Below are 69,848 nucleotides of genomic sequence, written 5' to 3' on the forward strand. Positions count from 1 at the left end.
GAACTAAAGAGCCTCTTGATGAAAGTGAAAGAGGAGAGTGAAAAGTTGGCTTAAAACTCAACATTCAGAAAACTAAGATCATGGCATCTGGTCCCATCACTTCATGGCAAACAGATGGGGAAACAGTGGAAACAATGTCAGACTTTACTTTTTTGGGCTCCAAAATCACTGCAGATGGTGACTGCAGCCATGAAATTAAAAGACAATTGCTCCTTGGAATGGAGAAGGCAACGGCACCCCACTCCAGTACTCTTGCCTGGAAAATCCCAAGGACGGAGGAGCCTGGTAGGCTGTAGTTCATGGGGTCGCTAAGAGTTGGACACGACTGAGCGACTTCACTTTCACTTTTCACTTTCATGTATTGGAGAAGGAAATGGCAACCCACTCCAGTGTTCTTGCCTGGAGAATCCCAGGGACGGGGGAGCGTGGTGGGCTTCCGTCTATGGGGTCCCACAGAGTTGGACACGACTGAAGCGACTTAGCAGGGGCAGCAGCAGCTCCTTGGAAGAAAAGCTATGACCAACCTAGACAGCATATTAAAAAGCAGAGACATTACTTTGCCAACAAGGGTCTGTCTAGTTAAAGCTATGGTTTTTCCAGTAGTCATGTATAGATGTGAGAGTTGGACTATAAAGAAAGCTGATGGTGAAGAATTGATGCTTTTGAACTGTGGTGTTGGAGAAGACTATTGAGAGTCCCTTGGACAGCAAGGAGGTCCAACCAGTCTATCCTAAAGGAAATCAATCCTGAATATTCATTGGAAGGACTGATGCTGAAACTGAAACTCCAATACTTTGGCCACCTGATGTGAAGAACTGACTCATTGGAAAAGACCCTGATGCTGGGAAAGATTGAAGGCGGGAGTTGAAGGGGATGACAGAGGATGAGATGGTTGAATGGCATCACCGACTCAATGGATATCAGTTTGAGTAAACTCCGGGAGTTGGTGATGGACAGGGAGGCCTGACGTACAGCAGTCTGGGGGTTGCAAAGAGTCGGACATGACTGAGTGACTGAACTGATTGCTTTGCCAATTATCCAGCCTGTCTATTTTACACAGATGAAACCGAGATCTAGAGAGGTGAATAATTTTCCCTGAAAACAGAAAAACTGTCATGAAGCTGCAACCAATATATTTAGTCTATCCACTCTATTAGCTCTTGTCAAATTCTTCAGAGCAATTTGTGGAGATAAATATCACATGTTATGTATATAAAGAAGCTGAAATGGACCAGGAATGTATGTCCTCAGCCTTCCTTTTGTCTGGAAAAAATTTAGCCAAAGAATAAGCTAAATCACAGAAATGAGAAAATGCAGAAGCAAAGAACAATAGTCCAATAAGACTGATAAAGTTTAGTCATTAAACACAGTCAAGGACTTTTAGCTCCTTCTCAAGGGCTATAGACAATATTCTGAGCCATGTCTTGTGAGCTGTCTTTTAGAGACTGAAACTCCCACCAAGTGGAAGAAGTTAACTACACAGTGACCAGATTGTAGCCATGAAATAAGCTGCAGAAGTTATGAAAATTTGCCTCAAGGGAAAGGGAACAAACTCACCTTAGAACGGAAGATTAACTGTACTTAGAAAACAATCAAGATGATGCCATTCAGACCACCAATGACCAATTTCAAGATGACTGTCAGAGCTAACAGTGCTGTTTCTACATCTTAGCCCCCTTCCTATAAAAGGTCCTGCCCACTGATTGTCAGTGATGGGGGAGCTGGCCTTTGGAGAGATCCTCTCCTACCCCCATCCCTTGCCCCATTGCTGGCATCCAAAATAAAACAAACTTTGCTTTCCACCAACTTTGTCTCTATTGGCTTTTGAGCAGCAAGCTGGTGGACCCCACTTTCAGTTACAAAACCACAGCTGTGATGTATGTCAAATTACATAAGAAGAATCCCTAGAGATTAATACTGTTTTTGAATGTGTGTGATGACAGTAAAACCTGTAGCCGTGATTTAATGTATTGGAAATGAGCGCCCCTCAGTAATGGGTCATGGGCTTCTCTAGTGACTCAGTAAAGAATCTGTCTCCAATGCAGGAGACCCGGGTTTGATCCCTGGGTTGGGAAGATCCCCTGGAGAAGGAAATGGCAATCCACTCCAGTATTCTTGCCTGGAGAATTCCATGGGCAGGGGGACCTGGCAGGCTACAGGCCATGGGGTCGCAAAGAGTTGCATACAGCTGTGTGACTAACTTTCACTTTCAGTAATGAGTTATAAACTCAGACTACACAGATAACTTACTCCATGACCTAGATGACAACAGAGGTGTTGCAAGTGTTTTTAGAAACCTATTTCAAAACAGATATTTGAGGAAAGGGGAGGAAAGTGTCTCAAGTTCCACTTGTACAACCAGTTTCCATAGATGAAAAGAACATTACTGTTCTGCTCATATTCCAGGTCAACTTCTCTGTTTTGCATTTGCATCCCTTTCCTTATCTGGTACACATTCCGCCCCACCCGCTTCTCTTTTACGCATTCTGACATACCAGAACGAAGCAGGATGCCATCTCTGCCAGTTCTTGGGGCAATGCTCTATCTCTGTGCTGTTTCTTTCAGCGTCTTTTCCTATCTGCACTCTTTCTTCAGGGTATGTACACCTCTCCCCAGCCTAAGCTCATCAAGCTAGTGCACTTAGAGTGCTTTCTCTTCCTTGTCAGGTGTTTTCTTCAATGCCATTCTTTACCTCTGACTTTCTTTTCAGCTTTCTGAAATAAGGATGCTCTGAAATTACACCAGCAAATAATCGAGTGAACCCTCAATTTTCCCATCTATTCATCTAATAATATATTTCTTTTTTAAGCATTTTATAAATTTGTAGTAGTGCCCAAAGCACTCATGTTCAGAAAGTTTAAAGAATATCTATGTGGCAAATACTCATAACTTCAGCCAAGGTCAGAAACAACACTGCCAGCACTTCCAAAACCCCTGATCATGTGCTTTTTTTCTGACCACAGTCCTATCTTGTCCTCTAGAAGAAAGCATTGTATTTGTGTTTGAAATAGCAATTTCCTTTCTTCTTCTACTACTTTTATTTCCTATGTATGTATCTTTAAAAATACAGTTTAATTTTGCCTGTACTTGAATTTTTTTTATCTAAATAGAATCACACTGAGCATATCTTTTATAACTTAAACTAATATCAGGTTTATGAAATCCATTCATCTTGCTACAATATGCATGTTTTTCAACCTGTTTTCCCCAGTGACTACATAGGGCATAACCCCTTGGCTGGATCAGGGATAGCATGTAGCAGCAATGAAAAATTAAATTTATATTACTTAACTTTTTGAGTTGTATGTTACAACTTAGCCTATCCCAACAGATCCACAACCAGTTAGTCTCTGCTAGTTTGGAATTCATACAATGTATTTGTACTCATTGTTTACCTTAGAAGTTCCAAATTGCATGATAAACATAAAAAAGTCCAATCTTATTGAACACCTTTTATTTATCTGTTGAACATTTGACAATTTATAACACTTCCTAATTATGTTATTGATGTGTCACAAGGTTGGCATGGCCTCAGGAAAATGGTGAAGAGAAACTCCGATTTCTTAAAGAAAGAGACAGTACTGACTGCAAACTATCATTGGAATGAAATAGGGATCAGCTCACAATGAGAAGCTATGTAAGATCTGACTCAAGCAAGTTCACAGCAGCACAATCTTGGGGGAGCAGCTGCCTTTCCACTGGGACCCTCAAAGTTGGGAGTGTATCTATGAGCTTCTGAGGTCCTTCGGCAGAGGAAAGAGTGATGTAATGAGCCTCATTAATAGATAGAGAAGTTGAGTGATACTTTCCCTGGAGGACCATGCTAAACTAACATTTCTAACATCAGCAGCTGTCATTAGGAGTATTCACTGAAACACCAGCAGCAGCCACCAGACAAACTGTTAAGCAATGATGAATTCTGTTCAGATGTTAATTTCTTATAAGTAGTGAGAATAGAGGCAATTCCCTGGCAGTCTAGTGTTTAGGACTCCCGTGCTCTCACTGCAGAAGGCACAGTTTCCATCTCTGGTGAGGGAACTAAGATCTTGCAAGTTATATGGCCAAAAAGAGAGATAGAAAAATCAGAATGCAAACACAGAGATTCAGCATCATTACTATTGAGCAGCAGAGAAGGGATGTGAACTGATCTACAGGATTACTAAGGATAGATGTTGAAACTCATTTCATTAGCTTTCTATGTAGTTTTCCTTTTTGCCAAAACAGAGGAAGAGGTAGACCAATCTCTAACCAATTTTCCCATACATTAATGTCAATTAAAGATCACCGATAGAATAAAGAACTTCCATTTGATTTCCCCTTTTTCTCTCAGTGGTCTAATTTCCTCCTTTATTGGCCTCATTTATCATGGTCTAATCAACCTATTCATGCAGAGAGCAGCCAGCCCTTCTTCTCAAGGTGCATGGCCACTGGGTACAGCCTGCCCAAGTGCCTGGTGACTTGTTCTCAGGATAGGTTCATTGAATCCTACCGATCTCACAGACCTTTATATGTTCCTGATTAATATCAAGGCTTCCTTCTCATTTCTCTGCCTGGTGCAAACCCTGCACCTGCCCCTACCCCCACTGCAGCTTCTCCAGCAAAGGCTTCAGTCTTCTGAGGTCACCCACCTGCTCCTCTCTTTTGTGTACATTTCAGCTGTCTCCATGGAGCAGCCTGAGACTGGTGTCCTCATGCAAAAGTCTGGAGCCATGGACCTGCAGGCTATACAGATTCCTTCCCTGTCTCATCCACGCTGTCTTAGCTGTGTACCAGAGAGACCTGTCCACCTGTGAACACCTACACACATTCCAAGTCTCAGTTTAAGGATCAGCTACTCTGTGGTGCCTCCCTTGGAACAATTTCTTTTCCTTTTCTTATGTTCCTTGATCAATGAAAACTTTTTGTGTAGTTCTGTTCCCCCTGTAGAATTGTAAGTACTTTGAAGGCAGGACGGGGGAGCCTGGTGGGCTGCTGTCTATGGGGTCGCACAGAGTCGGACACGACTGAAGTGACTTAGCAGCAGCAGCAGCAGCACTGTGTCTCATCTCCATGTGTTAATAAGGACTAGTGTGTAGTAGATGCCTGGTAAATAATTGTCAAATAAGTTAATTATAGTGCACACCTATCATAAGGGAGGTCAATGAGGTAAAAGGAAGTACAACACTATATCCCTATGTTAGTTTGCTTCCCATTTAGTTCAAAACTAAATTTATATAAGGACACAACTGAAAATGCAAGGCCACAGAAGCATCATGTAAGCAGTGCAGAAAGAGGTTCTGAGTTCAGAGGAAGATTAGATGCCTCCTGCTGAAATAGCCAGGAGAGTCTATTGAGGGTCAGGGGGTAGTTAGTTGAAGCTTGGAGGTGAATAGGACGTGAATGGATGGGCAAGTGCACCCTTGGCAGCAGGAATGGCAAAAGATTCAAAAGGAAAATTCAGAAAACGGTAAGTAGACAGCTTTGGCTGGCACAGTAATTTAACCTTCATGCAGTACTTTTATCAAATCTGTTTTTGTATACAAATTTGTCAATTGACCCAATAATATCTTTGGCATCTTTTTCCCTCTAGCACTGGTTCCAGCCTGGTGTGAAGTGGCACATTTAGTTGTGTGTCTCTTTCACGTCAATTCAGTTCAGTCGCTCAGTTGTGCCCGACTCTTTGTGACTCCATGGACTGCCTCATGTCAGGCTTCCCTGTCCTGTCCATCACCAACTCTCAGAGCTTGCTCAGACTCATGTCCATCAAGTCAGTGATGCCATCCAACCATCTCATCCTTTGTCGTCCCCTTCTCTTCCTGCCTTCAATCTTTCCCAGATTTAAGGTCTTTTCTAATGAGTCAGTTCTTTGCATCAGGTGGTCAAAGTATTGGAGCTTTAGTTTCAGCATCAGTCCTTCTAATGAATATTCAGGACTGATTTATTTTAGGATTGACCGGTTTGATCTCCTTGTAGTCCAAGGGACTCTCAAGAATCTTCTCCAACACCACAGTGAAAAGCATCAATTCTTCGGTGCTCAGCTTTCTTTATAGTCCATCTCTCACAACCATACATGACTACTGGAAAAACTATAGCTTTGACTAGACGGACCTTTGATGGCAAAGTAATGTCTCTGTTTTTTAAAGTCTCTTTAGCCACTGTTATTTTTTTAATTAATTAATTGATTAGTTATTTTCGTCGCTCTGGTCTTTGTTGCTGTGCGCAGGCTTTATCCAGTTGCTACAAATGGGGACTACTCTTTGGGGGCCATGCTTTGTTTCGCTGCTGGGCTTCTTATCTGGGCTTCTCTTGTTGTGGAGCACAGGCTCTAGGCCCATCGGCTTCAGTAATTGCAGCATGCCAGCTAAGCTGCTCTGCCACATGTGGAATCTTCCCTGGAGCAGCAATCAAACCCACGTCCCCTGCATTGCCAGGGGAATTCTTATCCAGTGTACCACCAGAGAAGTCCAGCCACCTTTAATCTGTTACATTTCCACAGTCTTTCTCTTTTTTTTTAGGTCTTTGAAACTTTTGAAGAAATCAGCATCTCCCTTTTAAATAGACTTCATATTTTATAGCAGTTTTAGATTCACAGCAAAATTGAGCAGAAAGTACTAAGAGCAACTGTGTATCCCCACTCCCATCCCTGCCACATGCCTAGCATCCCCCACTATCAACATCCCCTACCAGAAGGGTACATTTGTTACAGCTGGTGAACCTACCTTGATACATTATAATCACTCAAAGTCATAGTTTGCAAGATGCTTCACTGCTATCTGTGTACATATGTACACAATTAAATTTGCTTTGTTTTCTTGTTAATCTATGTTTTGTTTGATTGACAGGTCCCCAGTCACTGAAACTTAATTGGTAGAGGAAAATATTTCTTTCTCTCCTGCATTACCTTGGTGCTGTCAATGCAGGGGCCCAGGTTCGATCCCTGGTCAAGAAATTGGGATCCCACAAGTTACTTAGCATAGCCAAAGAACAAAACAAAAACAAACAATCCCCACCCCCAAACCAAGGGATTGGACAGATTGACATGCACAAACAGGTAAAATGACTTCTTAGAGATTAGGATGCCTTGTAGGCTATTGAAGAAGCTTATTTGGGTTACTGAAAACTTGTTCATATTTGAACGGTGATTCTGAAATCTTCTTGTTGGACCAATGCCCTGAAATTCTTCTTGCACTGGAAAGATGCCACAAGAATGACTAGTTTTGTGTAGCCATGCCCAACACCTAGGTGGGACTCACCTGGTGAATACAAACCATCCTGGGCACCTCTAGGGCAGGTCCTGTAACTTATTTCTATATTACCACTGCTGAATAAATGACAAATTCTAAAGTGATTACTGTGGGTATCCCCTCAGATCTGCAGAGTTGATAGGAAGATTATTTTAAATAAGATATTTGTATAATATCATATAAGAAACGAATCACCAGTCCAGGTTTGATGCAGGATACAGGATGCTTGGGGCTGGTGCACTGGGATGACCCAGAGGGATGGTATGGGGAGGGAGATAGGAGGGGGCTTCAGGATGGGGAACACGTGTACACCCATGGCGGATTCATGTTGATGAATACAAAACCGATACAATATTGTAAAGTAATTAGCCTCCGATTAAAATAAATCTAAATTAAAAAAAAAAACAACAATAGGTTTCTCCTACCTACAAAATGCAAAGCAATAGCTTATTTGCCTTGATAAAGTATTTTTTTTTTTCATTTTAACTTTGGTCAAATAAATTTTTTAATGTACTTCTTCTAAAAAAATTATAAATTTTGTTATTGTTTAAAAATTATTTTAAAAAAAGATATTTGAGACTTAGCAGATGCAGAAAGAAACTTTTTTCGGGAGAATCTCTTATCTGAATAGGTAGAGTCTTCTGAGAGTAAAACTGCTGTAAATCCCCTTAGGGGAGTTTTATAGCCCAGAAGAAATCAGACCACTCATACTTGCATAGACAGACATTATCACAAATTCTTTTACATCCCATTTATTCCCCTAAAAGCTCATTTATTTCCTGTAGAGTCCCTCTCCCTCCCATTAAGTTGATGTATAAACCTTTACCCATGCTGTTTGGGGAACTAATTCTTTTGTGCTCCTCCACATGCATAGAATAAACTTTGACAATTGTTCTCTTAATCTGTCTTTGGTCAGTTAATTCAGAGGCCTCATGAACTAAATGGGTGAGAGTCACCCAGTTGTGTCCAACTCTTCACTACTGCATGGACCATGCAGTCCATGGAATTCTCCAGGCCAGAATACTGGAGTGGGAAGCCTTTCCCTTCTCCAGGAGATCTTCCAACTCAGGGATCCAACACACATCTCCAGCATTGCAGGCAGATTCTTTACCAGCTGAGCCACCAGGGAAGCCTTTCCTCTTCCATGAACTAAAGGTAGAGGAAAAGTTTTCCTTCCAACCCCTCTCAAGATGATATGAATAAGATCTTAAGACTAAGAGACAAGCAAAACCTGGGTGGTGGGTGACCTATGGAAACAGGAAACTAAAATCTCATGCCTCACCATGTCTTTCTTGGCCCCACTTCCCCTTCCAAATTTATACACATTACAAAATAATGCTGACTTTACACAATTTTTTTCAGATTTCATGTGGCAAAGCAATTTAAAATTTCCACTTAAAGAATTCTGTTATTCCAATTAGGTTTCCTCTCCTCTCTCTTCCCCCTCTTGTTCCCTCCCAAAGGCTTTGAAACTCCCTGCTATTTTCAGCTCTGGTTTTTAGCAGGAGTTACTTGACTCTATCCCCTGTAGAAAGCAATTCCAAGATTACCCAGTATTATGTAATTCATTTTTATATTATTTAATTTAATTTATTTTATTTTTGGCTGCACCAGGTCTTCATTACCCTGCATGGGCTTTCTGTAGTTTTGGCGAGCAGGGGCTATGCTTCGTTGTAGTGCATGGGCTTCTCATAGCAGTGGTTTCTCTTGTTGCAGAGCACAGGCTCTGGGCACATAGGCATCTATAGTTGTGGTCCATGGCTCAGTTGCTCCACCACATGGGGGATGTTCCCAGACCATGTTCTGTCCACTGGCAGGTGGGTTTTAACCACTAAATCACCAAGGAAGTCTAGCCAGTATCATTTAAACGGGCTTTCTGCGGGAGATCTTAACCCCACCCCATGTGAACAATCACTCACTTACTAAGTACTACCTTAAGTCCTTTGCATCTTACCCTATTTTGTCTTAATAACAAACCTAAGAGGAACATGGTATTATCATCCCCATTTTAGAGGTGAGGAAACTTGCTCAGTGCTAAAACAGAAACATGCTAAACAGAATTTGGACTGAGACCGTGTAAACCTAGAGCATGGAGAGATATTTTGATAATTCTCACTCCAGAAGAATTACAATTGTCCTCTGTTACACGTATATACATATATGGCTGAATCACTTTGCTGTACACCTGAAAATGACACAATAGTGTAACCTGCCTATACGTTAAAGGTATTATAAATTAAAATAAAATTGTGTTCCAGCAAACACAGGAATCTTTCTGAGAGGAAATTCTACTGCTAAGAAATATGAGGTTCTCTATTTCTTCTCGGAACATGAGGTCCATATTGCAAAATTCATGCTTAAGTTGAAGAAAGTAGGGAAAACTACTAGGTCATTCAGCTATGTGAAGTGAAAGTTCCTCAGTCATTTCCCACTCTTTGTGACCCCATGGACTACACAGTCCATGGAATTCTCCAGGCCAGAATACTGGAGTGGGTTGCTATTCCCTTCTCCAGAGGATCTTCCCAACCCAGGGATTGAGCCCAGGTCTCCTGTGTGTCCAGCACTGGCAGGTAGATTCTTTACCAGCTGAACCAGCAGGGAAGCCCAAGAATATGGGAATGGGTAGCCTATTCCCTTCTCCAGTGGATCTTCCCAAACCAAGAATCAAACCAGGGTCTCCTGTATTTTGGGGGATTCTTTACCAGCTGGGCTACCAGGAAATCCCTAAGTCAAATCCCTTATGATTATACAGTGAAGGTGACAGATTCAAAGGATTAGATCTAGTAGACAGAATGCCTGAAGAGCTATGGATGGAGGTTTGTAGCATTGTACAGGAGGTGGTGACCAATACCACCCCAAAGAAAAAGAAAGGCAAGAGGCAAAGTGGTTGAGCAGGCTTTGCAAATAACTGAGGAAAGAAAAAAGTGAAAGGCAAGGGAGAAAAGGAAAGATAAAACAACTGAATGCAGAGTACCAGGGAATAGCAAGGAGAGATAAAAAGGCCTTAAATGAACAGTGCAAAGAAATAGAGGAAAACAATAGAATTGGAAAGATTAGAGATCTCTTTAAGAAAACTGGAGATATCAAGGGAACATTTCATGCATGGATAGGCATGATAGGGGATAGAAACAGTAAGGATCTAACAGAAGCAGAAGAAATTAAGAGGTGGCAGGAATACACAAAAGAACAAACAAAAATGGTCTTATTGACTTGGATAGTCAGATGATGTGGTCACTCACCTAGAGTCAGACATTCTGGAGTGTGACATTAAGTGGACCTTAGGAAGCATTACAATGAACAAAGCTTGTGGAAGTGATGGAATTCCAGCTGAGCCATTTCAAATCGTAAAAGATGATACTGTTAAAGTGCTGCATTCAATATGCCAGCAAATATGGAAAAGTCGGCAGTGGGCACAGGACTGGAAAACGTCACTTTTCATTCCAATCCCAAAGAAAGGCAATGTTAAAGAATGTTCAAACTACTGTATAATTGCACTCTTTTCACATGCTAACAAGGTAATGCTCAAAATCCTTCAAGCTAACCTTCAGTGGTATGTGAACTGAGAACTTCCAGATACACTAGCTGGATTTAGAAAATGTATAGTAACCAGAGATCAGATTGCTAATATCTGTTGGATCATAGAGAAAGCAAGGGAATTCCAGAAAAAACATCTACTTCTACTTCATTGACTACCCTATAGCCCTTTACTCTGGATCACAGCAACCTGGGGAATATTGTTAAAGAGATGGGAATACCAGACCACCTTACTTGCCTCCTGAGAAACCTGTATGCAGCGCCAGCAGCAACAGTTAGAACTGGACGTGGAACAACAGACTGGTTCAAAATTGGGAAAGGAGTATGTCAAGGCCGTTTATTGTCACCTTGCTTATTTAACTTACATGCAGAGTACATCATGCAAAATGTTGGGCTGGATGAAGCTGGAATCAATATTGCTGGGAGAAATATCAACAACCTCAGATGTACAACTGATACCATTTTCATGGCAGAAAGTGAAGAGGAACTAAAGAGCCTCTTGATGCGGGTGAAAGAGGAGAGTTAAATGGTTGGCTTAAAACTCAGCATTAAAAAAGTGATAATCATGGCATCTGGTCCCATCATTTTGTGGCAAATAGATGGAGAAACAATGGAAACAGTGGCAGACTTTATTTTCTTGGGCTCCAAAATCACTACAGATAGTGACTGCAGCCATGAAATTAAGACGCTTGCTGCTTGGAAGGAAAGCTATGACAAACCTACACAGCACGTTAAAAAGCAGAGACATCACTTTGGTGGCAAAAGTGTGTGTAGTCAATGCTACAGTTTTTCCAGTAGTCATATATGAAAGTGAGAGTTGGACCATAAAGAAGGATGAGCACTGAAGAACTGATGCTTTCAAATTGTAGTGCTGGAGAAGCCTCTTGAGAGTCCCTTGGACTACAGGGAGATCAAAATAGTCAATGCTAAAAGAAATCAACTCTGAATATTCATTTGAAGGACTAATGCTCAAGCTGAAGATCCAACACTTTGGCCACCTGATGTAAAGAGCTGACCCATTGGAAAAGAGCCTGAAGCTGGGAAAGATTGAGGGCAGGATGAGAAGGCACTGCAGAGGATGAGATGGTTAGACAGCATCACTTACCCAATGGACATGGATTTTTGAGAACTCCAGGAGATAGTGAAGGACAGAGGAATCTGGTGTGCTGCAGTCCATGGGGTTGCAGAGTTGGACACAACTTAGCGACTGAACAACAACAAATTTCTTCTCTAAAGGGGATTTTGCATTTTGTCCTATCTCAAGTTCCTCTCCTCCACTCTGGCTTATGTAATGAGGGGTCACTATAGATAAGATTGGCCACATACCCTCCTTCAATAGTCCATGAGCATAGAAGTGGCCAGAACTGGGTGAGCTCACACAGAGGCTTTCTTTTTCTCTTCTGTGTTCAAGTACTCTTTTCTTATTCTCCTTATCTGTGTACCCTTCCAGCTGGGGGCCACTGGACATCTCTCCTTGCTCTCCCCGCAGAGGTACTGGTGAGAGATGTGGAATTTTGGCCAAATCAATAAGATTCGTACTGTGCAGGGCCCTGTGGGGCTGCTGGGCACAAGGCCTTTGCAACCTCCACTGCTTTGATTATAGGAAACAGCCTTCTTTCAACCTCCATGACCTTCCCTGAGTTCCAATGGGCAGATTCAAGCAGTTGTTAATTAGAGAAGGGAGGGGATGAGAGACCAGGGAGACACTAACAGTCAAGAGCAGCCTTGGGGCAAGGTTCTGTTTTCCCATCAATGGATACACACAGCAATATCTTTAAGCTATTCTCCAGATTCTGAAACCCCCTCGAGGTGAGATAAGTTAACAAATGATGGTAAATTTGCTGCCCACAAGCATGTAGACCCCAGAGCACTTAGTTGGTCCTGAAGGTTGATGATGTTGACTCCTAATTACCTCACTCACCAACCCATCAGAAGAATGTCCATGAGCTGATCATGACCTCTTTTACTATAAAACATGTCACTATCTTCCCGTAGTTGGTACATTCGGTTTTGAGGGCTTGAACCTGCTATGTCCCTCTTTGCCTGGCAAAACAATAAAGCCATCCTTTTCTACTTCACCCAAAACTCTGTCTCTGAGATTTGATTTGGCACTAACGTACAGAGAAGCCAAGCTTTCCTCATCAGATAAGAATGGACACATACTCTGCTTCAACTGTCCAGGTGTGTTGAAGTTGTCAGAACTGGGTGAGGTCATACAGAGGCTTCTTTCTTCTCCATGTTCAGGTGGAATCAAGACTGCCAGGAGAAATATCAGAAAGCAAAGAAGAACTAAAGAGCCTCTTGATGAAGGGGAAAGAGGAGAGTGAAAAAGCTGGCTTAAAACTCAATATTCAACAAACTAAGATTGTGGCATCCAGTCCCATCACTTCATGGCAAATAGATGGGGAAACAGTGGAAACAGTGACAGACTTTATTTTCTTGGGCTCTAAAATCACTGCAGATGGTGACTGCAGCCATGAAATTAAAAGATGCTTGATCCTTGGGAAAAAGCTATGACAAACCTAGACAGCATATTAAAAAGCAGAGATGTTACTTTGCCCACAAAGGTCCATATAGTCAAAGCTATGGTTTTTCCAGTAGTCATGTATGGATGTGAGGGTTGGACCATAAAGAAGGCAGAGTGTCAAAGAATTGATGCTTTTGAACTGTGATTTTGGAGGAGGCTCTTGAGAGTCCCTTGGACTGCAAGGAGATCAAACCAGTCAATCCTAAAGGAAATCAGTTCTGAATGTTCATAGGAAGGACTGATGCTAAAGCTGAAACTCCAATGTGTTGGCCACCTGATGTGAAGAGCCGATTCATTGGAAAAGACCCTGAATCTAGGAAAGATTGAAGGCAGGAGGAGAAAGGGACAACAGAGGATGAGATGGTTGGATGGCATCGCCGACTCAACAGACATGAGTTTGAGCAAAACTCTAGGAGATGGTGAAGACAGGAAAACTTGGTATGCTGCAGTCCACGGAGTTGCAAAGAGTTAGACACTACTGAGTGACTGAACAATACACTCTTCTCCAGATCTGGGAACTCTTCCAGCTAAGGGCAGCTGGACACCTCTCCCCACTCCACGCAGCCTTCCACCCCAGAGGTGCTGGTGGGAGATGTGGAATTTTGTCCAAAGCACCTGTTCCCATGATCATATGTTTTGTGTCTTTAGCTAACCTCAAAGTGCTATTTAATGCAGAGCAAGGACTTGATTGGGGTTTGAATATCAGTGCTATAGTGGTTTTCTCTGCTGCTTATATTAATAGAAAGAAAAGTTCTTATTGGCAAAGGCGTACTCTCCCCAGTAGCACCCAAAGAGGGCGCCCTGGGCAATTCCCCACCCATTCCTAACATGACCTTGTTTTCTTATGGACCAAGATGCTCCGCCCACCCTGCTGTTCTTGGAAGCCAAGCCCCTCTTCATCTGTATAAGTTCCACATCCCTGGGATAGACTGATTGCAGAAACTGCCTTCTTTCTCAGAGACCAAACTAGAGACCCAGGTAAGCAGCCCAAGAAGTGGTCTCAGGAGCTGCTTCTGCTTGAGGGTTTGAGAAGGGAGAACCAGGGTGAGTGAGACTAGCCTGAGAATTGGGCTGGGCAGACAGGGGCAGGGAGCAGAGCTTGGGTCAGGAATGGAGCACGCAGGCTGCAGAGAGCGCTTGGGGCTGGAGAAGGAGAAGCCTTCAGGTTGGGGGAGGCTCGAGTCTCTCTTAGGAGCCCAATGGCATCCTTTATGGTGTGTTGTCAGACACAGGACAGGAACTGAGTTTCCCTTGTGCTGTAGGACAACAGGGCTCTGTCAACCGTGATCCTGGATGAATGCTGGTGGTTATCTCAGGGAAGCCCACAGTCCGTGGTGTCACAAAGAGTCAGACATGACTGAGCAATTGAACAACAACAATAATCTCAAGGATACAATGTGTCTTACTGAAAATCTGGCTTATTTATTTAATGATTTATTCAAAAGGAATATCTAACTTACCATGTGAATGCTGGGTTTATTTTTCAAATATATTTCATATCAAAAGATTTTCTGTATTCAAAGACAAGACTGCTAGGATTTTAGGTCACTTCTGGGGTCACCACCCAGAGGGGAGGACGACCCCTCTGTAGGGAGTGGGAGTCAAATGTTTGTGGGAAGAGTATATGTGAGTGTCTCCTTACTTAGAAAAACTCTTAGGACAGACATCTTTCTGGTTAACTGTAAGCCAGGGAGGCTACAGGTGGGAGCTGGGGTTCTCTTTCGAGGGCGATGCTTTTCCTTCTCTGCCCTTTTTCCCTGGCAGGTTTCTCCAGGGGAGTGCGGTCATCATGGCTCTGAAGTCCCTGGTCCTGTTGTCACTGCTGGTCCTGGTGCTGCTGCTGGTGCAGGTCCAGCCTTCCCTGGGCAAGGAATCTGCGGCCGCCAAGTTCCGGAGGCAGCACATGGACTCTGGCAGCTCCTCCAGCAGCAACCCCAACTACTGCAATCAGATGATGAAGCGCCGGAGGATGACACATGGACGATGCAAGCCAGTGAACACCTTTGTGCACGAGTCCCTGGACGATGTCAAGGCCGTGTGCTCCCAGAAAAACATCACCTGCAAGAATGGGCATCCCAACTGCTACCAGAGCAAATCTACCATGAGCATCACAGACTGCCGCGAGACAGGCAGCTCTAAGTACCCCAACTGTGCCTACAAGACTAGCCAGAAGCAGAAATACATCACTGTGGCTTGTGAGGGAAACCCATACGTGCCAGTCCACTTTGATGGGGCGGTGCTCTTACCTGCCACACCCGTACCCTCACTGCCACCTCCACACAGGCTTCTCTGACTTGAGGGCAATAACTCAAGTTAGGTTTCTTATTCAACACACACACACACACACACACACACACACACACACACACACACACACACAACCACATGATTCCCTGACCTGAGGGCAATAACTCAAGCAAGTTAGGGCTCCTATCCAACCCACACGTGTGCCCCTGGCCTGAGTCTTGCCCCTGTGTGTTTTGGGGGGTGAGAAGAGGGTTGTGAGATGGGACCCATATTAACCAAATTGCTGCTTCTTTCAATAAAACACTCTTGCAAACCACCTGAATTCCCCATTTGGGTCCTGTTTGTGTGATTGCTCTCTTGCCAGGGGTGAGAAGTGTGAATAAGGTCATTTGTGCTGAGAGGCGAATGGAATCCTTAAATGCCACCTCTTCTAACTTTTGGTTTTCACTGCTCTAAGATAATTCCTCTCCTTGTAGGTTTCTTGATGTCCAATATAGTTTTAAATTGTGGGTGATTTTAGCTAGAAAAGATCTATAGTCTGGGACACTGTTATGCTTGGTGAGCTGACAGAGGGTGAAACTCACATACAAAAATCTCTGACATAGAAGGAAAGACTGTACTTCCCAGGGGGAGACCCTGTTCCATCTTGGGATGGGGGGAGGTGAGTGTATGAAATTATGACCCCAAATTTCCATTTTCTTTTTTTTGACAGAGCCACTGCTAAGTCAAAAAGGTGGTCCTCTGTTACCTGCAAAGTTAGAACCCTCCATTTAGGAGCTAGAAAGGACTTCAGAGATCATCTAATAGGGGAAAGATAAGTAGATTTCAGCTTGTGGACCAACTCTAAGTGGAAATGCCTGCCTAGAATGTTGTAGAAAAATGCGTAAACAGTGATGTGATAGAGCAGTGGTCTCTACCGAAGGCTCGAGGGAGGTGAGGGTATATGTGCCACCCGTTGGCCATCCCTGACTGAATGAAACCCCTACCTTTTATAGGAGGACACCCTGAGTCTTAGAGAGGTTAAGGGATCTTAACCTACTAGTGGCTACTAGTTAGTGTCCGACTGAGACCAGACCCTGGGTGTCCTGACCTCCCTGTCATTGCTCTTTCTGCTACTGGAGTCTCCTCAAGGAGGAAATCCCCTAGTCCCCCTCCTTCACTGAGAACTGTGGGGGCATGGCTTTCTCTGCCTGAGCTTCTGGTGGCTTCCACAAGTTGCCAGTGCATTTGGCGATGAGACTGCTTCTGACTACCCTTGCTTACATCACTGAAAAGACTAGATTTGGCTTCTGTCAGCGTATAAGCATTTCATATGATCCTCTGTGTACACTTGTATCTGGCTCTAGACAAGGTCATAGAACTAGAGAAAGATCCTACTTCCAACCAGTTTGACCAGTTCTGTCTTAGTGTGTTGTTGTTTAGTCGCTAAATTGTGTCTGACTCTTTGTGTCCCCATGGACTGTAACCCACCAAGCTTTTCTGCCGTGGGATTTCCCAGTCAAGAATACTTGAGTGGGTCGCCATTTCCTTTTCCATGGAAATCTTCCAGTTCCAGAGATTGAACCTGTGTCTCCTGCATTACAGGCCGACTCTTTACTGCTGAGCCACCCTAGGAAGCCTGTCATTGCATTACTACCGAACATGCACACACATACACACACACACATGTACTCCTGCAATTCCTTCAGTTAGCCAAAATAATGGGAGATACTTTAAAAAATCAGCTTTCCTTATTATGTTTCTTTACAAGCTGCTGTCTGTGAAATCCCCCAAACCACAGGCAGTTACCACATAACAGTTGTCATAAGAGCAGGGAACAAGTTAACTTTGTACATTGTATCCTCACTTAAGAAAAGTTGTCAAACTGCATTTAAAGACCTAAATATAAGGATGCCTAACACTATTGCATAGGTCCTTGGGAGCTCTGATGAAATGTCTCTTTATAATCGCTGTTATAGGCTGAATTGTGTTCCCCCCAGATTTATATGTTCAAGCCCTGACTTGTCAGAAATGTCTGACTCTGACTCTTTGCGACCCCATGTTGTGTCTGACTCTTTGTGACCCCATGGGCTGTATCCACCAGGCTCTTCTGTCCATGGGATTCTCCAGGCAAGAATACCGAAGTCAGTGGACCCTAATCCAATGTGACTGGTGTCCTTATAAAAAGAGGAAATTTGAACCCAGAGAGACTACACCAGGTGCCAGACTGCTGTGGCACGTCATTGTCCCAGTCGGAAAGACAGGAAGTTGAGAGCTGGCTAGAAAGTGAGCTATTTGAGGATGTCTTTTTCAGCAAGCTAAAAAAACTTTTCTTTAAGCTTGTAATCATCCAAAGAGGATATGGACCTATTTTATGATGTATTAGGAATTTTTAGAGCCCCTTTTATATGTGTGTTTATATAAACCACACTGAGAGCTAAGACTAATCACTCTTTGTTAAATATTTCAGTTTTCTTGGTTGTTTTTTCCACTCAAAGATACTAGTGACCAGGTTTTTTTTCACTTTTCTATAGCTGGTGATTTGCAAGGTGCCAAAATAGAGTTTGGTAGATTCTATAAATGAATGTGAGTAAATATAATATCTTATCTTAGTAAATGAGGTGTTGTTTATTTGCAAAGGTAAGTAATTTGCACAGGTAGTAAATGACTGTACTGAAATTGTTTTTCTTTAATTTTTATTTTGAAATAATTTTAGAGGTACTGAACAGTTGCAAAAATGATACAAAGAATTCCTGTATATCATTTGTCTATATTCTCTAAACTATAATTTTTTTCCTATTTGTTTTATTAGTCATATATTTATATACAGCTATATAATTTTTTTTTCTGAATGTTTGAGAGTATATGATAGGCATGTTGCCCCTTTCCTAAGTACTTCACTATACACTTCCTAAAAATAAGATCATTCTTTTTACAAGGGATTAAGAAGTATACTTATCAAAATCAGGAAATTTGAATTGAAACTCTACTATTATCTAATACTTAGACTATTCAAATTTCATCAATTGCCACACTAGCATATTCTACAACAAAGGAAAAAAGTTTTTTTCTTTCAGGATCCTATCTAGGCTCATACCATGGATCTAGTCAGGTCTGTGTAGTCTCTTTTAATACGTGTTTCCTTTAATTCAGTCTTTGGCTTTCATGATTGTGATGTTTTGAGGCATATGTGCTGACTACTTTACAAAACATCTTTAAGTTTGGACTTGTCTAATTTTTTCCTTCATGATTAGATTTTGGTTATGCTTTCTGTGGTTTTTTTTTTTTTTTTGAAATCCACTTGTGTCAGGCCTTGTACTAGAATGTGAGGATCTAAAGATGCAAGCAACATCTTTTTTGGCCTTCATGACAATGTTGCGCTATTTCATACCCCTCAGATTGGCAGAAATGCAAGAGCATGATACTCTCATGTTTTGCCAAAGACAGGACATTGGGACATCGGGACATCAAAACACACATACCATAGTTTCTGGTGAGAGAGTCAAATTATACAATCAATGTTTCAGTTACATCTGTGTAACAAATTACCCCCAAACTTGGTGGCACAAGACAATCATTTCTTATGCTCCCAGTGATCCAAGAGTTCAGATACAGAGGGGGCAGCTTGTCTCTGTTCCAGTGTCTGAGGCTGCAGCTGGAAGACTCTGAGGTTCAGAGCTGGAATCATCTGAAGGCTCATTCACCCACATGTGTTTGAATGGGTCATGTTGCCTGATGCCTTAGCTGGACCTGCTGGCTAGAACACTTATATGAGGCCTCCATGTGGTATCATCTTACTCACAACCTGATGATTGGGTCCAAGTGTGGGTGTCCCACAATACAGAGGGAAAACCAGGCAGAAGTTGTCTCATCATGTCTATCATATACTCTCAAACATTCAGAAAAAAAACTATATAGCTATCTGTAAATATATGACTAATAAAACAAATAGGAAAAAATTATAGTTTAGAGAATATAGACAAATGATATACAGGAATTCTTTGTATCATTTTTAAACTGTTCAGTACCTCTAAAATTATTTCAAAATAAAAATTAAAGAAAAACAATTTCAGTACAGTCATTTACTACCTGTGCAAATTACTTACCTTTGCAAATAAACAACACCTCATTTACTAAGATATTTATTTTATCCATGACATTGCCTTTTATTTATTTATTTTTCAACATTTTATTTTGTATTGGGGTATAGCTGATAAACAACGTTGTGATATTTCAGGCGAAGGGACTCAGCCATACATATACACATATGCATTCTACCCCAGCACTTACCATCCAGGCTGCCACATAACATTGAGCAGGGTTCCATGTGCTATACAGTAGGTCCTTGTTGGTTATTCATTTTAAATATAGCAGTGTGTTCATAACCTGTCCAAACTTCCTAAATATCCTTTCCCCTCAGCAAACATAAGTTCATTCTCTAAGTCTGTGAGTCTCTTTTTGTTTTGGAAGTAAATTCATTTGTATCATTTCTTTTTAGATCTCACATATAAGGGATGTCATAGAATATTTTTCTTTCTCTGTCTGACTTCACTCAGTATGACAGTCTCTAGGTCCATCCATGTTGCTGCAAATGGCATTATTTCATTATTTTTTTAATGACTAATATTCCATTGTATATATGTATGTGCCACATCTTCTTTATCCATTAGTCATCGATGAGTATTTATTAATAAGTTGCTTCCATGTCTTGGTTATTGCAAACAGTGCTGAAGTGAACATTGGGGTGCATGTATACTTTTGGATCATTTTTTTCTCTGAATAAATGCTCCACAGTGGAATTGCAGGATCACATGGTAGCTCTATTTTTAGTTTCATTTATTTATTTTTGACTTCACTGTGTCTTTGCTGCTGCGTGTGAGCTTTCTCTAGTTGTGGGAAGTGGGGGCTACTTCTAGTGGTGTGAGAGCTTCTCACTGCAGTTGCTTCTCTTGTTGCAGAGCATGGGCTCTAGGGCCCGCCAGTTTCAGTAGCAGCTGCTGGTGGGCTCAGTATTTGTGGCCCAGTGGCTTAGTTGCCCCAAAGCATGTGGAATCTTGCTGAACGAGGGATGGAGCCCATGTCCCCTGCATTGGCTGGTGGATTCTCAACCACTGGACCATCAAGGAAGCCCATGGCCTGGCTTTGGAAGTCATACAGAATTATTTTCACCCGATTCTATTCACTAGAAGGGGTTTTCTAAGACTAACCTATACTCAAGGAAAGGGAAGATTTTGATAGAGAAGAGTCAATATGTAGAATGGGATATGTTGATATGGACATCTTTGAAAAATACAATCTGTTACAATCAAGTTGTGCTCAAAGAAGAACAAAGAACAAAATGGCAACCCACTCCAGTGTTCTTGCCTGGAGAATCCCATGGACAGAGGAGCTGGTGGCCTTCAGTCTGTGGGGTTGCAAAGAGTTAGATACAACTTAGAGACTAAACAACAACATCAGAGGATTAAGTAGCAACCCACTACAGTTGCTGACTGACAGGGCACCCTGTGGGGAACTGAGGATGATAAACAAGATAAGGCACTCTGTGATCTGAATAAACAGCCCTTTGGATGGTTACATGTGTATGTCAGGAATAATTTCAATGACTCCAGATTCTTGCAGTTTTCCATACATAAAAATCACTAACTTGAGATGTCTGTTCTTTGTGATTAGCCATAATTTTTTTTAACCAAGATGTATGCTTGACTGTCTGTATTCCCTAGCTATAAAAATCATGTATAAATTGGCTCCTCCCCTACCTCTTTGGAGCAGTTACTCAGAGCTAACTGAGTAGCTGTCTCCCAGGCTCTAGTACTCAGTAACATCATGAATACAACTTAAACTCACAATTCTTATGCTGCTTTTTTTTTTTTTCTTTCAGTTGACAAGTTTGGAGAAAATATGGCAAAATTTAGTAAAAGTAATAGATCTTGATAAAAATTTTCCCACATGTGTGCATAGAGATGTACAAAGATATCATTGCAACACTGCTTGTTAGAGTGGAAATTTGGGAACGTTTCTAATATCCATGAACAAACTATTGATAAATAAATAATGGTTTGTTAATACAAAGAAACAATACATCAGGAAAAATAAAAGAACAAGAAAGATACATTTTTATATATATGAATGATGAGTTCCAAGTTTCTTTCTGAGGTTTAGTTTTATTGTTTCTGTGGAGCTGAAGGCCTGACACTCAAAATGGCCTCCAACCCTTAGCCCTTTGGTCAATTTGGGCATGTTATACTGTTTCTTCTTTGTCCAATTGCTAGATCAGACTGTTTCTTGTGACTTCTTTCCTCTTCACATCAGTCATAAGGACCTCTATACATTTCCTGAACAATTCATAAGCGTCTGTGTCTTCAGAAGGGAAAACAATCCAAAATTTGAAAATGGACAAAAGAGATTTCTGTTCAGTTCGGTCGCTGAGTCATGTCCGACTCTTTGAGACCCCATGAACTGCAGCACGCTGGTCTCCCTATCCATCACCAACTGCCAGAGTCCACCCAAACCCATGTCCATTGAGTTGGTGATGCCATCCAATCATCTCATCCTCTGTCATCCCTTTCTCCTCCTGCCCTCTATCTTTCCCAGCATCAGGGTCCTTTCAAATGAGTCAGCTCTTTGCATCATGTGGCCAAAGTATTGGAGTTTCAGCTTCAATATCAGTCCTTTCAATGAACACCCAGAACTGATCTTCTTTAGGATGGACTGGTTGGATCTCCTTGCAGCCCAAGGGACTCTCAAGAATCTTCTCCAACACCACAGTTCAAAACCGTCAATTCTTCAGCACTCAGCTTTCTTATAGTCCAACTTTCACATCCATACATGACCACTGAAAAAAACCATAGCCTTGACTAGATGGACCTTTGTTGACAAAGTAATGTCTCTGCTTTTCAATATGCTGTCTAGGTTGGTCATAATTTTCCTTCCAAGGAGTAAGTGTCTTTTAAGTTCATGGCTGCAATCACCATCTGCAGTGATTTTGGAGTCCAGAAAAATAAAGTCAGCCACTGTTTCCCCATCTATTTGCCATGAAGTGATGGGACTGGATGCCATGATCTTAGTTGTCTGAATGTTGAGCTTTCAGCCAACTTTTTCACTCTCCTCTTTCACTTTCATCAAGAGGCTCTTTAGTTGGTTTTCACTTTCTGCCAAAGGGTGGTGTCATCCGCATATCTGAGAGTCTTTTCATTTAGTACCAGGATTTGTCTAGCAGACCGACTGGGGATGCTGTTCATAGTGCCTGTACCCTATGAAGGTGTATACATTTGACTTGCAGAGTAGAAATGTGCTTCTGTAAAACTAATAACATGCATATCTTTCCTGTTCATAGTGATGCAAATGAATTTTGTGCAGCAGAGAATATACATTTCTGTAAACCAAAATCACATTTGAACTGTTTTTAGCATGTTACTAATATCCTCATTAGGAGAAACATTTCCTCATCCTCAAGATGAGCTGAATAAAATGGGATTATTTATGAGTTTATTACATGGGTTTTTAAAAAAAGTTTTATGATAACCACAGTTTTAACTTTAAAAAATAGCATTCACACTTTTACAAGCATTATTTCTTTTGCCTGGATTTTCCTTTCCAACCTAGTCTGCTTGGTTGCTTACCCATCTTTCTAGACTGTGCTCAAATATCTTCTCTGAACTTTCCTCTCTGCAGGCACAGAACTCTTCCAGCCCTAATTTGTTCAGATCCTATTAGCACTCACTGGATTCTAATTGTTAAATTATATTGTAGTTATATCAAAGTATAATTGAAGGATAAATTCAGCTAGAAAACATCAGATCTGCTACCTTGCTCTTCTGCTCTTTGCTCTAGCTCTTCAAAGCAGGATGGTTTTTACTAACCACACATTTACTTAATAGCTTTCTCTCTTTACTTCTAATTGAGTTAGAATTTCTCTATGAAGTAAATTGACTTCCAGATACTCCTAAGAATGCACACTTCACATATCTGGAATGGAACTTTAGAAGCTTTGATGGCTGTCATAATGCGATAAACCATGATTCTTCAATATTTGTTGGAACGATTTAAGGAGTATAAAATGCAGTAAGTTCACAAAAACGAGAAGAGATAGAAATTTTCTCAGAATACAGAACAAAGGGCAAAGATGGCACAGCAAACCATCTCTCCCTTTTCTCACCATCCTCTCTATGAGCTACTGCTGATGTGAACTAGAGTGCTGTCTTGGAGCAGAAATAAACTTTGTGTGGGAGTATTTATGGAGTTATTATAAATTCGTTGTGTGTAATATCTTATGAAAATATCTATCTTTGAATAATATCCTTGTTCTATATAATGCTGACTCCTAAAATATGGCCTATACAATGTGTATGTGTGTTAGTTGCTGAGTTGCGTCCAACTCTTTGTGACTATAGTCCCCATGGACTATAGCCTGCCAGGCTCCTCTGTCCATGGAATTCTCCAGGCAAGAACACTGGAGTGGGTTGCCATTCCATTCTCCAGGGAATCTTCTCTACCCAGGGACCAAACCTGAGTCTCATTATGTTTCTTGCAAGGGCAGGTGGATTCTTTATTGCTAGTGCTACCAAGGAAGCCCTAGGGCTATAGGGGTAATAAAATCTGGATAACAAAATCTGAAATTTTGTCAGAGTATCTCTAAATTCAATATAAATTACTTTGGAATCACCAATTCCAGCTGGTAGAATGAGTTTTGATTTTCACCATAGGGGACTGGAATGCAAAAGTAGTAAGTAAAGAGATACCTGGAGTAACATGTAAGTTTGGCCTTAGAGTACAAAATGAAGCAGGGCAAAGGCTAACAGAGTTTTGCCAAGAGAATGTACTGGTCAGAGCAAACACCCTCTTCTAACAACCCAAGAGACAACTCTACATATGGACATCACCAGGTGGTCAATACTGAAATCAGATTGATTACACTATTTATAGCCAAAGATGGAGAAGCTCTATACAGTTTGCAAAAACAAGACTGATGGTGGCTCAGATCATCAGCTCTTTATTGCAAACTTCATGCTCAAATTGAAGAAAGTAGAGAAAACCACTATGTCATTCATGTATGACCTAAATCAAATCCCTTATGATTATACAATGGAAGTGATGAGGAGATTCAAGGGACTAGATTTGGTAGAGAGTGCCTGAAGAACTATGCATGGAGGTTCATACCATTGTACATCAGATGGTGGCTAAAATCATCCTCAAGGAAAAAATAATGCAAAAAGGTTGTCTGAGGAGGCCTTATAAATAGCTGAGAAAAGAAGAGAAGCAAAAGGCAAAGGAGAAAGGGGAAGATATACCCAACTGAATGCAGAGTTCCAGAGAATAGCAAGTAGAGATAAGAAAGCCTTCTTAGGTGAACAATGCAAAGAAATAGAGGAAACAATAAAATGGGAAAGACTAGAGATCTCTTCAAGAAAATGAGAGATATCAAGGGAATATTTCATGCAAGGATGGGCACAATAAAGGACAGAAATGACAGTTCAGTTCAGTTCAGTCGCTCAGTCATGTCCGACTCTTTGCGACCCCATGAACCACAGCATGCCAGGCCTCCCTGTCCATCACCAACACCCAGAATCCACCCAAACCCATATCCATTGAGTCGGTGATGCCATCCAACCATTTCATCCTCTGTTGTCTCCTTCTCCTCCTGCCCTCAATCTTTCCCAGCATCAGGGTCTTTTCCAATGAGTCAGCTCTTCGCATCAGATGACCAAAGTATTGGAGTTTCAGCTTCAACACCAGTCCTTCCAATGAACACAGGACTGATCTCCTTTAGAATGGACTGGTTGGATCTCTTTGCAGCCCGAGGGACTCTCAAGAGTCTTCTCCAACAACACAGTTCAAAAGCATCAATTCTTCTTTATAGTCCAACTCTCACTTCCATACATGACCACTGGAAAAATCATAGCCTTGACTAGATGGACCTTTGTTGACAAAGTAATGTCTCTGCTTTTCAATATGTTGTCTAGGTTGATCATAACTTTCCTTCCAAGGAGTAAGCGTCTTTTAATTTCATGGCTGCAATCACCATCTGCAGTGATTTTGGAGTCCAGAAAAATAAAGTCAGCCACTGTTTCCCCATCTATTTGCCATGAAGTGATGGGACTGGATGCCATGATCTTAATTTTCTGAATGTTGAGCTTTAAGCCAACCTTTTCACTTTCCTCTTTCACTTTCATCAAGAGGCTCTTTAGTTCTTCTTCACTTTCTGCCATAAGGGTGGTGTCATCTGCATATCTGAGGTTATTGATATTTCTCCCAGCAATCTTGATTCCAGCCTGTGCTTCCTCCAGCCCAGCATTGCTCATGATGTACTCTGCATATAAGTTAAATAATGAACTAATAATAATTAGCAGTAATTGCCAGAAGTAATAATTGCTGGAAATGATAATTGCCAGAAATAGCAAAGACCTAGCAAAAGCAGAAGATATTAATAAGAGGTGGCAAGAATACACAGAAGAACTATACAAAAAATGTCTTAATGACCCAGATAACCGTGATGGTGTGGTCACTCATTTAGAGCCAGACATCCTGAAGTGTGAAGTCAAGTGGATCCTAGAAAGCATTACTATGAACAAAGCTAGTGGAGGTGATGGAATTCCAGGTGAGCTATTTCAAATTCTAAAAGATGATGCTGTGAAAGTGCTGTGCTCAATATACCAGCAGTGGCCACAGGACTGGAAAAAGTCAGTTTTCATTCCAATTCCAAAGAATGCTAAAATTACCGTACAATTGCACTCATTTCACATGCTGGCAAGATTATACTTAAAATTCTTCAAGCTAGGCTTCAGCAGTACATGAACTGTGAACTTCCAGATGTACAAGATCAAATTGCCAACATCCGTCGGATCATAGACAAAGCAAGGGAATTAAAAAAAAATCTACTTCTGCTTCACTGACTATGCTAAAGCCTTTGACTTGCTAATCACAACACACTGGAATATTGTTAAAGAGATGAGAATACCAGACCATCTTACCTGTCCTGAGAAACCTGTATGCAGGTCAAGAAACAACAGTTAGAACTGGACATGGAACAATGGACTGTTTCAAAACTGGGAAAGGATTATGTCAAAGCAGTATATTGTTCCTTGCTTGTTTAACTTCTATGAAGAGTACATCAGGCGAAATGCCCAGCTGGATGACTCACAAGCAGGGAATCAATATTGCTGGGACAAATATCAACAACCTCAGATATGCAAATGATACCACTTTAATGGCAGAAAGTGAAGAGCAACTAAAGAGCCTCTTGATGAAGGTGAAAGAGGAGAGTGCAAAAGCTGGCTTAAAACTTAACATTCAGTGATCACGTGTTTGGCACTCAGGCAGAAGTTCTGACAGCTGCTTTGGGATGCGGAACTTGCTGAGCATTGCTGGAGAAAACAGATGGATCTTATCGCAGCTTTGGAGGCAGAAGTTGTAGGTTTGCTAAACTCAACATTCACGTGATTGGCAAATCTGGAAGTCACTTCCCAGTCAGAGCCAAGTTCAAGGTGGCAGAAGAAACAGTGTGGGTAACCAGAAATCTATAAAGAAAAACAAAGAATCTAGAGTTCAGGTTCTTTGGGGGAAAAGTGGAAGGAGAGCCTCAATAATTAACAAAAGACGCCTGTCCGTCTTTAAGAGGGTCCTATGCTTTGCAGAGGATTGGCTTCGGCAGAAATCACACTACATGTGTCTCAGGCCATTTGACATAACACTATCTCTTTATAGAAGACTGGTATCCTAGCAATAAAACCTATGATCTGAGAAATGGGGTTTACTTTGCCCGCTCAGGTCAGAGTGCTACATAAATGCAGCACAAATATTAAGAAGTAGAGATTGTAGATTTGTAGACAAAAAATAAAAGAGATTAGCACTTAGTACCTAATTAAACAGCCAGCCAAAGACAGCCAGAAAAAAAAAAAAAAAAAAAACACACCACAACAGTAAAAAAATGAAGATCATAGCATCTGATCCCATCACTTCATGGCAAATAGAAAGGGAGAAAATGGAAACAGTGACAGATTTCATTTTCTTGGGCTCCCAAATCACTGTGGATGGTGCGTGCAGCCACAAAATTAAAAGACGCTTGCTCCTTAGGGAAAAAGCTATGACAAACCTAAACAGCATACTAGAAAGCAGAGACATCATCTTGCTAACAAAAGTCCAGTAGTCATGTATGGATGTGTGAGTTGGACCACAGAGAAAGCTGAGTGCTAAAGAATTGATGCTTTCAAAATGTGGAGTTGGGGAAGACTCTTGAGAGTCCCTTGGACTGCAAGGAGATCAAACCAGTCAATCCTAAAGGAAATCAACCCTAAATATTCATTGGAAGGACTGATGCTGAAGCTGAAACTCCAATACTTTGGCCACTGTGAAGAGCTGACTCATTGGAAAAGACCCTAATGCTGGGAAACATTGAAGACAGGAGAAGTGGACGACAGAGGATGAAATGGATGGCATCACAGACTGAATGGACATGAGTTTGAGCAAGCTCGGGGAGATAGTGAAGGACGGGGAAACCTGGCGTGCTGCAGTTCCTCAGGTTGCAAAGAATTGGACAGGACTTAGAGAGTGAACAACAGCAACAATGGTATTTTTGATAGTTATGTACATATGTGTGGTATTTGTACCACAACCACTAGACCGATGACTGTAAACTTCTCTGAGAATTTGATGAAAGCCATTTGACTTGCTGTCCCCAAATGGAAACATATCAAGACTTTATAATTTCAGTGGGTTTATAGACTTCTTGAAGTCCTCAGGTTAGAAGAAACTGTTTTAGGGAACATGACTTCCTGCAGGAGACTGGCTTTTTCATTCTTCAATCATGATTGCTTAGCACAGCATTTATCACATAGTAGACATTCTATAAAGCTGTTGGATAAGTGAAAGCATGAATGAGTGAGTGAATATGAGAAACATTTAAACTATGCAAAGTAGCATATGTGAAAGTGTAGGTGGCAACTCTTTGGGATGCCATGGACTGTATAGCCTGCCGGGTTCCTCTATCCATGGAATTCTACAGGGAAGAATACTGAAGTGGGTAGCCATTCCCTTCTCCAGGGGATCTTCCCTACCCAAGGACTGACCATGGGTCTCCAGCATTGCAGGCAGATTCTTTATCATCTGAACCACTAGGGAAACTCACAAGGTAACATACGCTAAGTCCCAAGTGTATGTACAAATGAGTTAGGAGGAAGGGATCATCATGAATAGAAGGCTAGCAGCTTCTCAGTGGCCATGGGACTGAAATGGGATGTAAACAAAGGGCAGATAGTCACCAAGTGGCAATAAGTAAGAAAGAAGTTTCAGTGACTGAAATGTGTACGACATATTCCTGGAACTGTAAGTGACTATTATTAAGAGAACAAGTAAAGTGAAATTTTAGGAGATGAGCCTAGCGAGGTGGGGAGGGTAGATTATGAAGATAGTGGGCTTGAAACTGAGCAGAATCCTACAGGACCCTCCAGGTACAAAAGTCTTTCCGTTTCTTGTTTGTAGGTCTTCCCCTTTTCCAAAGAGCTGATGCAGACAGTTAGTAATTAGAGAAGTGGGGAAATGCAGAAATGAAGGAAAAGTGGTCAGGAAACAAAAATAGTGCAGAGACAAAGCAGAGTCCTAGTTCCTCTTCAAGGGGTATAAGAACAATATATTTTTGAGTTCTTTTACAGGAAATAAGGCCCCCACCCAGGTGGAGGATGGTAACTTCAAGTGAACACAAGAGTCCTGGGTTATCATCGTATTGTCTCACCACCAACTAATCAGAAGAAAGTCATACACTGTGCAGCCCTCACCCCAAATTTTGCCTTTAAAAACTCTTCCCTGAAAACCATTAGTGATTTCAGGACTTTTGAGAATGAACCACCTGTTCTCTTTGGTTGGCTCTACAATGAACCTTTTTCTGCTCCAAACTATGATGTTTGGGCACAGTTGGCATCACAGTGCATCATGCATACTAACTTGGTTTTGACAAAGTGCTGTGTAAAAATAGTTAATGTTTCCTGTAGGATAGGTATTTTGTATGCATAGCAGCTCTCTGAATCTAGATGTTATGATCATGCTGGTGATTGTGAGGATCACAAACTTTGCAGATAGAGTTTATCCATTCGGGTATTTTTGGTTGCAAGCAACACAAAACAATTTGAGGGGGGAAATTTTAAGTGGCAGTGAAACAACCCAGATTGGGATTCAAACTCACTGTCTTTTAATTGAGATCACACACCTGATCGCAAGACTTACTGAAGCTCAGGTTCTCTATGCCTCAGGGCAGAAAGAATTCAGTGAGAGACAAAGTGATAGATAAGAAACTGAAAGTGAAAGTGAAGCTGCTCAGTCGTGTCTGACTCTTTTCGACCCCATGGACTGCAGCCCACCAGGCTCCTCCATCCATGGGGTTTTCCAGGCAAGAGTACTGGAGTAGAGTGCCATTGCCTTCTCCACAAAAGCATTCTATGGCCCTCTTTATTTAATAAAGTTGCAGATAGGCACTTCTTGTCCAATGAGTCGGACCTACTCTCAGGTGTGAATCTGAACATATATGGAAAAATGAGCAGCTAAGTTTACAGTACTTACCACACTTATTTTGATATCTATTTAGAGATAAAAGCCAAGATAATGTCTGGTTTTCTTTCTTAAAAAATGCAATGTCTCTGCAACATGCACATTACAGAGCACATCTGCAATACTTCAAGTGACTTGGCCTTATATAAGATCAGTAGTCTGTCTTTTTATTTCAGTTATTAAATAGTGGTCTTATGATTCTTTGAGACCAGGAAAGCAGTTCAACAGATCAAAATTTCACTAAATGAAACAAAAAGTTCCTAATGCTAAAGTTCCAAGTTCAGTCTGTTTGAAAATCTGAGGTGATCAATGGCTGCATTTATGAATAATTCTCCATATTAAAAATAGCTTCATGATGTTTGAGAGAACATTATCAAGAAATTTAAGACATTTACTAAATACTCTTAAACAATACTTTGACACCTATATATGTGCACAAGTAGTCCTAAGACAGTAGTAAAGAGTCTATCATTTGACCAAAATTGTAATCTGAAGGGGAGGATATTGCAAGCCATTTTCTACCAAAATTTCATTCTCACTCTGTTTTGAATGCCAAAATTAAGGCCCACAAGTCACTAATAGGACAAGTATAGTGGTTTGCATCTTCAACACCTGGGTGAAAATCTCTTAAATTCATGACAGAGGGATAATAGTGTTTCTTCTAAGACCAAATATTTTAAATGGTGTATCCACTACGTTTTTCAGTTAATTCTGTTAGGAGGTATAATAGGGAAAAGGAGTCCAAAATGGCGGTGGCTAAAAGACAAGGAAGGGAAAAGTCCGCGAAAATAGAACAAAGGAAGCTCAAAGGAAGTTCCGAGGACCAGAGTGAAGACTTCAGGTAGAACAAACAGCACTTCTGGCTAAGCCCAATTTGCATAGGGCAGGCCCAGGTGGAGGAAAAAAATATATAAAAGGAGGAGCCAAAGCGCTTTCTCACTCTCTTTCTCTCCCGCGTGTGTGCTCTTTGTCTCTCTCTCTCCCTCCCCCACATGCTCTTCCACTCTCTTCTCTTTGAGTCTTTGGGTTGGCATGCCCCCATGCTTCGAGGATGGATTCTCCTGCTATCTTCTAAATAAAGTAGAGCTGTAACACTGATTTGCCTAAGAGCTATAACACAGTTTTTCCAAGACCTGAGAGCTGTGACGTGCTGAGGACTTCCAAATCTTTGTTGTGATGAGACAAAGAACCGAGGAACATACACTCGCGTGACAATTCTGATTAAGCTGGAAGTCTCATGCTTGAGGTAGGGGAAAGACAGAGACTGGCTTTAGATGTCCTGTTGTAATTTGCCTTCCAAAGGTACATCCTGAAGAAGAGAGAACCCAGTGCTATAAAGTCATGGGAGCATCTGAGAATTCAGGAGAATCCACTGGGTAAAATGTCAGTTAAGAATTATCATGTTCTTCCTTCCTTTCAATCTGCCAAATTCTGACAGCTAAAGAAAATTCTGATCTTAGTACTTTTCTTTCTCTACTCATGGTCAAATAAATTATTGTTCATTAGGGGACCCCTTTGGGAAAACCCAATGCATCCAGATTTGTAAGACAAAACTTTGTATTGATTGGAAGTCGCCAAAGAATTTCTTTAGTTAACTTTTTCAGTGTTTTCAACATGATTGGGTTTTTAAAAAAGATTTACATATAACTTTCCTAAAATTCATGAACTTGTATAAAATGTGTGTATACCTGAATATATTTCAAAAAAAAAAAAAAAACAACAATGAAAGTATATGAACAAATAGTTTAAAAATGTATATCCTAGTCAAAATAGAACTGACCTGAATGAGTAAAGAAAATCAAATAAATAAAAAAGTAAGTTTAATTTTCACTCCTCTCCTTCCCCACAACTGAGGTATCTACTAAAACACCTAAAAGAAAAGTATCTGATCTAAGAAGGAATCAGTACTCAATATTACAAATTTAGGTACTGAACAATAGGTTAGAGGGAAAAAATTGCACATTTTACGAAGAGGATCTTTAGATACCTCAAAGCAATCAATTCATTTGTACATGAAAAATCTGAGCTCAGAGAGGTACAAAAACTTGCTCAGTCACAACACTAATTAGTAACAGAACCTGATCATCTCTTCCCAATTTCATGATTGTTTTGCCAGCTATCAATACTAGTCTTGAGAAAAATACACAAAAAAATAGGTATTTTTCCAAGATAAACATTCTTATATTAAATTTACATAAAATACATCACATTATTCAAATCAGTAAATAAATTCATGGTATATACCAAAATGGAAAATAGGTTAACAATCTCTTCTTCATATTTTGATCAAGTATTTTCTTCAAACGTCTCAGAATAAGATTTAGTGCATCAAATCCAGCAGCATGTCATCTCAGTCTTCATCAGTCTTATGTTCAGTATTGATTAGTGAAAAGAAGTTAAACCTTATCTCTTTGTAAATAGATTTCAGCAGTTCTAACCCTGCTTGATGGTCTGTGCACAGTGTTGCTATGCATCAAAAAAATACAGCTACAAGGTTAATCCAAAGAACAATTTAAAAGCCATTTCAATGGCAATTTCTGTAACTGAGTCATGAAAACAGACATAAAGTTCTTGAAGTTTGGGATGAAGAGTCTCCCTACTACCCAGTAAGCCATAACTGGTGGTGTTTTCCTCTGATCAGTCCAGTTTTCAGGTGAGCATTCAAACAATACACCATGTTCTTTCACAGGGTTCAGAGAAGACACTGAATTTGTTGAACCTGAATGATCTTTACCATTTAGTGCTTTCTTTTTCTCTTCAGCCAACATCTGCTGGAAAACTGCACGAATGGCGAGACAACACTGATGGAAATTCTTTATCAGTTGAGGGTGGATAGAGCCACTCAGCTGTACCACCTCTTCATGGGTGGGAGTAATAAAGATGCTTTGCACTGTTTCTAGGACAACATAATGGAAAAGTGTGTTCTCAGGACCAGATGTCAATTTCACTGTGTTACATACATCCAGTTCTTTTTCTGAAAGGTCCTTTTTAGATAAGAAGTGGGTTTAATTAGAGATATGCACCTTCCATAGACAGAAGATCTGTCTCAAAAGGTGAGAACAGCCTTGGGAGGAAAAAGCAAATGCCACAGAGAGTGTGGGCCATCTCAGAAGAGGGCAAAAGGCCCCAAAACATGGGATGGTTGGTTTTTATGGGCTAGGTAATTTCATAGGCTAAGGATTGGGAGGATTATGCCAACCATTTCAGAGAAGAGGTGGAGATTTTCAGGAATTGGACCACTGCTTTTTTTTTTTTTTTTAACCTTAAATGGTTAGCATTGAAATTGTCATGGCACCTTTGGTATGTATTTGGATGCTAAAGTATTACAATGAGTGTATAATGAAGCTCAAAGTCTACTGAAAGTCAAATCTTCTGCCATAATGGACCTAGTTGGTGCTAAACAGTTTATGTCGTATCCTCTAGGGCTTATGTCATTCTTTCAGAGGTTGTGTCCTGGCCCCTTCTCTCTTGTTTCAATTGTGGGAATGGGGTGGGGATCTATTGGAAGAATCTGGGAGAGATTACAATATGAAAAAATATAGCAGCAGGATCTGTCTTTGAAAAAGTTGAAACCCAAGAAGCTTGAATCAAAGGCAGAACAGTCCCAAATGGGCATGAATCCACTTTACCTTAAAAAAAAAAAAAAAATCCTTGCATCACTACTTGAGACTTAGACTCTGAGGACAGTGTAGGGGGAAAAAAATTTTTTTTTCCCATTTTTCTTTCCCAGTTCTCAGTTAGGGTCTCTATAACAAAAGATAGATTAACAAGAGAAAAGTGGACAGAAGTTTATTAGTGTGACTACCCCACATAGACATGAGAGAAGCTCAGTTCAGGTCAGTTCACTCGCTCAGTCACGTCCGACTCTTTGCGACCCCATGAATCGCAGCACGCCAGGCATCCCTGTCCATCACCAGCTCCCAGAGTTCACTCAGACTCACATCCATCGAGTCAGTGATGCCATCCAGCCATCTCATCCTCTGTCGTCCCCTTCTCCTCCCGACCCCAATCCCTCCCAGCATCAGGGTCTTTTCCAGTGAGTCAACTCTTTGCATGAGGTGGGCAAAGTACTGGAGTTCCAGCTTTAGCATCATTCCTTCCAGAGAAATCCCAGGGCTGATCTCCTTCAGAATGGACTGGTTGGATCTTCTTGCAGTCCAAGGGACTCTCAAGAGTCTTCTCCAACACCACAGTTCAAAAGCATCAATTCTTCAGTTCTCAGCCTTCTTCACAGTCCAACTCTCACATACCTCACCACAGGAAAAACCATAGCCTTGACTAGACGGACCTTTGTTGGCAAAGTAATGTCTCTGCTTTTCAATATGCTATCTAGGTTGGTCATAACTTCTTCCAAGGAGTAAGCGTCTTTTAATCTCATGGCTGCAGTCACCATCTGCAGTGGTTTTGGAGCTCCAAAAAATAAAGTCTGACACTGTTTTCACTGTTTCCCCATCTATTTCCCATGAAGTGATGGGACCAGATGCCATGATCTTCATTTTCTGAATGTTGAGCTTTAAGTCAACTTTTTCACTCTCCTCTTTCACTTTCATCAAGAGGCTTTTGAGTTCCTCTTCACTTTCTGCCATAAGGGTGGTGTCATCTGCATATCTGAGATTATTGATATTTCTCCTGGCAATCTTAATTACAGCTTGTGCTTCTCCCAGCCCAGCATTTCTCATGATGTACTCTGCATATAAGTTAAATAAGCAGGATGACAATATACAGCCTTGACGTACTCCTTTTCCTATTTGGAACCAGTCTGTTGTTCCATGTCCAGTTCTAACTGTTGCTTCCTGATCTGCATACAAATTTCTCAAGAGGCAGATCAGGTGGTCTGGTATTCCTATCTCTTGAAGAATTTTCCACAGTTTATTGTGATCCAAGCAGTCAAAGGCTTTGGCATAGTCAATCAAGCAGAAATAGATGTTTTTCTGGAACTCTCTTGCTTTTTCAATGATCCAGCAGATGTTGGCAATTTGGTCTCTGGTTCCTCTGCCTTTTCTAAACCCAGCTTGAACAACTGGAAGTTCATGGTTCATGTATTGCTTAAGCCTGGCTTGGAGAATTTTGAGCATTACTTTACTAGCATGTGAAATGAGTGCAATTGTGCAGTAGTTTGAGCATTCTTTGGCATTGCCTTTCTTTGGGATTGGAATGAAAACTGACCTTTTCCAGTCTTGTGGCCACTGCTGAGTTTTCCAAATTTGCTGGCATATTGAGTGCAGCACTTTGACAGCATCATCTTTCAGGATTTGAAATAGCTCAACTGGAATTCCATCACCTCCACTAGCTTTGTTCATAGTGATGCTTTCCAAGGCCCACTTGACTTCACATTCCAGGATGTCTGGCTCTAGGTCAGTGATCACACCATCATGATTATCTGGGTCATGAAGATCTTTTTTGTACAGTTCTTCTGTGTATTCTTGCCACCTCTTCTTAATATCTTCTGCTTCTGTTAGGTCCATAGTATTTCTGTCCTTTATCGAGCCCATCTTTGCATGAAATGTCCCCTTGGTATCTCTGATTTTCTTGAAGAGATCTCTAGTCTTTCCCATTCTGTTGTTTTCCTCTATTTCTTTGCATTGATTGCTGAGGAAGGGTTTCTTATCCCTTCTTGCTATTCTTTGGAAGTTTGCATTCACTTGCTTGTACCTTTCCTTTTCTCCTTTGTTTTTCTCTTCTCTTCTTTTCACAGCTATTTGTAAGGCCTCCCCAGACAGCCATTTTACTTTTTTTGCATTTCTTTTCCATGGGGATGGTCTTGATACCTGTCTCCTGTACAATGTCATGAACCTCAGTCCATAGTTCATCAGGCACTCTATCTATCAGATCTAGGCCCTTAAATCTATTTCTCACTTTCACTGTATAATCATAAGGGACTTGATTTAGGTCATACCTGAATGGTCTAGTGGTTTTCCCTACTTTCTTCAATTTAAGTCTGAATTTGGCAATAAGGAGTTCATCATCTGAGCCACAGTCAGCTCCTGGTCTTGTTTTTGCTGACTGTATAGAGCTTCTCCATATTTGGCTGCAAAGAATATAATCAATCTGATTTTGGTGTTGACCATCTGGTGATGTCCATGTGTAGAGTCTTCTCTTGTGTTGTTGGAAGAGGGTGTTTGCTATGACCAGTACATTTTCTTGGCAAAACTCTATTAGCCTTTGCCCTGCTTCATTCCGTATTGCAAGGCCAAATTTGCCTGTTACTTCAGGTGTTTCTTGACTTCCTACTTTTGCATTCCAGTCCCCTATAGTGAAAAGGACATCTTTTTTGGGTGTTAGTTCTAAAAGGTCTTATAGGTCTTCATAGAGAAGCTCAGTGATGAGTAACTCAGTGAGGTGGCTAGAACTTGGGCTTACATTCTCTGTTCAGCTAAAACAAAGAAAGAAGAATGTGGAGGCAGCAAATTATGGGGAGGTGACCAGGAAAGGTACAGTAAACAAGGGTAAGTTTTGTTGTGCAGATTTTAGTTGGTAAGTGTGTCTTATGATTAGAGTCATTTTTTCCTTCCTGGAAAGAGAGGGAGGCATCCTTACAAATGGAGATTTCCATTGTAATTGTCAATTTCCCTTCTATAGGGTAATCAATACTCTATTTTCAAAGCTTCTCATTTATCTGCTACTTCTCAAAATACTCCTGTGTCAAAGAGGTACATTCTGGTCTCCTATAAGAGAGAGTACAGCTAGCCTACCTTGGATCCTATTACTATGGTTTGACTCAGTAGAGGAGATCAGGAACCTCAATGGACAGCCCCACCAATACACAGACAAAAATAAGAAGGATAGTTCCCTGAGGGAAATGAATATTGTTGTTGTTGAGCCGCTAAGTCATGTCTGACCCAGTGGACTGTAGGACCCCAGGCTCCTATGACCTCCACTATCTTCTGGAGTTTGCTCACATTCATGTCCATTGAGTCAGTGATGCTATCTAACCAACTCATTCTTTGCTGACCATTTCTCCTTTTGCCTTAGATCTTCCCAGCATTAGGGTCTTTTCCAATAAGTTGGCTCTTGGCATTAGGTGGTCAAAGAATTGGAGCTTCAGCTTCAGCAAGAGTCCTTCCAATGAATATTCAGGATGATTTCCTTTAGGATTGACTGGTTTGATCTCCTTGCTGTCCAAGGGACTCTCAAGAATCTTCGCCAGCACCACAATTCAAAAGTCGGATGCCTTCTTTATGATCCAACTCTCACATCTGTACATGAGTACTGGAAAAACCATAGCTTTGACTATATGGACCTTTGTTGACAAAGTGATGTCTCTGCTTTTTAATTGTCTAGGTTATATCATAAATTTCCTTCCAAGGAATGAGCATCTTTTCATTTCATGATTGCAGTCATCATCCACAGTGAATGAATATGCATCTATCCAAAAAGGGGGAGTGTATATGGGAAAGTCTAAGCAACACACAAGGCTATTGTACTATGTTGACCTGAAACAAATAGACTGCCAGATATTTCTCCAGCAAAGATAGGTTTATTCAGAATCAGCATGGGTGCATACTAAGTTGCTTCAGTAGTGTCCAATTCTCTGAGACCCCATGGGCTATAGCGAGCCAGGGTCCTCTGTCTATGGGATTCTCCAGGCAAGAATACTTGGTCTGATATCACCATTGTTTTATTGTTTGGGGACATGTTTCATACTTCTGCTGTGTGGATTTTGTTTGTAAGCAAGCCTGTTCAGTTTTGTGGTTAAGCAAACCTGCTTTCTTGAGTAATCATTAATTTACAGGGATCTCCCATACTTTTTTCTTTACTTACAACCCCCTAGTGGAATTAACTATTTAATCATCTACTTTGTCCCATTACTCTGTCGCTGTTAATTTCAGGCCTTGAGTCACTCAATGATGCAGGAGATTGAAGAACACAGGGTTGTTTAATGTTCAGTATTTCTCCTTCAAATACCTGTCCCAGGCAAAATCATATGATATGAACATTTCTTACTCTGTTTCTCTATCCTCAATTTAGCAAACAAATTCCGTGAACCCTATTTATTTGTGTCTTTAACATTTCCTTCTCTAATCTACTTCCTCTTTCCTCCAACAAAATGTAAGTCTTAAGTCCCACTTTTAAAGTCCTCTTTGCCTACCCTGGAGCTTCTCTGGTGACTCAGTGGTAAAGAATTGTCCTGCCAGTGCGGATTCAGGAGATGCAGCCTTGATCCCTGGGCTGGGAAGAACCTCTGGAGAAGGAAATGGCAACCCATTTCAGTATTCTTGCTTGGGAAATCCCATGAACAGAGGAGGCTGGTGGGCTACAGTCCATGGAGTCTCAAAAGAGCCAGATAAGACTTAAGTACTAAACAACAACAAATCCCTACCCTATATATCTGCCACGTGAAATGGTTGTTTATCAGATAAACTCATTTTGCTCATATCATCTACTTAATGTACTATTCATCAGGAGACATAACAATTTAACTCATCTAAAATGCAATAGCCTCCTTAGAGACATTCTTTTTTTTAAATATAAGTTTATTGATTTTAATTGGAGGTTAATTACTTTACAATATTGTATTGGTTTTGCCATACATCAACATGAATCCGCCACAGGTATACATGTGCTCTCCATCCTGAACCCCCCTCCCTCCTCCCTCCCTGTACCATCCCTCTGGGTCATCCCAGTGCACCAGCCCCAAGCAACCAGTATCATGCATCGAACTTGGACTGGTGATTTGTTTCATATATGTTATTATACATGTTTCAATGCCATTCTCCCATACCATCCCACCCTCGCCCTCTCCCACAGAGTCCAAAAGACTGTTCTATACATCTGTGTCTCTTTTGCTGTCTCGCATACAGGGTTATCGTTACCACCTTTCTAAATTCCATATATACACATTAGTATACTGTATTGGTGTTTTTCTTTCTGGCTTACTTCACTCCGTATAATAGGCTCCAGTTTCATCCACCTCATTAGAACTGACTCAAATGTATTCTTTTTACTGGCTGAGTAATACTCCATTGTGTATATGTACCACAGCTTTCTTATCCATTCATCTGCTGATGGACATCTAGGTTGCTTCCATGTCCTGGCTATTATAAACAGTGGTGCGATGAACATTGGGGTACACGTGTCCTTAGAGACATTCTTAACAAAAGCAAGGAAGAGAGATGATTGATAGGCATTTGTCATGTTTATTTTGGCAAAGTTAAAATACCAAGTCAAAGGACGAGGAAGGAAGAAAAACCGTGATGGCTGAGCAGCTGCCACGTGCCAGGAACATGCTACATATTTTATATAGCTCTAATCAGCTCTGGTCACGTCAACCAATCTGGGTGGGTCTCAGCATGTCCCCACCATCCATGCTTAAAAAATTTCCCCAGCTTAGCACATAAACAGTTATACTTTCATCACACACACAAGAAAAACTAGTATATGCTTTAGACACATACATATTATACACACTTACATAAAACACAAATCACATTCAAGCAAAAGCTATATAACATACACTTAGAACACCTGTATTAATCGCACAACACATACTCTGCACACACAAATAAATTTCACATGCATTGAAATGATATAATTTATTTAGGGATGGAAAGATCATTCAGCTTGCAAAGGTATAAGGAGAATCAATATCAGAAAATTTCCCAGATTAGTCAGAAAGATGCCATATGTGCTGAATCTTTAAAAAACAAAACAAACTGAAATAAACATGTAGAAGGAAATCAGATAAATGAGAGCAGAAAGGCATTTCAGGCAGAGAAACAACACAGGCAAAGTTATGAGAGCAAGAAACCACGTGAAACAACTCTAAGTGGTTGGAAACCTTTGGCCCATAAACGTAAGGGCTCTTGATGTAGGCAGGGCCACCACTTGGGAGCACTGAACACTGAAAGCTGTGGGTGTGGGTGGACTTTCTAGTTGCTGATAACCTCTAATAACCGCATGTCCTCTACAACATCAACAAACCCATTCCTGCTGCAATGGAATTCAATGAAGCTGTAGCTCTTGTAATCTTTGTAATTGCTTTTGCTGTTCTTCCGGATGCACTTGAGTGTCTTGAAGGGATATGGGGCCCATATATATACATTTCTGTAGGGGTCTCTCCAGTTCCTCAGGCATATACGCTCAATTCTGTGCCATAAGGTATAGATGAAGATGTGATAGTTCTTGTTTTTTGGAATGCCTCTTTCCCTCATCAGATCATTGCATTTGTACTTGCTGAATTCCCAATTTGGGCTCAGGTGGTGCTGTTTCATAAATTCCCTCCAGGAAAGGTTCTGGCTGTGTACAAGGAGCCCACATAGAGGAAACAGCAGAGCCAACAGAGAGCCTAGGACCTTTAGAGTGGATGCCATTTCAGTCACCAGGACCACCTGTGGATCCACATGGAAGAGAGAGGAAAGCATTATCTCAACACTGCCCTAAGAGCTGAGCTCCACCTTAATATTCCTTTCTCTGTCAGTGTAGGCACCTGGACCCAATTTTACCACTTGGTTTCCAGGCTGGAAGATAAGTCTCATTAGATAATAAAGTTTATAAGAAATGAAAATATGCTATAGCCTGTCTGAGACAAGAGCAAAGTTGTAAAAAAATTGAAGTTTATTTCAGCAATTCCAAATACCTCCTGTCTGCCCTCTCTTCCATCTGAACTGAGGAGTCAATCTTGCTCTAGCTAGCTGTTTTGCATCCACATCAATTCTCAAAAGAGTGTGTATCTTAAAGAAATGGGACTTTAAGCTTTATGTTTGTGAATTGCAAAGGATTGTCCCTCTAAAGGGGCTTCCCTGGTGGCTCGGCGGTTAAGAATCTACCTTCAGTGCAGAAGACACAGACCAAGATTTGATTCCTGGATCAGGAAGATCCCCTGGAGGAGGGCACGGCAACCCACTCCAGTATTCTTGCCTGGAGATTCCTGGACAGAATAGCCTGGTGGGCTACAGTCCATGGGGTCACAGAAACTCAGACATGACTGAAGCAACTGAGCATACACGTCCCTTTAAAAGGGATGCAGAATATGAATAGAGACTTGGAGAATATTTTCCAAGCAGGAGACTTTGGTTCCTTGAAATCCTAGGCTGCAACTATATTGATTCTGCAAGATGGTGCTTTCCAGGATCTTGTCTTCCTTATGACACTTCCCCAAAGCCTGTGAAACATGTTTTCTCTTCTGACTACACACACCCCTTCTCAGAAGCCATTTCCCTAATTATTGTCATTATAATTGATATTGATTTGTCATTAAGAATATTATCATAAGGAGCTCCAGTTTTGAAATATTGTTTTAATCAATCAAATATCAAGATTGAAGCTGCCATCACAAGAGCTATTCTATTCAAATTAGGCCAGAGAGTTGCTTGAAAAAGTCTCCCCTTTAAACTAGCTCTCTGTCCTCATTTACCATGAGGAGTATGCCTGATGCTGTGGAATCTCTATTCTAATTTTCAACTCTCTGAACATGATGCCTCAAAAACGGGCCTAATAATCCATCCCTCAGACCTGTGAGAGTCTAATGAGATACATTTATTGAGAGCATTTCTGAGAATGTCAAGTACTATGCCAAATATAGCACAAGGGGTAGGTATCTTCTCTTTTGTGAAGATATCCCTGGCTCAAAAGGCCTAAACAAGATGAGAAGACCAGGATTCAAGGTACTTCAGGGTACAGTTGGCCCTCTGAATCCACCTGCTCTGCACCCAGGGATTCCACCAACCACAGACACTGATTAAAAATAACCTCCCCCTCCAAAATTTTTTCCCCAGAAAATTCTAAAAAGTAACACTTGAATTTGCTTTGTGCTGTCAACTATTTTCATAGCATTTACATTGTATTTACAGCTATTTACATAAAATTTACCTTGTTTAGGTATAAAAATGATGTAGAGATAAGTATGCAGTTTAGATGCAAACACTGTGCCATTTTATACAAGGTACTTGAGCATGCTTGCAATTTGGTATCCTGGGCATGGAGGATCCTGGACCAATACCCCATGGATACCAAGGGATGGTGATATTACGCTTAGGAAGAGTGGGGAGAGGCTATAAAAACTATCAGTGAGATTGAATCCAGGTCATTAGTTCTCACGAGTTGGATCACTGTCTATTCTTAATCCCACCATCTTAATTTCCTGTTCCAGCATTCCTGGGCCTTTCCCTCTAAGCATCCTCAGCACCAGCCCTTCTAACCATAACTCACCCTATTTAGATCCAACACTCCTGTCACTGGTCGTATTGGGGATCAGTTTATGGATGTGCGTAGCAGAGAGTGTGTGTCTTTCCCCTTTCCTTAGAGCCAAGAAGTCTGCAGCCGTGAAGGAAGGACAGAAGGAATAGCAGTCAGTGGGAAGTACAGCCCTCCAACTGATTGGCAGTAGTTGCGGGGAGGGGATAAGACAGCCTTACTAAAAGAACCAGTCCTGCATCTTTTCATCTGGAACACGTGGGTTTACTCTGAGAATAGCCTGGAGCAAAGGAGTCAAACCTCAAAGGCTGACTTGTGGTGGAGCCTTGGCCCGGTATCTGCAGTTGGGAGCCCTGGAGCTTCCTGTCTCCCTGCAGTCTGTGACCCTCACTACACCCTCATGGCAGTTCATCCGGCCATTTTTGCACTGAATGTTGGTGGTGCTGCAGATACTACGGATGTTCCAAAGATCTTCATGAATGAACGTGTTGAAGCGCTTGCACTGATGTGAAGTCATCTTTCGTCTTTGCATCATCAAGTTGCAGTAGCTGTCATTGCCTCCTGTCTCATCAGGGTCCACGTGTTGCCTCAGGAATCGTTGGTACATGCGATCCTGGCCATAGGAGGGCTGTACCAGCCCTAGCCCCAGCAGGGTCAGCAGCAAGAGCAGAAGAAAGGCCTGGGTCCTCTGGAGAGCCATCACTGCCTTGGAGATGCCTAGAGAAGACCAAGGGGCAAGAAAAATCATCCCAGGTTCAATAGGAAGTGAGCAACCCAAAGCAGCAAGGAGAATTTTTGGAGCAACAGACAGGGCCTTTTTCTACACATCCAGTCTAAGGTTTAGGCCCAGCTGAGTTCCTACTTTGATACATATGGTTACTACTGTCCTTTGTTTTCAAAGATGCTGCTTCATGATGGTGGATCACACTGTGTGTGATTATAACGCTGATGAGGGATTTGCATCTTATTCCACCTACAGCTTATCCTTAACAATAATGATCAGGATTAAACATAACTATCATTTGTTTAAATGCCACCTTCTCCGTTCACAACCACGTTTTGCCTGTGCACAGAAAGACCCAAAGCTCTGTGTCACACTGCTGTGTCTGCTGCTGCAGATACGTGATACAGAGTTAGGAGGAGAGGGAAGTGAAGGAGTTGTGGGAAGCAGGGTGGCAGGAAGAAATGATGCTCAATTTACTCCTCACACCAGGACCACTGGATGCAACTTCTGAAGATACACTTAGCACTTAGGTAAGAGCTTCATCACCACAATGTACTTTGCGTTGTCTGTCCCAAAACTAAGTGTGCACAATTCTGTCTCCTTTCTCTCATTCTGCTTCTTTGTGACCAACAACATGGTTTAGCAACATGACTAGCTACAGAGAAGATTTTACTTTTCAAACAAGAGCATGGATGGCCTCAGTTACAGTAACCAACTGATTTAGTAAGACAAAGAAAAACACTATGAACAGAGTTCAATGTAGACATCCATGGGTGCCTCTCAAGCTTCTGCCTACAACAGAAAATTAAATGATCCCCAAATCCCCACAACACATACTTTTAGGTTAGAGCTTGCACCAATGGCTTGCTCTGCTGACATGTTTAATCTCAGTAAGAACTTCTTTTGATACAGTGATCTGAAAGACCTAGTTTACCACACTAACTGTATGATCTTGGAGAAATAACTTCTCTCAGTATATTCCTCAGAAGTAGAATAGGCGTAATGAAAATGCTACCAGGCCTCCCTTGTGGCTCTGCTGGTAAAGAATCTGCCTGCAATGCGGGAGACCTGGATTCGATCCCTGGGTTGGGAAGATCCCCTGGAGAAAAGCTACCCATTCCAGTATTCTGGCTTAGAGAATTCCATGGACTGTATAAGTCCATGGGGTTGCAAAGGCTACCCACTCCACTATTCTGGCCTAGAGAATTCCATGGACTGTATAGTCCATGGGGTCGCAAAGAGTTGGACACGACTAAGTGACTTTCACTTTTACTTCAATGTTACCGAAAGAGTGTGCGGAGTCCAGCTGCTCACCACTTAAGAGGCAATAAGCAGGCCAGATTGGTGGAAAGGAAAGTTTGCTTTATTTCAGATGCCTGCAACTGTGGGGGGAGGGTGGTGGACATCCATCCAAAGGCCGGCTCCCCCTACCCCTGCAACCAGTGGGACAAGAGCTTTTACAGACACAAGTAGGGGTGGGGGACTACATGCAGAAACAGCATAGTCATCTCTGACAGTCATCTTCAGATTGGTCATCAGTGGTTTGACTAGCGACATGTTGGTTGTTTTAGATCCAGCTAGTCTTCAGTTCCAGCATCCATTTGTTCCTGTTTCTTTGTGGCCAGTTGTCGGAATTGTGGTAGCTCATGTCCTTGGAACAGTCTGGTCATCATGATGTTAACTTCTCCACCTGGTGTTTTAGTATCTGTAAGACAGTTCACGGGCTATGGCTCAGAATATTATCTATAGCCCTTGAGAAAGAAATAAGGCTCCTTGACTACACTATTATTTAGTCTCCTTTGACTGTTTCCCTTTGTTTCCACGTTTCTCATTTCTCTCATTAAACTTATTCTTTGACTAAAGTTTTCCACAGACAAAAGGCAGGCAGAGGACGTGGTGTGGGGGCAAGGTCCATAGGGTCCTTCTCCTTAAAGGAATGTTGTAAAGAGGAAACGATAAAATCAGTGTAAAGTGCTTATCACAATGCCTAGCCTAAGTGTCCAGTAGGTGTCAGCAATGATCATTTTTAGGATTTCCATTTCTCTTGGCTTCCTCTGTTCCCTTCAATCTGATAAAATAACAACTACACTGAATTGCAGGCTTCTCAGGTGCCACTAGTGGTAAAGAATCCTCCTGCCAATGCAGGAGAGGCAAGAGATGTGTGTTTGATCCCTGGATTGAGATGATCCCCTGTAGTAGGAAATAGCAACCCATTCCAGTATTCTTGCCTGGAAAATCCCATGGACAGAGGAACCTGGTGGGCTGCAGTCCATGGGGTCACAGAGTCAGGCATGACTGAGTGACTATCACTTTCCAATATTCTTGCCTGGAAAATCCCATGAAGAGAGGAGTCTGGCCAGCTACAGTCCATAGGGTGGCAAAGAGTCAGATGTGACTAAACAGTTAATACACATGACCACTGATTGGGATTCCCTGGTGGCTCAGATGGTAAAGAGTTGGCCTGCAGTGTGGGAGACCTGAGTTCGATCCAAGAGATATGGGTTTGATCCCTGGGTTGGGATGATCCCTTGTAGTAGGAAATGACAACCAATTCCAGTATTCTTGCCTGGAAAATCCCATGGACAGAGGAGGAGCCTGGTGGGCTACAGTCCACGGGGTTGCAAAGAGTCAGACACGACTGAGCGACTTCACTTTCACCCCTGATTGGAAAACCAGAAAAAAAAAAAAAAATTCAGATAGTCTATCAAACATTGTTAATATCTTGCTTCTTAAGGATTTTTTGATTTTTATAGTAAGACAAATTTTCCAATAACGAGGTTTGGAAAATTCTTCTTCCTACTTTGGAAAGAAATGATAATGTTTTCTATTTTGAAATAGATGAACCAGTAACCTACTCCTCCATCCCTTCCTCCATAAATTGAATACTTTCAGTGAGGCTGGGCTCTGTGTGGCACCAAGGCGTATATACCACAGGCGTATAACCCAAGTATTGAGGAACCAGGGCTTTTGGTCTATTTCAGGGCATTAGGCAGCAGGGGAGGCCACCATGGGGAATACTCTGACCATGATAGTCATTCATAAAATGGCAGAACTAGTGATGCATAACTGTAGTTTATTAACTACTTTCTAAGTAAGATATCCAGGTATCTGTTGATGAAATTAGGTAACACTGAACTCAGGGATTAACTAGCATATTTTACAGAGACTGTCTGTTAACTTAAGCTTGTATTTATTTGAAAACATATCAAGTTGAAGAACAAAGGAAAAGCTTGAAATCTTTGTATGACCTTCCTAAGACCTCAGAGTTACTAGACAACAGTTAATAAAATATTAAAGAGAAAATAATGTAGTAATCAGTCTTTTATCTTTATATAAAATAATCATGAGAATATCCAAGTGTTCCAATCAAAACAATATCAAATTATTTTCTACTTAAGGTAAGAGGTGGCTACCCTAAATGGGTTTTGTTATTTATGCAGGATTACCAATGTGTGGGTGGGTGTGTTTGTGTGTATGTGTGAGAGAGAGAAAGAGGGAAAGAAAGTGTAATTTATCTGTTGGTATTTAGTACTAAACTCTTCTTCCTAAGGCTTAACATTTGTAAAAGTAATATTGGCTTATTAGGTGACAGCAAAAACAATTTGCTCCTCCTAAAAATTCTGCTTAGGGGCCTTAAGCCTTGGAATTTTCCCAACAATCTCTGTAAGATGAATTTAACATTTTTACCTTCAGTGAAAAGTAACATCCACTCCTTGAATGCCTGATCAGGAACTGATTGACAAGGAAAAAGGCATTGTTTTCCCATCCAGCCCTTTCAATTGAACAGGGAAAATGGAGAAAGATCAATAGACCAAGAATCAGTGAGAAGACTCAGAGACATTTTTATTAATGAAGTATATTCTAAAGCAGAAAAGAAAAGGTCAGCAGCTCATTTTCTGGATTCCTAGCAATGAATGTTGCCACGGTGTAAGGGGGAAATGCTACGAAGGAAGAGCAGAACCAGCTCTGGACTACTTGTGTGGAGGGACAAAGGACTCATAAAGTGGACGGGCCAGCCCTTTTCACAGCCGATAACGATGACTCTGTAGTCTTTGGTGGCTTTGTAATGGCATGGAGGCCGGGTGGACCCTCCTTTATGCTTGCAAATGGTGACCTGGAAGGGAGACTTGCTTATTCTGAGATTGCCTCCGTAAGGTTTTCCATTCTTATCTTTACAGATGTCCTTGATGTCATTCTTGTTGCCATGAACAAAGGTGTTGATGCTTTTGCAGGGTTTGGTCAGGTGTCGTTTCTCCATCATCGTTTCACAGTATTTGTTATCCCGGCCCTTTGGACTACGATCATAGTGCTGAATCAGGAAGTGTCGGTATCTGTGGTCATCCTCAGCCAGGGTCAGTGGTGTCAGACCCAGTCCCAGCATGAAGACCAAAAACAGGGGGCTCAGGCCCATCACCATCTTTTCCAACAAAGGCTCCTGCCAAGGGCAAAAGGAGATGTAATAAAGGCACAGAACAGAATTGCCAAATTAGGCTAAAAGGACAAGGATTTTTCTCTCTGGCAGGACGACATGAATCAGGTATCCTCTGTCACTAGATATATTTTTTTCTTTTCCTTTCCTCAGTCGTCTCATATGTCTTCTCAATTGATTCCTTTGGAACATCTATAAAAATGTTTCCTGAATACATACAACTTCCAAGTACAACCGCTGTTTCCTATCCTGGAGGATCACTGAGAATTTACCTTTCTATCAGTTGTTGCAATTCAAAATCCACTCACATTCTTTAATTCATTTATTAACTAATTTAATAACAAGCACTACATAAGCCCCTATTGGGTACCAGGCACTGTGCTGGGTCCCAGAACACAAAGACCATTAAGACACATCCAGTGCCTCGCTAATCCATGGGGAAAGGACGGGAGTGCCAATTTACTGCAAAGAGACAGTAAGATATACTCTGAGAGCTAAGAAGAAGGACTTTCAGGAAACCTTGAGCCCAGGGAAGGGTTATCAGAGAGGACTGGTGAAGACAGCATTCCCGAACAAGTCAATCCATCAGTTGACTGTGAGAAGAGTAGTGAGAGCAGTTTCACCCCGAGGTGACAGTAAACAGACCTAATTCCCCAAGAAGTAGACTTCCCTAGTGGTTCAGTTAGTAAAGGATCTGCCTGCAATGTAGGAGACCCGGGTTTGATCCCTGGGTTGGGAAGATCCCCTGGAGAAGGAAATGGCAACCCATTCTGGTGTTCTTGCCTGGAGAATCCCATGGACAGAGGATATTGGCGGGCTACAGTTTATGGGGTCTCAAAGAGTTGGACACAACTGTGCAACTTTTGCTTTCACTTTTTCATGATTTTTTGGCAATCACACATGCAGCAAAATTCTTATAATGGGATGAAAGTTTGACCTTAAATTTATTCTTAGATATACTATAATCTTTGCTATGCTATGCTATGCTAAGTCGCTTCAGTCGTGTCCGACTCTGTGCAACCCCATAGACCGCAGCCCACCAGGCTCCCCCGTCCCTGGGACTCTCCAGGCAAGAACACTGGAGTGGGTTGCCATTTCCTTCTCCAGTGCATGAAAGTGAAACATGAAAGTGAAGTCGCTCAGTCATGTCCGACTCTTAGCGACCCCATGGACTGCAGCCTACCAGGCTCCTCTGTCCATGGGATTTTCCAGGCAAAAGTACTGGAGTGGGGTGCTATTGCCTTCTCTGACTATAATCTTTATGAATCCTAAATTGAAAGATAAATGGTATAGTGTCATAGACATTAAATTATTATTTTTATATTGTGCTTTTCTTGTGTGTAAGTCAGTAAACATATTTTCATATTAAATATTTTTGTAGCTCTTAAAGAGGCCACCAGTTGTAGCACTAAGCCTGTCATGATGCTAAACAGTCCTGGGAGTACAATTGTGACTCTAGAAATATAAGAGCATTTGGGGTTCTACAGTTTACATGGGAAGCCATGTGACAGGCTGAGTGAAATGATCTCCCTTTCTAATCAGCATCTGGCATTGATCTTTATCTGTTTATCATGCTATAGACAAATTTGGTATATTGCCAAAGAATTACCAGATTATACACCAAGAAATTCTTTGGTCATTCCTCAATATTGAAATAGTCCCTGAAAAGGTTTCCATTAAGCACATAAGAGTATCATTTGTAATAGAATTAGCAAAAATAATTTGGGGAGGTTAGCAAGAAAGTGGTAGACGACTGGGAGAGTCACACCTAAAAGAGCAACAAGCCGTCCTACGGGGCCACTGCTCCGCCACAGCCGCTGGGCTGCCATGCTCCCCATGCACTGAGCTCTTTACATTTACATGGTATTTTCAGTCTCCTGGGTGCGTATTTTCTTCCTAGTATATAGGAAGACATTTTTCTTGAATTGTAATCAGTTAAGTCTCTTGCTCTGCAATGGACAAAATATTGCCTTTTAACATCAAAAGCAGTTGTAGAATGGCAGGCTGTCAAGGGTGGAAGTATCCTTAATGGTCACACTGTGAACAGAGGCTGGAATCCCAGAGTTCAAAAATCTAGTAGAACCTGAGCTGGTCGTACCCAAAAGAGTCATTAGGTGGCAACGATGGATAGAAATGTTGTTTCCCTCTCTTAGAGGAAACGGTGGGTCCTTGTAGGAGTCAGTATTGTACAGGGGATATCGTTGATGACAGAAAGGGGTGTGAGCTGGCAGGCTCAGCAACAGTCTCTGTCCAAACACTCTATGCTTTAGACATATATTATTCAACTTGAATCATACTGCCTGCCTCACAGCAGACCCTCAGTAATAAATGTTTTAGTGAGTGATGTCATTTTCCTCTCCAGGTATAAACTTATCTATGAAATGAGAGTTGCTAGCTATAAAAGTTTGAAATTCCGTGGCTCTCATTAAGCATAAGGGAGCCATTCTAATTTCACTAGCAAAAGTCCAGTGAGCATGGAATTGTAAAGATAAGTTTGTACAGATTTAGTTGGTGTCACAAGGCACCAGCTGAAAGAAGAGATGTCAGGGTGATCTGAGCCCAGTCTCACTGGTGTGCATCATCCTTTAAGGCTCAGTGTGTAAGCCCAGCCCTCTTCACCTCTAGTTAAGATGCTGACCCTACCTCAGGGTTGGCTCCCTAAAAAGGTACTTGTTTGTTGGGAGGTTGAAGGTCCTCATGTTCCAGTCTGGGGAGGTAAAGGAATATCTTTATTTCTGATGTACAAAATTTGCACATTCATCCTGTAACAACTCAGCTAAATTTTGCTTAGGCTTATTGCAATCTTGGGGGCTTCCCCAGTGGCTCAGTGATAAAGAATCTGCCTGCAATGTAGTAGCCTTAGGAGAGTGAGGTTAGATTCCTGGGTTGGGACGATCCCTTGGAGGAGGGCAAGGCAACCCATTCCAGTATTCTTGCCTGAGAATCGCATGGGCAGAAAAGCCGGAGGGGCTACAGTCCATGGGGTTGCAAAGAATCTGACATGACTAAAGTGACTTAGCATGCATGTGCTCTAATCATGACTCCCTGAGATATCCAGAAACCAAACCCTAGCAAACACACACCATGGCCACCTTTATTTAACATCTGCTCCCCCACTCACACCTTCCACACTCGTGTTTGCGATTCTAAATTTCCCAAAAAGAAAGGTAAAATGGAATTGGAAAAAAACAAATAAGAGACAGAATATTTGTGGGAAAAAAACAAATAAGGACAGAATATTTATGGTACAGAATCTGCATAGGCCAAAAGTGCAGGGCCTCACATTTGGTCAAGGATTGTCAGACTCATTTAGACAGATCCTTCTTCACCCAAGCACACAATCATCAGGTCCTTCTAGATCCAAGCACTTAACTGTCAGTGGAATTTGTTCCAAATGTTCTTTAGACTAACTTTATCCTGTGTCTCAAACCAATCCCTTGGTCTTTATAAAAATTAACATTCTCTTCCTTTCCCCACAGGCAATATTTTGTACTCAACAGATCCATAAAAATTTATGCACCAAAAAATTACCTTGACATTGGATTATGAGTAACTACAGCCAGTGTACCTTCCTTTGAACTTTGGATGTGCTCCACTTACTTTATTTTCAAAGAGCATCCAAGAACTTTCTCTTCCTTTTTTTGTTTGCACTGTATGATTTGTGGGATCTTAGTTCCCTGACAAAGGAATGAACCCACACCCTTGGCAGTGAAAAGCAAAAAGTCCTAAACACTTGGACTGACACGGAATTCCCCCGAAACTTTCTAAAGGAAAGTAAATAGCAGGGAAGGAGATAAGACTGAGCACGCACGCATGCACATTATAAGAAAACAGTGTTAGGACTTCCCTGATGGTCCACTGGCTAAGACTCCAAGCTCCCAATGCAGGGGCTTTCCATCCCTGGTCAGGAAAGTAGATCCCTTATGCTACAGCTAACGATCCTACATGTGGCAACTAAAAAAAAAAAAAAAAAAAGATCTGCCATGCTGCAGCTAAAAACAAGGATGGAAGATCTCCCATGCCTCAGCTAAGACCCAGTGCAGCCAAATAAATAATAAATATTAAAAAGGAAAGAAAGAAAACAGAGCTAAAAATAGACTTCTGTTTTTCCCTTGTTAAGCCACATACACTGTCTGTGTCTGGGGTGGGGGTGGGGCCTTCCAGATGCCCTTCAGCCCCTGCATCTCCTTCTTTGGGGATTTTATCACAATTTAGGAATCTCTCCTAAACCTCCGCTTGCTTCCAGCTGCACTAGTTTGCTTTTATCAACATATATAATATCCCCTAAAGAAATCTGTTTTCATTTTAGACTTTGGAACCTAATTCATTTTCTTCTGAATTCATGAGCTTGGGCCCAGAGGCTTTAAAAGGGTGGGGGAATAGGTTCATTGAGATGGATGGACATCTAGAAATAACATATAAACAAACAAACATATATAAAACAATAGATTATCCAGATGGAAGAATCTTACAAAAATCTAGAAGTTTCCTTCCAACTGCAGAGGGATTCTGTTTGTTCCCGGAGACAGGTTCCAGCTGAGTGAACCTGGAGGCCCCTCCCAGTTCTGATCATACAGTGGTCAGATGGACAGGGTGGAGAGAGGAGATCTGAAAATCCCCAGTCTTGTCAGGGACACACAAACCAAGGACACTACTCTTGGACAAAACATGGAGAGTCATTCACCTCTTCCTTGGGCCCAACTGGGTCAAATATTAACTCACTTGAATGGATTAGAGATTTGTTCTAGGAGGCAAAACTTGATAAATGTGGCCTTTCGTCCCCAAGTTGGCTTTTTCTGACATCCCTGGTTCTTACTCCTGCCCAAGACAGGATTGAGGTTTCATTGTTCCCATGCAATGATCTGGATCCCAAAGATGTTGTTTCTTGGGCCAGCTCCAAGAACTGCCTTGCAAAAGCCTGCAGAGCAGATGGGTCCCCCAGGAGGATGCTGCTCCACTGTACTTTCTGTTTACCCACAGAATTTTGTCTCATGAACAGGTGCTAAGTAGGTTTTATAGAACCAGGAAAGCACTTCCAGAGAAGGTTATGTGACAGCTGTTAGCACCCTGCACCTGACCTCAACCTCGCAGCTATTAACCTTCAGAAATACCCTTATCCTGGACTTTCTGTTTCCTTTCTTCTTTACCTGTCCACAAACGACTAACTGTGAGCACCCGATATTTTGTTGTAAAATTGTCTAACTCCACCATCAATGCAACACTGACTTGTATCCGCTCACAAAATGGCTATGTTGCCTGCATAGAAAGTGGACCCAAGGGTACCAGGATCACTTTCAGATCCTATGGTTTCAAATATCAGGTAGTGTCAGGGGACATTCAACTTTAAGGAATCCTATATGTTGCTTTCTTCCTTTGTGTGCTGTTTCTCAAGGGCCCTCTGTTCCTTATCAGTTCCTGGAAAACAGGAACGAGCAGAGCTGCACACAGTTCTCAGGACTGAGGTCAGGAGACAGAGCTCACGCATGGATTCCCTTCAGTGACCTTGTACTTTACTGTAAACTATTCAGTCATGTCCCTAATACTCAGGATGTGGATTGTCTTCTGGCCCTGTGACGATTGTTATTCACCTGGTTCTGTTTTTGCTCAACTTTATTTTTGCTACTTAAAGCTTCCTTGTATGAAAATATATAAGTATATGCTGTTACAAATAACGCACCCTTGTTTCACTCGAGACTTGGGTCCCCCGAGTCCCTCTTCATCGACTTCAGTCCCCAGGTCCCGGTCTGTAAAGACCATAGCAAGGTAGCAGCAGGAGGCCAGCTGTCTCGCAGACCCCAGCAACCACCTTCACTGGTGTTGGGTCTAGGACACTGCTATCTTATTAAAAATTACCAGCCTTCTCTTGTCATTCACCCACCTCTACATTTCCAGTCTCCCTGCACTTTAGGCATTGGCTCAAGACATGCTACCTACCAGTAAAACAAATGCACTTGACATCATCATAATACTTGTAATAATCAGTGTTACCTTGCATTCTACGAAAAGCTCATATATTTAACCCTCACTAGAACTATGTGAGGCAGGTATTATGTAAGTCAGTTCTTCTTATGAGGAAACTCTGAAATCAAACAGCAGGGGAACCTTGATGGAAACAATCCTTCCTCTTTTTTTACTAATAACTTTCTTGCTTCGTCCAGTTTCTGCCTATAAAACCCTTCCACTGCCAGCTCCTCGGAGCACCTCTCTTGTATACTAGATGAGATGCTGCCCCTTTCATCAATGATTTTACAAAACCAATTGAATCTTCAAATTTACTCAGTTGAATTTTGGCTTTTAAGAGAACAAAGAGAAGTAGCAGGATGTAGGGCCTCTACTGGCATCAAACAAGGCATCCAGACACTCACTTTCCTCTTCTGAGCAAACACCCTGTTTGAGAGGAGCACCTATTCTAATTAGTTTTTATCACTTTTTAAATATAAACTGAAGAATTGAGTTTCGGAAAGTTTTCAACCATTACAAACCGCACAGCTGGGACTGTACTGGAAGAGGATGCCAGATGAAGTTACATCAGTAAAGAGGAGAAGTTGATGCCAGGGTATAAAGCAGCAAAGGATAGCCCAGCTCTGTTGTTTGGTGGCAATGCTCCCAGGGATATGAAGCTGAATCCTTCTTAGTTTATCATTCAGAGAACCCAAGAGCCCTTAAGAACATAGCCAAGGGTACTCTTTCTGTTGTATGTGAGAGTAACCCCAAAACCTGGGTTACGCAAACCATTTTCCAGGACTGGTTTTTCCATCACTTTATCCTAGAGGTAGAGAAATATTGCTTGGAGAAGGATATCCCATTCAACATTCATTTGCTGCTCAGCAGTGCTCCCAGACACCCCCCATTCATGGCTGACTTTCATCTCAACATCAAAGTAGTGCATCTGCCACTGAATACTACATTGCTCATCCAACCTAAAGACTAGGGAGTTACACTGACTTTCAGGAAATATTATTTATGTCATATTTTTCATCAGGCAGTAAAGGCAAGTGACAAATCATGAACAACTTTGTGCCAATTTTGGAAGGACTATAATATCTACAAGGCCATAAAAAATTTTGATTTTGCTTGGCGTGAGGTTCCAATGTTACTGAGAACGGGGTTTGGAAGCACCTTTGCCCACAGTTTGTTCACAATTCGTGGGTTTGAGAAGGTGAATGAAGAGTCCAAAGAGGTCTTCAGTGACTTAGTGACCCTCAGTGAGAAGCTGGACTTAGATCCACAAGAGGACAATTTCACCGAACTCCTTTCTGTGCAACACAAGGAAGTTACTAATGAAGACCTGATGGAACTGGAGGCCCAGAGAAAGGACAAAGGGACACAAGAGGAAGAAGTAACTGAAGAACTGATGAAATTCACGACACAAGAAATGGCAAGGGGATTTTCTTTACTTGAGGAGACACTGTTAGTTTTTGAGCCACAGGACCAGAGCATAGAAAGACACACAAAGCTTGCAGAAACTGTTCAGAGTGCAATCCAGTGCTTCTGTGTCACTTAAAATGAGAGTAGAAGGGCTACTACCCAGACATCACTGGATCATTTTTACAAGAGGGTAGGTAGAATTGAAGCTGCAATACTTTGGCCACCTGATGCGAAAAGCTAACTCATTAGAAAAGAGTTTGTAAAGTTAAAAAATAAAAAACAAGAAAAGAGCCTGATGCTGGGAAAGATTGAAGGCAGGAGGAGAAGGGGACGACAGAAGACAAGATGGTTGGATGGCATCACCAGCTCAATGGACATGAGTTTGAGCAAGCTCCAGGAGATGGTGAAGGGCAGGGAAACCTGGCATGCTGCATTCCATTGGGTTGCAAAGAGTCGGACACGAATGAATGGCTGAACAACAGGTAGAATTGAATCCAGCAAGGAACCAGAACCTGTGCCATCAATGTCACGTATGAGTGAAATTCAGCCTGTCCTCCATCTCCTATTGCTGATAATCTTTCAGCTGAACCATCTCCCACCTCCTCTCCCTCCTCTGTCAGTAACTCTTCTCGTCTGTTCACTCGATGCCAGCCCCTATATGCCAGCTGTTGTACTGTACTACTCTACTTTTCAAGGTACCGTACTGTAAGATTAAAATTTTTTTATTTTTACATTAATTTGTGTGAAAAGTATTATAAACCTGTTATACTATAGTACTACACTGCAGGCTGTGTCAGTTGCTTCCCTCAGCTAACTTTTTTGGACTAATGAAAAAGAGGACTTACAAACATGCCCTCAGAATAGAACTCCTTCCTATGTAGGAGACTTACTCTATTTTGAAACTATGCCAATACCCTGTTCTTTATCAAACTATCAACTTATTCATTTATTATATCAGTGTAGCATCATGGTTTCTCACTTTTTTAGTTGTTTATGTTATCTGTTATTTTCATTATTATCTTGATGCTCAAATTGTCACAGATTTGGCCATTGGGAGCCCCTTAAACTGACTTCTGTGTCCTTTTGACGTTCCCATCATTCTTTGGGTATTTCCTTGCTTTCTGGTTAAAGATATTCTAGTCTCCTCTTCTGCACTCCCTATCCCAGCCCTGAAGGCAGCCATTTCTTCAGGGAGCCATTTCTCCAAGGCTCTTTTAAGGATGGTACATAGTATTTAAATAAAAGCCAAGTTCTGGCTAAAAGCTAAGCATGCTTATCACTCTTGGGATGTTGCTATTACCAGACTTTTTGAGTGAACACATTGAGGAACTGTGTATACATAAATTTACACACATTGACAAAAGTTGCAGCAGAACCAAGAAAGCAGAGGGGGATTAAGGATTAGCCTTTCTGGAGAATGAAATTAATATTCAGGAAGCAAGAACACAAGCCAGATCAGATTGCAATGAGGGAAGGCATTGACACTGTTAAATGCAAAGCTCAAAGCAGATCAGCCAGTAGGTCAAGAAGCTTAGCCTAGTGATTCCTTAAAAGACCCCACTTAAGTAGATGTGAGACTTGTCTCCTAAACTCCCTAAGGCTGACTCTCTTCATCTTAGATGCCTGCCTTGACTTCCCCACCCATATGGCTTGTCTCTTGACTATATCCCCACCTGTGGAGAAAAGAGCAGTGTTGGACCCGTGGAACTGTCCTAGGGATTAACACCAGGAAGAAAGCAGAAGATGGAAGATGTGTGACTCAAGAAATTTCTAAGCAAATGACTTTTTTCGAGACATTTCTTCCTTGGTAGAACCAGCATGGGATGCCTTTTAAGGAGAGGGAAGGGTTCTGTTTGGACTAGCAGCCTTCTTCCTAAACAGGTTGCCCTGTCTCCTCACCCTGCCTCCTTGCTCCTCACTCTAGCTGCTCTGATATAAGTGCCCCTGATGTTAACCCAGTATGAGTCCCCAGGCCTCTAACTCAATAGGTGGGGTGAGCAGCAACGCCTTCTCCCACCACAGGGCACAGCAGGAAGAAGTAGAAGGGGGAAATCCAAGGCTAGAGGAAGAAGGGGATTGTTTCACAACGAGAAATTGAAGCCCTTTGGGGGGTCCATCCCCAGGGTCAGGTCCCCATGCACGGCACACCAGGCGACACTGTGTAGTGACAACTCTGCCCTGGGGAGGTGGGGATCTGACACTGGCTTCTGCACCAAGACACAAGTGTCTGACCTTGGGTCTACCCTGACCCTCATTCTCCTCAGGTGTATAATGGGATGCCAGCAGGAAGGTTCTTTCCATTGCTTGTGTCTCGTCCATCCTTGAGTTCAAGGTAACTGTCTATATATTTTTTTAATAAATAGAAATGCTTTGCATGATAGTCAAGAGACGTCCCCCAAGGCCTACATTTTATTTCTGTGTTATCCCCGGTGCCACAGAGAAACTTGGAATTTTCTAAACACACAGTGCTCAGCCATATGTGTAATGTCTCTGGCCTTTTTTTCTCTCTGAATTGCCTATCCTCTACCCCTAATTGCAGGTGTGGATCCTATTTATGCTTTTTTTTTTTCAATGGAATGCTATGGATTTATTTCACATTTTCAAGGCTATTTATAACATGGAAATAACATGGAAAACAACATAATATTAAGTGAAACATTGTAAGTAAAACTGTACTGAATGCTTCTCCCAGTAACATCATGTTACGCTGAAGGATATACAACTCAAACAACTGCTTCTTTTGCTCCAAGAATGCCCATCTCTGCTGTAAGCTACCCTCCATCCTTGCCTCTGAAGCCCTTCTCTAAGCTCCTCCCTACCCCTGCCTTTCCTTGTTACTGGGTCTCTGCAGTGCAAACATTTCTCTCCAGATCAGTCCCAGAGACAAAAACACTTTTGTAATTTCTTATAAATCTTCTTAAAGGACAACTTTCCCCCTAATACCTAGCACCCTATTCTGCTGCTTCAACCAGCTCAGGACATCAGCTCTATTCCTTTAACCCCCACTTCCATCCCAAAAGCTTGTCTTCTTTCTTGCCCATGACAGGGACTCAATGAACGAATGAATAAATGATCTAACAGTATAAATCCAATTCTAACAAAGGAAATCATACGAGTGAGTTTAAGTCCAGATGATAAAACTGCAACATTACTCTATCCCCTCCATACTTTTACACTAAATGCACACCACATATACTTTTATAAGGAGAAAATAAACAGAACTGTGTTTTCCTCTCCATTTTAACTGAACCTGAGGTCTAGATTAGAGCTACTCAAGCATGACAAGGTGTAGTAAAACAAGATCAGTTACATCGTTTCCATGTATTCTGAAAAACATTTGGGATCTTCATAGGTCTGGCCTCAACAACTGGCTTCTGGCCATTAAACAGCTGCTCCCTTTTCTGGAATTCAAGATTAACACGTCAACAAAATTAAAGCAGGCCTCAAAACGAGACACCATCTCAGCAAACTGCAGATGACTGCATAAAACAAATCTGCCCGGAGGGCTTCTAGCACTATTTCACAAAGGTGACTGTGCTCTTCCTCTTTTCACAAAACGGCCGGCTTGATACAAAGCATGTTTAGCCATAAACTGCTCTATTGACTCTCCCTGCAACATTTTCATGGCTCGCCAATAGATCTGTCCCCAGTTCTCAGGTCTACCAAGCGGGTGGTTCAATTCTTCTTTGATGTGATCCATCCAGAGATCAGAATCATTAGTTCCAAATTCTCTCAAAGCCCTTTCATAATACTCTCTTAAGTTCTCCATCTTACAGGATTCTTGCTCCTTCTCAAACTGGATCATCTTCCTGAAAAAATCAACTGAAAATGGACGGTTTTCCTGTAAACTTTTAAACACATCTCTGGCCTTTTTGTAACCACCACTTCGATAAGCCCAATTCAGATACATTTCCTTCACAGGGACTGAGTCAGCTCCTGGGAGACCAAAGATATCTCTCTTATAGATTGCTTCAGTTTCTTCTTGCTTTCCAGCATCTTCACTCCACTGGGCCCAAGTAAGCCACAATGGAAGGCAAATCTGAGGTTTCAGGTACTCAAAGGCTTGCTCAAAACCCTTGGACATCTCGTGGCTCTCTGACGTAATCAGGGCCTCCAGCTTCACCTGCCACATCTCCACTGATTTTTTGAACAATTTCACCCCAGCGTCTGCCACCTCCAGGGATTCCTTTAACAACTGGTGATGCAGCAACAACTTGCTCAACTGCCTGTACTGGAGTTCTGGTAAAAGTTTGAGCTCATGTGCCTTCCAGAATGCAACCATGGTTCTTTCCAGACTCTTCTTTCTGAGGAGGCGACTGCTTGTCTTCTTAGTAAACCTCTCCATGCAGAAGTTCATGTAACATTTCCACATAGCCTCTGTGGGCACAGTTTTTACCGCTTCCTCGTACACAGCACAGCTCCTCTCCTCCCGGCAGCCCACCTCCTTTGCTTTGGCTTGTTTGGTTGTAGGCAGCTCTTCTACTGGCTGTGATTCAATCACTAATTCTTGCCGGGCCACATAGTCCCAAGTGATGGGGTCATCTGCGTGCAGAGCCTTAAGGTCATTGTAAATTTCTCTTTGCAGATCTTTGGCAAAGTTGAACAGCCGTGCCACTGAAAGCAGTGACACACGAAATTTTGCACTTTTAATTACACTTGTAGAATTCTTATAGATGATCCATGCCAACTCGCCCGTAAGGATTTCTTCAGCATGCTCGAGATTCCCCACATCCATGTTGGCTTTTTCAAACTCTTGCTTTTCCTTCCTCAATTTTTCAGCATGCATCAGCTCCATCCTAAAGTATTCTTCATAAAGTTTCGGGCAACGTGGGTGAAAGCGCAGAGCCCGAAGAAATAACTGTCTTGCACTTTCTGAAGAAAAGCGGTCTTCCAGTTCCCATTTGGCCGCCAAAATCCACAAACCTGGCTTGTTTGAATGAAAGGCCAACAAGCAAGAAAATATCTTGCCAAGGTGAACGTTGGAAGCCCACTTCCTACAAAAGGCTATAAAAGACAGCCAAAGTCGAACATCATCTTTCCACTTAATTGATGCACGTCGGAAGACACTCTGTATCCGATGTATTATAGGATCCTCAATCTCATCCTTCTTAAATGTATATCCAACGCGAGCTCTCCTTTTCTCGATCAGATCCAAAAGATTAATTTCATACTGAACATATCTGATAAAGTCATCCTTTAAAAGACTTCTTCGCTGTATTCTGTATTCTAGTTCTAAAGCCTTCCTAATGATTGCCTTAATCTCCGCATGACTGAAGAGTCCAGTGCGCTCCAGCTGTTGTAATTCGGGAAGTCGATCCTCTACACGTTCCTGAATTACTTCCGCCATGATAGCCGAACTCCACAACCCACCAGAGCTCCTCTCACTGATGACACGCGAAGGAAATGGCCTATTTATGTTTAAAACTCTCCCCAAGGAAATCTTTGCTCTGGAACCTTCCCTGATTCCCCCTCACTCCACCCCTTTCTTCCTGTTGCTTCATAATAACTCCACCCTCACCTCTCCTGGAGTTCTTCTCAAGGTCTGGTTTATATTATGACTCTAGAGGTTGCATCTGTTGGGGAGAATTCTTAGCACTTGGGTCTTAACCATAGTTCATGATTTACTTGCTTAGCTCTTCTCAGGAGAAGACAGGTATCTGGCTCCGGGGGAGAGTGCAGATTTGACGTTCCTAGATCCCTCAGGTGCCCTGTCCTCCTCTCTTACCAGCTGTTGCCTTTCACACAGGCGTTCTGGTCAACAATTAATGCCCCTGTGATAAGCCACCAGAAGAGCTGGCACAAGTGGCTATCCCTGATGTGACAGTCGGGTCACTGGGGCTTGCTCTAGGGGCAAGAAGGATCGGTGGTGGTAAAGGTTGCTGCTGCTGCTAAGTCACTTCAGTCGTGTCCAACTCTGTGTGACCCCATAGATGGCAGCCCACCAGACTCCTCCATCCATGGGATTTTCTAGGCAAGAGTACTGGAGTGAGTTGTCATTGCTTTCTCCGGTGGTAGGGGTTGGGTCTCCTAAAATAGCTGAAGCCCAGAGACCACTGAACAACCCAGATTAATTAGGTAATTAGGTCTTCTCCAATCAGGAACTACAGACACCCAGGTCTTTCTCTTCTCAGGTACCTACCTATGTCTGACCTCACTTTAAGAAGACCCAGGACTGGGAACTGGAGTGGGAAAGGACATATGAAGAATGTGTGTGTCCTTGGGCTGAGGAAACAGTGATAATGTGGAGAGGCTGGGAGGTGGAAGCGGGAGATGGGGGCCCAGCCCTGTGTGCACCTAAGTCCAGACTATGGACTGCACCAGAGGGTCACAAGGGAGTCAGAGCCACCCTCTGGGAAAGTACAGCCTGTGCTCAGGTGTTGGAACCCCTCCCCTTTCTTATCTTTTGACTGCACCGCGTGTCTTATGGACTTTAAGGACTTCCCTGGTGGCTCAGACGGTAAAGCGTCTGTCTACAATGCGGGAGACCTGGGTTCGATCCCTGGGTAGGGAAGATCCCCTGGAGAAGGAAATGGCAGTCCACTGCAGTACTATTGCCTGGAAAATCCCATGGACAGAGGAGCCTGGTAGGCTACAGTCCATGGGATCGCAAAGAGTCGGACATGACTGAGCGACTTCACTTTCACTTTCGTGTCTTATGGGATCTTGGTTCCCTGACCAAGAATGGAACTTTGACTCTTGGCAGTGAAAGGACAGAGTCCTAACCATTGGTCCACCAGAGAATTCTGGGAACCCTTTTCTTTCCCAGTTTGGGCTGCTGGCTGTATGAGGGTGGGATGGACAGAAAGCTACATGGAAAGTCTTGTAAAATGGGGATCATCAAAAGGAACCTGAACAGCCTCGAAAGCTTTTTACCCTTTTGCAGTTGATTTGTCATGAGAGGCAAAGTGTTGGGGTGTCAGCAAGAGGTAGAAATTGGGAGAAGACTGTATAGTGTTTCCCTGGGGAAGGGGCTGCTCAGTAAAAGTTGATAAATGCAAAGCTTTGTGACAGGCTTGATGGGCCACTTAGGCTGTTTGACTCCTCGGGAACTCCCAAATTACCTCCATCCATGGTGACCTCTGTCTCCACGGAGTTGGCTTCAGAGGACCCAGAATCCAGAGCCCCACTCCTGAAGAGGAGCCAGGAAAACTATATAAGCTGGGAGAGGGGCAAGTGCCCTACCCGAAAGGAGAGTGTGGGGGTGTGGGTGGGCCTGGCCACAGCCTCTCTAAGGAGGTTCCTTGGGGCCCGGGGCCCAGTGGTGTGATAAAGTAGTTCTAACCTTCCTGGGCTGCCTCTGAATTTAAGGGGATTTCAGGGGTTAATTTCCAAGCATTCTGTGAAGGGGACAAATGTGCACTTGCCTTCACTTTCTCAGCTGGGCCTGGGATCAGCCAGTACTGATGTGGCTTCATGAATGTCTTAGGAGTCTCACCTTGAACACCTGCTTCTTCTAACTGATCTCATCTTCCTGCCCTACTGTCTCCTTCCTCCCTCCCCATGTGTCTTTTCCCTCCTCTCCTCTCTGTCTGCCCACAACTGCTATGACCACACTCCCTAAACCTACGGCTCTGTCCCCCTCAGCTTGTAACTTTGTCCTCTTTCATTCATTCTGTCTCTCGTGCCTCCCATTCCTTGCTCCATCTCTTCTCCCTCACCCCGATCCCTCTGTGTCCCGGAGTCCCTGTGTCCCTATTTATTTCTCTGCGTTTCATCCCACCCATGACTCCATCCCCATCTCCTCCAAAGCCCCATTTTGTGCCCCCAGCCCCTAGCATCTCTCTCCACATTGAGTCCCTCCTTTGTCCACCTTGTCACTCACCTGAGAGTACTCTTATCTGATCAGAACCCATCCCTTCTCTGTCTTCTCTCCCCACCCATGTTCCACTGTAGGCCTCACCTCGTCAATGAGTCCTCCTGTTGCAACGCCGGCTCAGTGGGACACAGCTTCCCTCCACTGGGCTTCAGATCTCTGAAGGCCTCCCCTCACCACGAACTTCTCAAGAACTGGCTTGGCCTGTGGTGCTTTTATTTGGGTGTGGGCTGGGGAGCAGCCCTGGATCAGGAGATGAATCAGGTTCACGCCTTTCCACTTACATATTCCAAGTGAGTGGATACCTATGGAGCTAGTACACCTGCCTAAGCATCTTTCAGCAATGAGGAAGCTTGAATCCTCACACTCAAAGAGTAGATCTGGCCCTAGCCACAAGATTTTAACGAGTCCCATGAAACACCTGGCCGAAGTGTCTACCCTAAATGAGAATTGTCATTTGTCATCTCCTATACACCCCTCTGGTTCTGATTCTGGGAAGAGCCATCACTGTGGTGATAAAGATTGCCTTTTTCTGACCTGGGATACAGATGCAATAACCTAGAAGTTTACTTTGCCTGGCTTCCTGTCATCAAGAATGAGTGATGGGAGAGGGGATGATGACACAAGGCAGAGAGTGAGGCGGCAGCTGAGTTGACTGTTGGAGATGCTGTGTCCATGTCTGGGAAGAGACATGCAGTCTGAGACAAGGAAGGTTCGTTGCCTCATGGCCAATGTGACTCCAGCCTTGCACTATCCCAAGCTCTCCTTCTATTACTCCAAGGCTGTTGGAAGAATGAGATCATATCATGCCACTCTTTTTTAAGCTGAAGTCAGTGGTTTCTGTTGAGCCCTGAAATTTTCCAAACCTAGGATCTCCATGCAATAGCTTGAGTCAACAGATCCACCTGGAGGAGTAAATCCTTCAGTGGTTTCTCTGGAAAAGATGCTTAAGTGCAGCTGCTGTGTGTAGGATTACCAATAACAAGAATGAATGACCATATGGAGGGTGGAAGGAATGGAAATTGCTATATATCTAGGCCTGGAAAAGTAGCTGATAAAAAGGAAGCCAGGAGCTCCAGACTCCAGGACAGATGTACAAATATGATGACAAGCCACCTCTGTTCTATTCTGAGTGAAGTCCTGAAAAAGATTCGAACAATTCTCAAGCAATCCCTTGAATGCTGCTCCTGACCACAGTGTTCGAAGAGTTTTCCCTCCCTGTTCCTCACTGATTCCTGAGTGCAGCTGTGATGGAGGAGAGTAGGAGCTGTCATCGTCTGTCCCCTTTACTGTCAGTCTACATTTCCAGATTCTAGAGCCCCCCTTCCTGACCCAGATGTGAATGAGCCACTGTATTCTCATATCTCTCTATTTCCCACAAATCTCAGACATGAAGGAGGGGATACGCTTCTAGAGCAGAATGTAAGTGCATTAAAGAAGGGCACAAGCAGACACACAGAGCCTTGTGGGTAATTCTGTAAAGTTTATTGTGTCTGCACCGGGAGTTTCACCAGGTGGTGCTCATGGTAAAGAACTTGCCTGCCAGTGCAGGAGACTATGAGAAATGTGGGTTCAATCCCTGAGAGGAAGGCATGGCAGCCCAGTCCAGTATTCTTGATGGGAAATCCCATGGACAGAGGAGCCTGGTGGGCTACAGTCCATAGGGTCACAAAAAGTTGGGCAGGACTGAAGCGACTTAGCATGCATGCAGGGAGCTTTGTTAAAATAATTTTTTTTTTTAGTTTTTAATTGGGGGATAATTGATTTACAACATTGTGTTGGTTTCTGTCATGTATCAACATGAATCACCCAGCTGAGCCAGACTTAAAGGAGGCTGGGGGCTTGTGCCATGAGGACTGGTGCTGACAGCCAGGGTGCATGGTAGGACTGGACCATGGTTGTAACTGTGGGCCTTGGCCAATGAGCATGGCCCACAGTGCTGACCCAAAGTCTAGATGATCTCATCAAGTGAACTAGAACCACGTGGTGTTGTCCTGTGATCACGTGCAACAGTGAAGATTGTGTGACCACAGGACAGGGTGACCACAGACTCTGTGTCTGTGTCTGACCATTGGGCAGTTTGTATAATGAATACAGTGCATTTCCTATGAGGTTTCAGGAGGTTATAGGCATTTGAATCGAGCTGTTAGGATAATTCATCCCGAGTAATGTAGGAAAGGTTACATTTTTGATGGTACAAATATGAGCTACATGAGCAAGCACTGTGTGGAGAAAAGTACTTCATCCTTTGCATACCATCCTGTAACATTGCAGCATTGCATTGAGGGTCAGTTCAGTTCAGTTGCTCAATCATGTCCAACTCTTTGTGATCCCATGGACTGCAGCACGCCAGGCTTCCCTTCACTGTCTCCAGGAGCTTGCTCAAACTCATGTCCATTGAGTCAGTGATGCCATCCAACCATCTCATCCTCTGGCGTTCCCTTCTCCTCCTGCCTTGAATCTTTCTCAACATCAGAATCTTTTCCAATGAGTCAGTTCTTCATATCAGGTGCCCAAAGTATTGGAGCTTCAATTTCAGCATCATTTTGTACATATACAAAATATATGTATATGTATGGCTGATTCATTTTGCTGTACAGTAGAAACTAGTACAACATTATAAAGCAAGTATACTCCAATAAAAGTAAATTAAAAAAAGAAAGCAAGCCAGGAATCCTGCTGTATAGGAACCATGTTTCTTGTGAAAAGAGGGGTATATTCTGCATCCTGGCAACTAATAACACACTCCCTCCTTGCTCACCCAGCAGGCCCCTGGCTGTCACTGTGGTTCTAGCTCCTTTCCCCTCTGCTCCCCAAAGTCTGTCCTGTGTCCTGGGCACTAACTTCAGCTCTAGAGCTCCTTGTCTTACCCAGTATCTCTGCTGTGACTCCTGTCAGAGCTGCTGCTGCTGCTGCTAAGTCGCTTCAGTCGTGTCCGACTCTGTGCGACCCCAGAGATGGCAGCCCACCAGGCTCTGCCGTCCCTGGGATTCTCCAGGCAAGAACACTGGAGTGGGTTGCCATTTCCTTCTCCAATGCATGAAAGTGAAAAGTAAAAGTGAAGTTACTCAGTCACGTCTGACTCTTAGAGACCCCATGGACTGCAGCCTACCAGGCTCCTCCGTCCATGAAATTTTCCAGGCAAGAGTACTGGAGTGGGGTGCCATTGCCTTCTCCACCTGTCACAGCAAACTGATCCAATTAGTGGTCCTGGGGCTTGGGGGCAGCTGGTCTATCCCCATCCTTGGCGGAGATATAGTGCAGTCCCTGTGGGTGGGGCCAGCAGAAGCACGAGGGTTCTGAGTTTAAGACCTGAAGAAACCCGAAGACTGGCACAGGGCCCACTTATACAATGAGCCTCTTTGTTTCATCAATTGCCAACCCACATGTACTCAGGGACACACCACAGTTGCTTCTCTCGTAGCAAATCTAATTCCAGGTTCCTGCGCAGGGCACAGCTCTGCCACTGGATCTGGACTTCTTAAATGAAAGTATCACTGGCTGCAGAATGGCCTTAGATTTTATAACTCAGCTTGGGGGAAACACACTGAAAGACTCAAGTACATAAAGTCAGGCTCAGTACACAGAGCATCGAGTTAGGGAGGTTTGTTTGCACAAGAGTAACCCAGGTCTTCCTTTCACTTTAGTGATCGTCCTGGTTCCCTCTCATGCAAATGTTCTTTATCTCCTCACCTCCCTGTGCTGGAAACTTGAACTCTGAGATTCTCATTGCTCAAAATCTTATAAGTAATCCAAGCAGTTTGTGATGCATAGATGAGTTTTTGTTATTGTTGTTGACATATTTTTATGTTTTCCATGCATTAAATTCACTTTCTCTTGTTTTCACCCTGGCCTGCTTATTGCAATCACTTCCTATGAAGTAGCATAATCTAAAAACACCCAGAGGAAAGTCTGTAAAATCTATCAGGACTTTTCCACTGTGATATATTTTTGCTTTTTAATTTTGAAAAAAAATGTGAATTTACACAAAAGTTGAAAGGAGAGTTCCATGAGCTGTTTTTTCTTGAACTAATTGAGACAAATGAAGATGGATGCCCACCACCTCCTTCCTGGGTTTCCCTCATAGCTCAGTTGGTAACGAATCTACCAGCAATGTAGGAGAGCCCAGTTTGATTCCTGGGTTGAGAAGATCCCCTGGAGAAGGGAAAAGCTACCACTCCAGTATTCTTGGACTTCCCTTGTGGCTCAGCTGGTAAAGAACTCACCCACAATGCAGGAGACCTGGGTTTAATTCCTGGGTTGGGAAGATCCCCTGGAGAAGGGAAAGGCTACCCACTCTAGTATTCTGGCCTGGAGAATTCCATGGACTATACAGTACGATAGAGTCAGACACGAATGAGCGACTTTCACTTCACCTTCACCTCACCTCCTTCCTCTCCCTTCCACTTGCCAAATATAGCAATGTGTATTTGGTACAAACAAGGGCATTCTCCTACTTCATCACGATCATCAAATAGCCATCAAAATCAGGAAATGATCCTTGATTCGTGACTACCTCTAATCTTCAGAGGCACATTTTGCCAGTTTCCTCAATAGTGTCCTTCAGAGCAAAAAATTTCCATTTAGAATAATCTGCTGCTTTTAGTTGTCATGTCTATTTTTCTTCAACTTGGAGCAATGCCTCAGTCTTTTCTGGACTCTGATGATTTTGATAGTTATTTTGAAGCTATACCTCTCTATGTGGGTTTGTCTGGTGTATCCTCATGACTAAATTCAGTGTGTGTGTCTTTGATAGAAATGTCAAGGAATTGTTGCCCTGTTATTCATATTGTAACTTATTAGGTGGCACATAACCTTTAGACATTTGCCCTGTTAAATATGTGATTTGCTTTGATCATTTATTAAGGTAGTGTCTGCCAGGCTTCTATATATAGTGACTATTTTCCCTTTTGTGATTACTAAGTGTTGGGGGAGACAGTACTTTGAAACTATGTCAATATCCTGTTCTTCATCAAACTTTCAACTTATTCATTTATTTATTGTACAAGTGTAGCCTCATGGTTTCTCACTTTTTTAGTAGTTTATATTATCTATTATTTTCTTTATTTATTTTGATGCTCAAATTTTCACAGATTTGGCCATTGGGAGCCCCTTAAACTGACTTCTGTGTCCTTTTGACATGTCTCCACCATTCTTTGGGTACTTCCTTGCTTTTTTGGCACAAAATATTCTAGTCTCCTCTTTTGTGCTCCATGTCCTGGCCCTGGGGTCAGCCATTTCTTCAGGAAGCCCTTTCTCCAAGGTTCTTTTAAGGATAGTTATGGTATTTAAAAGTCAAGTTCTGGCTAAAAGCTAAGAATGCTTGTCACTCTTGGGGTGTTGCTATTTCTAGACTCTTTGAATGAACAGATAGAGGGACTTTATGAATGTAAGTTCACACACAGATTTACATCTCCATTTTATATCAGCACTGAAAATTATGACTAGTCATTGTCTGTTCAAGTTTCAATCCACCACCACAAGTTTCCTTCTAGTTTTTTGTCTTCTACACTAGGAACTCTCATTCCTAAATGAGAAAACTGGGTCAGATTTTTCTTTAAATAATTGTGTATTCCTAAAAAGTTCCAGAAAGTGTCACAGTGGCATGAGGATTGTTTTGAGCTGAAGACATTTGGGAATTAATTGGCAAGCACAGGATAGTGCTTTCTCTGTACTCCCCTTATATCTCTGAATATACCGAAGGCATTTAATTTTATCATAACAAGATAGGAAATTGTGTGAAATTGTGTGAAAATACACAAAATCCATTTCTTGCTGATCTGTGATGGGGGTTCAGTAGGGTAAGGATGGGGGGAGGGGCGTGGGTGTAGGTGAGAACTTTCCCCTCTGTGTATATCTGTATTTCTGGACTAATGTATGTGAATGATTTGTTCCACAGTCAGTTGTTTAGTTGCTAAGTCATGTCCAACACTTTTGCAACCTCATAGACTGTAGCTCACCAGGCTACTCCCTCCATGGGATTTCCCCTGTGAGAATATTGGAGACAGTTGCCATTTCCTTCTCCCGGGTTTCTTCCTGACCCAGGGATCAAACCTGCATCTCCTGAGTTGGCAGGTGGATTCTTTACCACTGAGCAAACCAGGTAGAACTGAATGCAATTGGTGAATAGATTCATAAAAGCAAACTTGGCACTGTGAAACACATAAAAGTCTTAAGAAAATAGATTTGATATTGAGATCTTACATTGTCTTTCTTCCTGGGAAATATAAGCAGATTTTTAGAAGAAAAAATACTTACAAAGAAAAAATTTTTAACTGAGGGAGATCTTAGATATCATCTTTCAACACTTTTTCATTTCTCAGAAAATAATACTAAAGACCATAGAGATCACGACTTAGCCACAGTCACCACAGGGTCCAGTGAGGGAAGTCTGCTGGCCCAGCTGGTAGAGGGAGTTGGAGTTCCGTAATCACATACTTTTCCTCATACACGTGTATGCAAGTGGGAGATACCCTCTCCTATTCATAGAAAATGCCCAGAGCCCTGCTGATGTCTGCCTTTCTAGCTTCCTTAGGAGAAATAGAATTACATAAAACATAAAAGCAGTTGAATTTGGAGCAAATCCTGGAAAACAAGCGAGATTAAGGATTAGCCCTTCTGGAGAAGTGAAACACTCAGGTCAGGGAATGAAAACACAGGCTGGATCTGATTGCAATGAGGGAAGGCATCAGGACTGTTTAATTCAAAGTTCAAAGCAGGTCAGCCAATAGGTCAAGACACTCAACTTAGTGATCCCATAATAGACCTCACTTAAGTAAATGTGAGACTTATCCCCTAAACTCGATAAAGCTGACTCACTTCACCTTAGATGCTGGCATGACTTCCCAACTCACGTGATTTGTCTCTTGACAATCAGATCAGATCAGATCACATCAGTTGCTCAGTCGTGTCCGACTCTTTGCGACCCCATGAATTGCAGCACGCCAGGTCTCCCTGTCCATCACCAACTCCCGGAGTTCACTCAGACTCACTTCCATCGAGTCAGTGATGCCATCCAGCCATCTCATCCTCTGTCGTCCCCTTCTCCTCTTGCCCCCAATCCCTCCCAGCATCAGAGTCTTTTCCAATGAGTCAACTCTTCGCATGAGGTGGCCAAAGTACTGGAGTTTCAGCTTTAGCATCATTCCTTCCAGAGAAATCCCAGGGCTGATCTCCTTCAGAATGGACTGGTTGGATCTCCCTGCAGTCCAAGGGACTCTCAAGAGTCTTCTCCAACACCACAGTTCAAAAGCATCAATTCTTCAGTGCTCAGCCTTCTTCACAGTCCAACTCTCACATCCATACATGACCACAGGAAAAACCATAGCCTTGACTAGACG

At 42.3% G+C, this 69,848-nt stretch overlaps 3 protein-coding genes, 1 non-coding gene and 1 pseudogene across 5 annotated transcripts; 1 reads left to right on the forward strand and 4 right to left on the reverse strand.

Moving 5' to 3' along the window:
* Positions 1 to 14,217: 14,217 nt before the first annotated feature.
* On the forward strand, positions 14,218 to 15,849 carry BRB (brain ribonuclease). Of its 2 annotated transcripts, none has more exon segments than NM_173891.2 (2): positions 14,218 to 14,262; positions 15,049 to 15,849. In NM_173891.2, a coding segment is annotated over 1 exon segment (504 nt). In that variant the 5' UTR covers positions 14,218 to 14,262; positions 15,049 to 15,073; the 3' UTR covers positions 15,578 to 15,849.
* A 23,711-nt stretch (positions 15,850 to 39,560) lies between these two features.
* On the reverse strand, positions 39,561 to 42,360 carry LOC112448556 (epididymal secretory protein E3-beta). Its single transcript, XM_024998206.2, has 2 exons — positions 42,190 to 42,360; positions 39,561 to 40,370 (listed from the first exon to the last, which is right to left on the reverse strand). Exon 2 carries the CDS (start codon positions 40,350 to 40,352, stop codon positions 39,912 to 39,914), a length of 441 nt encoding a protein of 146 aa, XP_024853974.1. The 5' UTR covers positions 40,353 to 40,370; positions 42,190 to 42,360; the 3' UTR covers positions 39,561 to 39,911.
* Positions 42,361 to 42,460: 100 nt separating this feature from the next.
* LOC783195 (ribonuclease 4-like) lies at positions 42,461 to 43,134 on the reverse strand. Its single transcript, XM_002690653.6, has one exon. The coding sequence runs from the start codon at positions 42,920 to 42,922 to the stop codon at positions 42,476 to 42,478; it is 447 nt and encodes a 148-aa protein (XP_002690699.2). The 5' UTR covers positions 42,923 to 43,134; the 3' UTR covers positions 42,461 to 42,475.
* A 3,582-nt stretch (positions 43,135 to 46,716) lies between these two features.
* LOC783225 (angiogenin-1) lies at positions 46,717 to 51,876 on the reverse strand. The gene is made up of 2 exons (XR_009496159.1): positions 51,800 to 51,876; positions 46,717 to 47,333 (listed from the first exon to the last, which is right to left on the reverse strand). It is a non-coding gene; the product is annotated as an angiogenin-1 (transcript).
* Positions 51,877 to 57,253: 5,377 nt separating this feature from the next.
* Positions 57,254 to 60,119, reverse strand: LOC539641 (UTP6, small subunit (SSU) processome component, homolog (yeast) pseudogene; annotated as a pseudogene).
* Positions 60,120 to 69,848: the final 9,729 nt, after the last annotated feature.

This window comes from Bos taurus, chromosome 10 (assembly GCF_002263795.3).
Source record: "Bos taurus isolate L1 Dominette 01449 registration number 42190680 breed Hereford chromosome 10, ARS-UCD2.0, whole genome shotgun sequence".
Taxonomy (NCBI): Eukaryota; Metazoa; Chordata; class Mammalia; order Artiodactyla; family Bovidae; genus Bos; species Bos taurus.

Bases quoted from the DNA above. Each gene is read 5' to 3' on its own strand.
- BRB (XM_024997226.2), top strand. From the start codon at position 15,074: ATGGCTCTGAAGTCCCTGGTCCTGTTGTCACTGCTGGTCCTGGTGCTG.
- LOC112448556 (XM_024998206.2), bottom strand. From the start codon at position 40,352: ATGGCATCCACTCTAAAGGTCCTAGGCTCTCTGTTGGCTCTGCTGTTT.
- LOC783195 (XM_002690653.6), bottom strand. From the start codon at position 42,922: ATGATTTTTCTTGCCCCTTGGTCTTCTCTAGGCATCTCCAAGGCAGTG.